Here is a 72089-nt window from a genome sequence, read left to right as displayed (position 1 = left end):
TGGGTCATTGAAGAGGTGTGATAATAGACGTCTGTCCAGAGATGTCCTCAGTTGCTTCTTGTTCTGTGTGAATCTGGATGGCTAGCCGAGCTATCAAAACACATCTAGTTCCCTTGGTAAGAGTGGGGTATCAGTAGTTGTAGTGTAACTGGACCAGCATTTTGCCTTACTTGGAATACTTGGCATCTCTGCTTATTATCCTTTGACCCCTCAGTTATTTAGATGAGAAAGTAGGACCATGAAACTAATTACAAATCAAGAAAAGGATCCATATTTCTGCCACTTATCCTTTTAAAACATGAAAAATCAGCACACATTGCTAGTACCGTTTTACATTGTGAACTTTCCTTCCACACTGCAGAACTCAGCAAACCTAGAACCTTTCACACAAAGGAAGCCATTCTGTAAACTCATATCCTACTTAAAGGTGATGGGGTGGTTTAATACACAAGCCCACTCCTTGTTCCCCTTCCAGAGAAGACAGAAGATCTAAAAAGTTGTTAGTAGTCTGAAGGGCCCAACGACTGGTCCAGAATTTACAAGGATCAAAATAGGTATTATTTTTGGCAGCTGTGATGTGAATGTTTATCCATCACATACAAGGTTAAAATGACCTGTATATATTTTTAAGAATGCCAAGAATGATGGTGCGGGCTGAATAAGAATGAAGGCAATGTTTTACAAAACACACTGAGACCTGAAATTTGTAAAAGCTCTTTTCTTTAGAAGGCATTGTACAAGTGGAGGTTTTCAGATAAATCATCTTACTGAATCTTTTCAAGGTACTAGTGTGCCAAAGTAATCAGCAAATATTTACTGAGTTCCTCTACCAAGCGTAGTAGTCATATATATCAGTATGCTGCATACTGTAGAAGGCAGGGGACTTCTTCATGCACTTTACAGACTCTTCTTGCAAAATACTTGAAGAATTACTTTTTCGCTGTGTCCTCTTGAGATTACTTTGCCTCCAGTATCCCCTGTTTCGGGTAATACAGACCCATCTCCCAGGTTCTCAAATGAAAAACTTTGTACAAAAACTTCAGGGCTTTCAAGACCCTTTATGCTCAGGCCCCCACTTCACTCAGATGTCTCATTTCCTTCCTACCCCTTCTCCCCTCATGCGGCTGCTACAATCTACAGAATGCTTTGCCATTTCTAAAACAGGCCGTGCCCCATGCCCACGCCTCTTCCCGATCCCTCTGCTTAGAATAACTACCCTTTTTTATGCCCAAGGGGGAAAAAGCCTAACTATCCATTAAAATATAACTTAAGTATTACATCTCTGTAAAACTTTTCTCCAGAATTAGTCATCACTTTTTAAAATGTCAAGCATTTTAGAATATATCTAAGTAAAAAGGAAGTCTTCCATCAGTTTCTCTGATCTCCAGTCCTATTCTCAGGAGATAACTATTTTTGACCTTTTTGTGTTTAGATTTGTTGTTTACTGCCACATTTCTAAGTAAAGTTGATTTGTCAGCATTCAGCTTTTCTTTTTCATTTATCCAACTCAGTAGTTACTCTGAAGACTTTGATAATATTACTTCTACTTCTTAGATTATTTCTTCCCCTCATTGTCTCTCTTCTTACTTTTGAAATGTTTACTAAACAGATGTTGGATTTACCGAATTCATCTTTCAATTCTCATCTTTTTTAAAATTTTGCATGTCTCTATCTTCCTATTTTTTCTAGTCCTTCTCTTACTTTTTAAAAATGTAATCATCATATTTTATTTTTCAAGAACACTTTTGTTTTCTGAGTGCGCCTTTTGGTCGCAGCACTATGTTCATATTTTAAGGATGTAGTATTATCTCCCTTCACTCTTAAAGTAAAATGCAAAAAGCAAAACCCTGTTCTATTTTCTCTTTTTTCTAGTATTTGTACTGTATATCATTTGTACCATTTGTTTTTATAAATATTTATTTTCTTGGTGTTGGTTTTCATTAATGTCCGATGATGCTTGCTTATCTGATTATATTTTTTAAGAAAGATTATTTATTGTCTAACATTAGAAACCGTGCATTTTCTTTGCCATTGTTTAAATATCTGTTTGAACCCATTATGAAATTTGTCAGTACTTTCTATCAACTGACTATCATAATAAATTGAGTATATATTTTTTGTATGATTGTGTGTTTTTGTTTGTTTGATTTTGAGATGGAGTTTTGCTCTTGTTGCCTAGGCTAGTGTGAAACGGCATGATCTTGGCTCATCACAACCTCCGCCTCCTGGGTTCAAGTGATTCTCCTGCCTCAGCCTCCCAAGTAGCTGCGACTACAGGCATGCACCACCAAGCCCAGCTAATTTTGTATTTTTAGTAGAGACAGGTTTTCTCCATGTTGGTCAGGCTGGTCTTGAACTCCTGGGCTCGAGCAATCCCCTCTCCTTGGCCTCTCAAAGTGCTGGGATTATAGATATGAGTCACTGTGCCTGGCCCAAGTATACTCTTACACAACATTTTTTATGTTGTACTCGTTTTATACTCTTATTTTTCCTCTGGATGATGAGTTCCTTGGAAGCAGAAACAATGTCTTGTTTATCTTCTATTGATGTGTTTTACATAACACACTGAGACCTGGAAGTACATGGGCCATAGTTAAGACTTAATAAGTTAAAAACTTCTAAATAATGAAGGAGAGATGAAATGAAATAACTGGATTTAATTTTCCCACAAGCTTCCTATATGCACTAGGAAAAATACGTTTGGAAAATGAATTATACTAAATTCCAGATTGACTTGAAACTTACCTTTGATTATTCCTCTTTTCTCTGAATATTAGAAGACAAATGTAATTTAACTTAAATTACAATGATCCATATTCCGTATTGCCTTTCTGGAAGATATTTCTGGTGCTCTAATTAAAGTCTGTATTAAAAAAAATAGGTTTTTAAGTTCTTATATTTCTGTTGCAAAGAGGAAATCATTTGGCCAATGGCTGGCTAAGATTGGCTTCTAACAGGATCAATAGTCAGAAAACAGGACTTTAGAATGTCTGCTATTTTTTTATGTTAGAAATATGAAAAATAAAAATATTTTTAAAGCCTAATTTCACCTTACAATCTAATTCTTACATTGATTTTAATGTATAACTCTTTCCAGATACATTCAGATATATTTGGAGAAATTCCAGGGATACAGTTTTCTCAATTATATAAACAATCTTCCCACCTGCCCCACCCAACCTATTTTTAAAGGTTGAAGGTCATTTTTAATGGACACAAAGTCTCATGATTCAGAAAATCTACACGAGTTACTTCTACTTTGGTAAATGAGCCACCTTTCTCAACCTTTCAAAAGAATTTATGATACTATATAGTTAGAATGTTTTAAAATTTTGCTAAAAATATTGAAGCTCATTTAGAATACATAAAAAGAGGAAGTTAATATTAAATAGCAGTTCAATTGAAAGAAAAGAACTTCGAACAGTCTTGCTTTAGCCATAAAACACCCCACTGTCCTGCCCCAGGTGAGGCCTTCATCTGTACTGTTTCATTAGTCCCCAGGTAAGTATCACTGATACTAGTCCTGTCCCTTCCCACTCATGATCCTCTTAGTCCACGAGACTAATCTTTTTCTACTTGAAAAACTGAACTCTTTGTGTGAAGAACAAAGAAGTCACAAAATAGACCCAGAACAAAAAGCTAAATCTGGCCAGGCGCAGTGGCTCACGCCTGTAATCCCAACACTTTGGGAGGCCGAGACGGGCGAATCATCTGAGGCCAGGAATTCGAGACCAGCTTGGCAAACGCGGTGAAACCCTGTCTCTACTAAAAATACAAAAAATTTAGCCAGGAGTGGTGGGCGGGTGCCTATAGTCCCAGCTACTCGGGAGGCTGAGGCAGGAGAATTGCTTGAACCCACGAGGCAGAGGCTGCAGTGACCTGAGATTGTGCCATTACACTCCAGCCTGGGCAACAAGACGGAAACTCTTGTCTCAAAAAACAAACAAACAAACAAAAACTAAGTCTTAGTTCTAGACCAGTGGTTCAAACTCTAGCATGCATCAGAATCACCTGCAGGGCTTTTTAAAACACAGATTGTTGCCCCCTCTTTTGCCCTGAGTTTCTGATTCAGCAGGTCTGTGGTAGAGTCTAAGGATTTGCATTTCTAACACACTGCCAGCGGATGCTGGTGTTGCTGGTAGAAATCACATTCTGAACACCAGTACATCAGAATTTTCAATGTGACAGATTTGGAAAAGAGCTGAGTTTGATTGAAACATTGCATCTGAGTTCTTTAAAAAAGTAATCAATTTCTGTTAGGCCATTGAATACGCAAGTTAAGAGCTAGGGAAAAGTGTCAGGTTTGGAGGCAAGAAATTTGCATACCAGCATATAAGAAATACTATAAATGAAGCCATGGAGATGGATAAGATTGTTTGGAAAAATGTATACACCAGAAGGCATGAAAGAGAAGAAAGCAACTAATCTCCTGAAAAATAATTTTCACTATGTCACTTTTTGAACAAAAACTGTAATTGCTTCCCATTTTTGGCTTGGTGGTTCTCAAACCTTTTCATCTAATTCCTAGAATTTGTAGCGTTCTCTGTAGATATAATAAAATGTTAAATACTTAATTATGGTACAATATTAAGGACATTTGTGACTATAAAGTAATCATAGTTAATACCTAATTGATTGCTTTTTCTGCACCAAGCACTGTTCTAATAACTATATAAAAACATAAATATAAGTATAATAAATATACGTATGTAGTCTTATGAGGTAGGTATTATTATTATTTTATCATCATTGTACTCGTTTCGTATATGAGGAAACTGGGACTCAGGTAAATAAAATAACTTCCTCAAGGTGATATACCTTTGAGAAGTAGACGTGAGATTCAGTCCCAATCGGCCTCTGACTCTAGGGTCTTTGTTCTTAGTCATTGCTATGAAGAGCTACCATATTTGACTGTAATAAATATGTGATAGATGTAATAAAATACTGGAGCCTGAAGCTCCAGTCTTCCTTAAAAACAAAGCAAAAAACAAGCTTTCAAATTCCAAATGATTGTCTCTTTCACTCCTGATGTCTTTTATAATTAAGCTAGAAGCTGATCAGCAACAGTTATCGAAAATTCAAGAAAAATTATGGGTTAAAAACAAAACTCCCAACACCACTTAGAATGAGATGACTTATTCCTAACTTACCTCCTAACTACTTCTGTGATGAATTGAGACACCAAACAGATTATCTGATACTCTAGTGTGATACCTTGTCCAGCCTATTGTTCTCCAGGTTTCCTCAGAAGAACTTACGAGAGTTCAGAGGCCACCATACTGTGTCGTTCTTCTGCTTAAATTTCAGAGCTCACCATTACCTGATCACCCCTTGGCTACTGACTCACCTATGTCCACTATTCCCCAAAGACACCCCTGCTCCCGTCAGGAAGGATCCTTTTGTTTGTTTGTTTGTTTTTATTGTTGTTTCTGTTTGTTTAAGTGATTGTTTTTCACTGGCCTATGAACATAGTGGCCTCTGTCCAGTGTTTGTTGATTTCATGGCTGTCCAGAATGAGGTATATCTCAAAGATCGTTTCAGGTCCTGCTTTCTCCTGGGCATTTCACTGATGGCTCTGATTCCCAATTGTGTATCTCTTACTCCTAATATTGTTAGTCTGACTCACTCAAGTTCGCTCTTACTGGTTAATTAGGTCACTTGCAGGGAGCCCTGTTTTCCTAGGAAGAAGGGAACCTCTTTGAGGGTCTGCACCAAGGCTCACTTCTTTATATACAAAGGAGTCATTAGCATCAGGCTGAGTACATGTCCTACAAATACTTGTAAAACGTTTCATTTTCCCCAGGTGGATGAAGTTGGGTGCTTCCTGTACATTGATTTTGCTTCCTTCCGGCTCACCAAAAAAAATCAAGACCAAAAAAGTAACTGAAACCCAATTACTTGGGGGACAGATGAAGTAAGTGGGAAGCACGTTTTATGAATTCTATTTAAAAGTTTAAAATAATTAACAAGTCAAGTGAAACTATCATTCTATCATGAAGCCAGTTCATAACAAACATTTGATTTCTAAACAATATTTTATATTATTAAAAATATTTGCAAGAAAGAGAAATCTCCATATATGAGTGGCCCAGAGAAGCTGATTTACTTTCGAAGTAAAAAGACTAGAATTTTGTTCATCTATTTAACTTTAACAGAATCTTAATTATGTTATGTCACTGAATCTGAATTATTTAAGGGTCACAGGAATTTTATGCTAATAAAAATATGGCACATATGGTGAACAGAAAATGGAAGAACTTTATGTTTACCAAATGTTGCAAAATGCAGAAATTCAGTCTAATCCCTGAAATTCCTCCTCATTATTCACATTGTGTGAAGGAACCACACTAGCTATTTTCAACAATTTTAAAATGTTGCAGTCATTGTCCCTTTGATGATTCTGACCTAGGGTTTCTAAGGCATTAATTTGCCTCCTGCTGTTTCTTCTTATTTTGGCCATGATTATGCTGAAAACAAGTGTAAACTGAAGGAATGAAATCAAAATGCTAAATAATTATGAAGACTCTTAAAACTGTGGGTTGTCAATAAATAACAACCTTTCCCCATTATGTTTACTGTTTGGAATTCTAACTGTCCTGTTACGTTTTTGATTTTCTGAGAGACATAGAAAGTGATAAAAGAAATTATTATTCTAGGTTAATTTCTGATTAACCAGGAATATAGAATATATGAATAAAAAGAAGCAGTAGCAACACATAGGTAAAAGAATTCTTCAAAGAGGACAGTTTAAATACCACTTCTTTAACGAAAGCTTTTAATATTGTAGTCTGGAATGTTCTCACCTTAATCAGAACTCACAAATCACCCGCATAGAGTTCTAAGCAACCATTTGGTTTTTAAAAAGTAATTATCTATCAAGCTATGATTTGTCTCCTCAATAACTATTTCAGATTGAAGTGAGGTGCCTTTACCTTCTTGATATCCAAAATATTTGCATCATGCCTTACACATTGCACACACATAATAAACAGAGTTGGTCAAAGAGTCATAAACAACAGTTTTGTTTCAGCCAACAGGCATTCCTACAGACTCGCATGTATGTTGAAATTTCTTTAATTTAATTATATTTTAAATATGTAGGGATGCTTTTATTTAAAAGAGTTGGAGAAAAATGAGATCTTAGAACAAGCATTAAAAAAAAAAATCTAGTGTAGTTTCCAACTCACATAAACATACATCCTTCTAGAATGTTCTTGAAAATGGGAGTTGAGCCTCTGCTGAAAACCTCCAGCAGAGTAAACATAGCGATTACATCAGAGTCTGAAAAATTTCTGTCCTCTTTTTGTGACTCTTCTATAGAGCAAGGCATCATTTTCAATCTACCTTTTAAGAAAGAACCTGGATTTTCTACACGTTTACTTAAATATATGTTATATTTAAATATAAATACATATTTGAAAACACAGACTACATTGTACCTGCACATGTACTTCTCAGAGAGGTTTTCCTGAAACATTGAGACACTGCAAAAGTCTTTTGAGCAGCCAGAGATTCACAGTTACCAGTTAGTGGTGTGAGAATGAGCCAGCTCTAAGACAATATCAGTAACAATCCGGTAAGTGCCTGCAGCCTCTAGAAATGAAGGAACAATGTCCTCCTTTGGCAAAGAGTCTAGGTTAGCTCCTTGGAGCCACAGGTAGGATGCAAATTTGGAAAATTATGCCGCCAATATGCTTCAGCTGTAGAAAAAATCTGTCGTAAGATGCTTATCAGACATCCTTTTATTGTCTCCCTAACAATGGAGAGCAGCTCCACAAGCAGTCGTTTCGCATGCTATTCTGAGCAGAACAGAGAATGCCAACTACTCGTAAGAAGAATACAGGCAGGCACAATGGGACGGTACCCAGGAGGAAGGTGATGCAGAGGTATGGGCATCAGGATGAAACGCAGAGACAGTGATAAAGATGTTATGCAGCTTGTGCCCATCTCATTTCGTCTATTCATTTCAAACCATTTCAAATAAGATCTACTTTAGATATGTAGTGCTAAAGACAAGGATCCACCCTGAGAGTTTCTATTGTTGCCGTTAATGTGATGGCCAACAATTAGCTTCCAGGAACACTTGTAACAACCATAACTGATCTGTGACAACTTGTAGAAAAATACAAAAGGGGGGCAGGGTGAGGTGGCTCATGGCTGTAATCCCAGCACTTTGGGAGGTCAAGGTGGGTGGATTGCCTGAGCTCAGGAGTTGGAGAACAGCCTGGGCAGCATGGTGAAACCCCGTCTCTACTAAAATACAAAAAATTAGCCGGGCATGGTGGCACGCGTGTGTAATCCCAGCTACTCGGGAGGCTGAGGCAGAAGAATCTCTTGAACCTGGGAAGCAGAGGTTGCAGTGAGCCAAGATCATACTACTGTGCTCACAGAAAGAATAAAGAACTCTCAAATCAGGATGAATTTTGGTTTTGATATCAAAGGACCCATCTTCCCCTTTTGTTCTGATGCTGAAGGACTAGGTCCCTAGCGGTTCATTTAAAACAAGAAGCTCTTAATGCTGGGCTTGGCTTTGCTGGGGGTTTTCAGGTAGTATCGACTTGTCAGTCAATGCCAAACCTCATCCTAGCAAGAGAGAAACATGCTAAGCCACAATAATAACGCACTTAGGTGTTGTACCTTATTGCTATTATAGGTACTGGCATGAACTTTAACCTTTCTTGCTATATCTGTATTAAGAACTGTCACTCTCAGCAGTTACACGATTAAGAAGAAAGGAAGTTATACATGGCTTCCAATTGAAAATTTTTAAGCAATTGGGCAAATGGAAAATATCTTTTTACTGTGTTTTATGGAGGAAAATTTATAGCTCTTTTCAAACAATATTTCTTCAACAAGGGACTGGGCTCTGAAGGTATAAAGATGAATAAGTTGGTCCTGTGCTTGAGAGGACTGACGTGTTTCCATGAGAAAGAGCCAGCTTCAATGTAGTGTGGCAAGTACTGTGATAACAGATGTCCACTGGGAGCTGAGGGCGAAGGGAATGGCCAGGCTCAGGGAGGGAGAGCTGCACTGACGGGTGACTTCCTGTGCTGATGGCGCCTCCCTTTCTCCATCCCTAAGAATCAGGGTTAAGGGCAAGGAGGACAGAGATTCTAGTAGGATATGTGGCAAATGTTTTACTTATTAAAACAGCATTTTTGCTCTTGGTCTTCACCATCGTTAGAATCAGTCACTCACTGTCCTTTGCTCACAACTTCTCTCCTTCCTTTTAGATCTCCTTCCTTGTGGATTTCTTGTTGCTTTCTTGTCTCCCCGTCTTGAGATAACCGTGAATTTAAAAGGTTAAGAAAAAATAAAACCACAAAAATACAGTGCTGTATACAGGTGACTCAAACCAGCTCTGGTTAGTGCCTTAAGGATATCCTCTCTCTTAGGGTGTACATTTCTGTCCTTTTCTCACTAGTAATAGTGTGTGGTTGCTTGGAGATTTATTAGGGATAAGAGAGATGATTATGGTTGTAGATGGAGTGGGACAGGCCCTTAGAATTTGAAATATTGGCTGACTTCTTTGAGATGTGACTTTCCATGTCCCAGGCATTGTTTCCAGGCATTATTATATCTGTTGAAAGTTTGTCACTGGAATGAACATAAAAACAACCTTGTCTCAAATTCTGAGTCTGATGATGTTTCATCCCATGGCATAGGCAATTAGAAAAAAAGGTCCCATTGGGACCCCATCCACTTCAGGCACCAGATGAACAGCAGAAAAAATGCTGGGCTGCTGATCCTGGGTGGAGCAGACATATAGGTCCTTCCCCATCCACATCACAGCCCAGAAGCAGTCCATTCACATCCTACTTTGTCAGAGGAAGCAGAGGTAGAGGGTAAAGAAATATGTTGGCAGCATTCAAAGTTGACGATTCATAAAGAGATGGAGGAGGTGAGGGTGATCTGGCTGTGACATTTGTCACCACATTGATCCCCAGGGTTGATTTGACTGATCTGGCTGGCTAGGTGGGTGGCCCTTTCCTTCTGCACAGCTCCATGTGCATTCCTCCTGAAGCTGTGTGCTTGGTCGAAGAAGACGATCTTCCCCAGTAGATCCTTGTTCACAGGTGCACAAGTAGCTCCTGCTAGAACTTCCAAACAAGGTTCATTTGTAGGAGAATACAGAGCAGTCAAGCCTCCCAGACTCCACATCCAAAATGAGGTGTTGTATTTGGCAGTCTCTGCTTTGAGAGAGAGAGAGGAGAGAGAGAAAGAGAGAGAGAGAGAGAGATTAGAGAAATGAGCTACATCAAGGACAAATCAGAGTGCAGATCCATGCAATCTGGTGTCAACACCATCCTGGGCTCCAGAAAGCACCAACATACCTGGCCTCTCTTCTTGAATACCACGTGATCCTCTCTCCTATTAGAATGTATATCCCTAGAATAAACCCTCACTTCAGCTCTTCCAACTACTCTCAGTAACTGAAGGTTAAGCCAATAACTAGGTAAGATGTTCGCACGTATCTGTTATACCTTCTGTGCTGGCTTTAAGGGATACAAAGAGGATACGGGAGACTTCAGAAAGTTAAATCTAGCAGGCTAGGCAGGCATATAAACATGTAATCACAATATTGAAGTGTTATCTGCACTAGGACACTGTTATGGTTTGGATGTTTGTGCCCTCTAAACCTCATAATGAAATTTAATCTTCTAATGGGAAATGTTTAGGTCATGGGGGGAGATCCCTTATGGGTAGATTAAGGCCCTCCTTTGATGTTGAGTGAGTACTCATACTATTAGTTACCAAGAGAGCTGGTTGTTTAAAAGAGCCTGACATCTCCCCGCTACCTCTTGATTCCTCTGTCACCATGTGATCTCCACACATGCAGGCTCCCCTTCACCTTTTACCATGAGTGGAAGCAGCCTGATCCCTCACCAGATGCAGATGCGCAATCCTGAACTTCCCAGCCATCAGAATCATGAGCCAAATAAACCTTTTTAAAAGATTAAGTATCCAGCCGGTAGAATTCATTTATAGCAACACTCAATTAACTAAGACAGACATCCTTTAGCAGAAGCAACAGTGGCTAAAACATGTGTTGGTTCATTAGGATTTTGTGGATTAACATAATAATAGCATATTTACATGTCCTCAAAATTTATTCTTTCTCTTTCCTTTCTTTCTCTCTTTCTTCCTTTTCCGTTTTATCTTTCTTCTTTTTTCTTTGTAAGTATTGTATGCTGAGAGAAAATTTAGTTCTTGTTTTAGAACAGTGGTTGAAATGATACAAACTAAAATTAATATATAAATGTTCATAGCAAATCAAGCCAGTAAATTAAATGTGACTGTGTCCACATGTGCTCTACTAGAGTAAGAGAACCTCTTTGAGGCCAAAGGGGTTCCTAGAGATAGGTTTCTATCATGTGGGCCCCAAAATGCCCAAAGTGAGAAAAGAGGGCCTGCTGCTTAGTTTTTATCTTTTAGATTTTAAAACAATAGAAAACAAAAAGCCTCATCTTGTAGCACTATTCCAAAGTTAGGTCCCAATTCTTTACTCCTCAAGCCTCAGAAGTAAGCCGTAACTAGGCCCAAGAGTAATTTCTGTGTGTCAAGCCCGCTTCAAAGATTTTATACCTATACTATTACATTTAACTCTCCTGTAAGATGGTGCCATTATTATTATTATACCCATTTTACGAATGAGGAAAACTGAGTCCCAGTGAGTTTAGGTAACTTGCCTAAGTACTTCCCTAGAAGAGTGTAGATAAAGGCATGATAGAAGCACTTCTGGATTGGCCCAGCTTCTTCTCTGGGGAAAAAAAAATCAGAGTTCTTTGTAGAAAGCCCTTCTACAGATGGCTGGAGGCAGCTGGTGATGGTTTACGGTTTGAATTCACACCTTGCAAAAATTCCCCCTGGAGTCAATAATATTTAAGGAAGTAGCAATCCTGTGATTTCGGGGAATCCGAGAAATCTTTCTAACTCCCAAAGTATTAACTCCAGCCTTTGTAGGGGACATGATCATCTCTGCATCATTTGAGGAAAACATGAGAATGATCCTTCCATTTCGAAAGATAGTGGTCAACCTAAGTTTATCCCCAAATCTCAGGTGAAGATCTGTACCTTTACTGAGAGCAAGTTCAGATGGGAGGAGCATCAAAAAATCTGCAGAAGACTGAAAAGGCTGCATAGAACAGACAAGACAGAAGGAGAGAGAGGGCCAGAAGACAAAACTCACAAATGTCCAAGGGTGCCAAGGCCTGACTCACTCTGACCAGGCAGTTTCAGCAGCCATGGGGCCCCTGCAGAGGGCAGGAGCAACAGGGGCGCCCTCAAGTCTGGTAGCCCTAATTAGCCTCAGATCCTGGTCCTGCCACCACACAGCTGGCACCTCAGCCCATTGGCCCATTGTCCTCTCAGTGTTCATAAGACCACGAGGCCCCCTGACTACTGCTACTATTGTCATTATCCTCTGCCTCTGGAGGGAGACCTGTAAATTGTCAGGGCCAGATGACATCTGACATGCCAAACCATTTTTAAAGGGAGGTTATACAAAGCCCTTCTTTCAGATGCTGGAATTCATATCGTCTGCCTCATTACATAAATCCCAGCTAATTCTTAAAGACTCCAAAGACTTGGGCATCACGGTGTCTGTCTAGTGATTAGAATTCCTAGGTTTTCTCCTTGGGCCTAGTTAGGAATTTTCTCACAATCACGAATCCCCTGAAGATGGAGGCTATTAAAGAGGTTCCAACATCATCTCTTTGTTGACAAAATCCTAAAGCTTCCCTTTCATTTCTGTGAAATACAGATGTGTAGGGAGCTGAAAAGGAAAGTTACTCCTCAGAGACGAGAGATGGCTTGTTAAAGAACCAAGAAAATGAAAAAGCAGCAGCAAAAAAAGAAAAGACTGGACTGGGATGTCCTCCACCACCAACCTTCCCTTTCTGTCATGACTTAGACTGAGCAGAGAGGGAGAGATGGAAAAGGACGAAAGAGCAAAAGGCAAATAGGGGAAAATGTCCTGGAGTTTTGCATATTTCTTCCGAAGCAGCCTTCTTAGCCTGCCCTCTGGCCCTGCAGCCAGAGTTCAGAAGCTCTGGATGAGTCAGCGAATTAGGCTCTTGCTCATGTCCTGGCTTCACATTGATCAAGAATCCCCTGAACTCACAGTGATTTAAAGTATGAACGTGGGACATTGGTGGCCTTCAGAGAGCACTGATGCTAAAACGAGAGTCCTTTCCTAAATTCTTACAGGTAGATGATGGTGCAACGTTATCGATTTTACACAGGGCCATTTAGTACTAACCTGCTTAGTGAAATATTACAAGTTACGCAGACTTCCTATTCATGAGCCAAGAAAAGTCGTATGTTGGATTTTACTGAGGATTCTAATCCCATGCTCAACAAAACCTTGAGCTTCTTGGTGGCACTGCCCAGCTCCTGTGAAACAGGCACAGGTATCAAGATTTGGAATTCTGAAATTTTTGAGAAGGTGACTTTCAGATTAGTGCTTCAGCACTTTTGTCTTGATTGGGCAGTTTTTGATGGCTGTCATTCTTGCATTTTAATGACAAATTATTCTAGCTTCATTTATTAGTCTAGCTTCATTTATTAGCAATTTAGTTGGCCCCATAGTGTGCAGTGATGCATTTTTTCCATGAAGTTTACTTTTGGCCTATAATTTCCCAATCACTAAACTAAGATATGTGTATGTTATGGTTCAAATATGAAACACTCTTGCACTAACGCAAGTATAAGCTCCCAACGTGTGCCTATAGCACTTTCAGGTGACATCTGCCATCTATATATGTGTTCCATTTAAGTAATTTTCAGCAAACTAACAAGATAAATATAAAAATACTACTGGGTTAGTTTCAGGTTTACATGACACAGCATCATAACCTGAAATCATGGGTACAAGCTCAGATGCTTTTCACATAAATTGATTACTGATTCTTATGTATTGCCAATAAGTTGACTGTAATGTGTTTGATCTTGTTTCTTTCCAATTTTATAAGACCAAAGTGTTCATTTTCCTAGTGGAAAGAGTGAATAGACAGACTGAGTAGGCCATGGACTTTTTTTCCCGCTTATCTTGGCCTTTGTCTAAAAAACGTCTGAGACTTATAAAGTACTATAGAAGGTATCATTAAGAAAAAATTTTTGTGCTTGATGATACAATATCCCAAGGGATTGAAAGTATTACATGTGATAAATCCTCAGACTATGTCCCTATCTCTGTTCCCTTCTCTGTCACCACCACTAAAGGCCTGAAGTGCTATCCTACCTCCTCAGTTTATTGGACTACCCCAGAGGCATATTGAGGGAAGAAATAAGGCTTTAGCTTTAAATAATATTTTTAGTCTCATTATAAAAATAATGCATGTTCATATTCAAAACGTTGGAAAATACAACAAAACTCTAAAGGCAAAAATATTAATGACCAATCATTCTATTGCTGACTCTTGATACATTGGGATATTTTATCTGAGTCCTTCTTTTAAACAAATATAGGTATAAATATAGATTTTTGTCACAAAATTAGAATCATTTTGCACATGCTGTTTTATAAGATACTTTCTTGAGTGACATATCAAGAACATTTCCCCGGGTTATTAGATGTTATTTTCTTGCAATATCATTTTTGTGGCTGTAAAATAAAATAAACTATGATATAAATATATCAGAGCTTATTTAAACAATTCTCTTGGGTACAGGATCTTGTCACTATAAAAACAACTTTATGCCATTCTTGAAGCTAAATCCTTCCTGCCATCCAGGTTCTTTTTTTTTAATGATTAATTTCTAGGAGTGGAATCGTCGGGTTGAAGGTCAAAAATATTTACTGGGCTTTTGAATCGTATAATAAAGTGCCCTTCAGAAATGAAATCAGTCTCTTTATGCATTTTCAAGAGAAAAATGGGATGTTGGGTGGCAGAAAGCCCAGTTTCCTGCCTCTCTTGGAAAGTCTGTCCTATGTCCAGGCTGAGTGAGAATTGGCTGGCTTGCTTTGTGAAGGCGACTCCAAATAGTCCTGCCATGACCTTGAACTATACGAACTGCCTTTACTTCATACCCATTGTTGAGAATCTAGAATACAGGGGAAGAGTACTGGGCTTGGAGACAGAATGTCTGAGTTCAAGTCCTGAGCCACATACTATCCATGTGACAAAACTGGGCACCCTAATACCTCTGGATTTATTTCCTCATCTGTAAAATGAAGGATTTGTTCTGGATGATCCTTATAACATCTTACAACTAACAAAATTATGTGATCTATTTTGTGTTTTAGACAAGCCATTGATCTATTCATCTGCACATGTAAATTTGTAGATTGGATGCTTAATCTCTGCAAAGTTTCTTTTTTTACTTTTATTTTTATTTTTATTTTTTATTATCCTTTAAGTTCTAGGGTACACCTGCACAACGTGCAGGTTTGTTACATATGTATACATGTGCCATGTTGGTGTGCTGCACCCATTAACTCGTCATCTACATTAGGTATATCTCCTAATGCTGTCCGTCCCCTCTCCCCACACCCCACGACAGGCCCCAATGTGTCATGTTCCCCTTCCTGTGTCCAAGTGTTCTCATTGTTCAATTCCCACCCATGAGGGAGAACATGTGGTGTTTGGTCTTCTGTCCTTGAGATAGTTTGATCTCTGCAAAGTTTCAAATCTAGATCCTCTGAGGTTTGCTGACCATAAGAAAAGGCTCAAAATGAACTTCCAGTAAAGAAGTGTTCTATATTTCACGAATGTCACATGAGTTTAGTCACTTCCAGTTGGCAATATTCACAAATAATAAAAGACTTTTAGATGCCCATTTTATTTTATTTTTATTTATTTATTTTTGTTTCCATAGGTTATTGGGGAACAGGTGGCATTTGGTTACATGAGTAAGTTCTTCAGTGGTGATTTGGGAGATTTTGGTGCACCCATCACCTGAGCAGTATGCACTGCACACAATTTGTAGTATTTTATCCCTCACCCTCTTCCCACCCTTTTCCTTGAGCCCCCAAAGCCCACTGTGTCATTCTTATGCTTTTGCATCCTCATAGTTTAGCTCCCACTTATGAGTGAGAACATACAATGTTTGGTTTTCCATTCCTGAGTTACTTCACTTAGAATAATAGTTTCCAATCTCATCCAGGTTGCTGTGAATGCCATTAATCCATTCCTTTTTATGGCTGAGTAGTATTCCATCATACATATACAAGTTTCTTTTTTTATTTTTATATTTTTTTATTTTTTATTATACTTTAAGTTCTAGGGTACATGTACATAGCGTGCAGGTTTGCTACATATGTATACTTGTGCCATGTTGGTGTGCTGCACCCATCAACTCGTCAGCACCCATCAATTCGTCATTTACATCAGGTATAACTCCCAATGCAATCCCTCCCCCCTCCCCGCTCCCCATGATAGGCCCCTGTGTGTGATGTTCCCCTTCCCGAGTCCAAGTGATCTCATTGTTCAGTTCCCACCTATGAGTGAGAACATGCGGTGCTTGGTTTTCTGTTCTTGTGATAGTTTGCTAAGAATGATGGTTTCCAGCTGCATCCATGTCCCTACAAAGGACACAAACTCATCCTTTTTTATGGCTGCATAGTATTCCATGGTGTATATGTGCCACATTTTCTTAATCCAGTCTGTCACTGATGGACATTTGGGTTGATTCCAAGTCTTTGCTATTGTGAATAGTGCCACAATAAACATATGTGTGCATGTGTCTTTATAGCAGCATGATTTATAATCCTTTGGGTATATACCCAGTAATGGGATGGCTGGGTCATATGGTACATCTAGTTCTAGATCCTTGAGGAATCGCCATACTGTTTTCCATAATGGTTGAACTAGTTTACAATCCCACCAACAGTGTAAAAGAGTTCCTATTTCTCCACATCCTCTCCAGCACCTGTTGTTTCCTGACTTTTTAATGATCGCCATTCTAACTGGTGTGAGATGGTATCTCATTGTGGTTTTGATTTGCATTTCTCTGATGGCCAGTGATGATGAGCATTTTTTCAGTATATACAAGTTTCTTTATCCACTCATTGATTGATGGGTATTTGGGTTGATTCAAAGATTTTTTGCAATTGTGAATTATGCTGTTAAAAACATGTGTGTGCATGTATCTTTTTCATATAATGACTTATTTTCCTCTGGGTAGATAACCAGTAGTGGGATTACTGGAATAAATGGTAGTTCTACTTTTAGTTCTTTAAGGAATCTCCATACTGTTTTCCACAGTGGTTGTACTAGTTTACATTCCCACCAGCAGTGTAGAAGTGCTCCCTGATCACCACATCCATGCCAACATCTATTATTTTTTTGATTTTCTGATTATGGCCATTCTTACAGGAGTAAGGAGGTATCACATTATGGTTTTGATTTGCATTTCCCTGATCATTAGTGATGTTGAGCATTTTTTCATATGTTCGTTGGACATTTGTATATCTTCTTTTGAGAACTGTCTATTCATATTTGTTAGATTCTGGATATTAGTCCTTTGTCAGATGTATAGATTGTGAAGATTTTCCCCCACTCTGTGGGTTGTCTGTTTACTCTGCTGACTTCCTTTTGTCATGCAAAAGCTCTTTAGTTTAATTAAGTCCCAGCTATTTATCTTTGTTTTTATTGCATTTGCTTTTGGGTTCTTGGTCATGAAATCCTTGCCTAAGCCAATGACTAGAAAGTTTTCCAATGTTATCTTCTAAAATTTTTACAATTTCCAGATCTTAGATTTAAGTCGTTGGTCCATCTTGAGTTGATTTTTGTATAAGGTGAGAGATGAGGATTCAGTTTCATTCTCCTACATGTGACTTGCCAATTATCCCAGTACCATTTATTGAATAAGGTGTCCTTTCCCCACTTTATGCTTTTGTTTGCTTTGTGGAAGATCAGTGGGCTGTAAGCATTTGGATTTATTTCTGGGTTCTCTACTGTGTTCTATTGGTCTATGTGCCTATTTTTATACCAGTCCCATGCTGTTTTGGTGATTATGGCCTTCTAGTATAATTTGAAATCAAGTAATGTAATGCCTCCGGATTTTATTTTATTTTATTTTATTTTATTTTATTTTATTTTATTTATTTATTTATTTATTCTTTGCTTAGTCTTGCTTTGGCTACGCCGGCTCTTTTTTGGTTTCATGTGAATTTTAGGATTGTTTTTCCTAGTTCTGTGAAGAATGATGGTGGTATTTTGATAGGGATTGTGTTGAATTTGTAGATTGCTTTTGGCAGTATGGTCTTTTTCTCAGTATTGATTATACCCATCCATGAGCATGGGATGTGTTTCCATTTGTTTGTGTCATCTATGATTTCTTTCAGCAGTGTTTTGTGGTTTCGCTTATAGAGGTCTTTCACCTCTTTGGTTAGGTAGTCCTAAGTTTTTGTTTGTTTGTTTGTTTGTTGCAGCTATTGTAAAAGGGGTTGAGTTCTTGATTTGATTCTGAGCTTGGTAGCTGTTGGACACTCATTTTAAAAACAACTGTGTAAACCTATGTGCTGCTCCTCTGTCATGAGACACTCTAAAAGCTACTGCATGTAAACATGAGGTTTTACGCTAGTCCTCAGGATCATGACCAGAAACAGAAGTGAGAAGCAGCGTCCTGAGTCAGCAGTTCGCTTACTTACCCTGAACAGAGAGAGCCTGTTCTTTGTTTCTTCAACTGGAAAATAGCCCATAAATGATATAGTCTCTTAACCAGATTGAAGAGGCAGTTTGAAGGAATGCATATGAGCTGAGATCAACTTTTATTGTTTGCTATCCATGCTAATTTATTATTCTCACCTGATTCATCATCATTTCTCAGGGGCAAGTGAGCACAGAGATGCAGCCTGCTCAGAGGTGAGCTCTGTATCGTTTTGTCAGCTGTCACACAGCTTGTCCTGCACTTGGGCTTCCTAATTAGCAGAGAAAAACCTGTTTAATTTTCTTTCAACCATGAAAACTGTAATTAATTGAGAGCTTATTATGTGCCGGAGACTGGGCTAAACACTTTACGTACGCTGGCTGATTTAGTTGTTAAATCAACTTTGTGTTTGTACAAGTATCAGCTGTCAATTATAAATAAAATGTGTAAAATTGTGTTTTTAATTGTACATATTTACAGGGTACAGTGTGATGTTTTGGTACACGTATGCCTTATGTGATAATCAAATTGGAGTAATTAGTGTATCCATCACCTCAAAATACTTGCCATGTCTTTGTGGTAAGAACATTCAAAATATTCTCCTCTAGCTATTTTGAAATATACAATACATTATTGTTAACTACAATGACTCTCCTGTGATATACAACACCAGAATTTATTCCTCCTTTCTAACTGTAACTTTGGACCCATTGACCAACCTCTTTTCATTTCCTCCTCTTTCTTCCCCCTCCCCAGCCTCTAGTAACCAGTGTTCTACTCTCCAATTTTTTGAGATCAACTTTTTTAGATAGTTGTCCTTCTGTGCTTGGCTTATTTCACTTAACAAAACGTCCCTCTAGGTTCATCCATGTCATTGTAAATGATAGGATTTCATTGTTCTTTATGGTGAATAATATTCCACTGTGTGTATGTACTACATTTTTAAATTCATTCATCTGTGGATGGACACTTGGGTTGATTCCATATCTTGGCTATTGTGTATATAGCTGCAATAAACATGGGAGTGCAGATGTATCTTCAACACACTGATTTTATTTCCTTTGGCTATAAACTCAGTAGTGTGATTGTTGGCTCACATGCTAATTCTATGTTTAATTTTTTGAGGAACCTCCTTACTGTTGTCCATACGTTCTGTACTAATTTACATTCCTACAACAGTGTTTAAGAATTCCCTTTTCTCTGCATCTTCACCAGGATATGTTATTTTTTGTCTTTTTGATGACAACCATTCTAATTGGGGTAAAGTAATATCTCATTGAGGTTTTGATTTACATTTCCCTGATATTAGAGGTGTTGAAGATTTTTTTCATACATATCTGTAGGTAATTTGTATGTCTCCTTTTGAGAAATGTCTATTCAGATCTTTTGCCAATTTTTAAACCAAATATTTTTTCTATTGAGTTGAGGTCCTTATATATACTGGATGTTAACCTTTTGTCAGATGCATAATCTGCAAATATTTTCTCCCATTCTATAGGTTGTCTCTTCACTCTGTTGCTTATTTTCTTTGTTGTGTAGCTTTTTAGTTTGACATAAACCCATTTGTCTATTTTTGCCTTCGTTGCCTGAGCTTTTCATTTCTTATCCAAAAAATCTTTGCTCAGACCAATTCCATGAAGCAGTTCCCCTTAAAAAACAAAAACAAAAACAAAAAGCTCTGTGTGCCAAGTGTGATTACCATAAAGTTCTTGTTGTTGTTGTTTGTTTGTTTGTTTGTTTGTTGAGACGGAGTCTCACTCTATTTTCCAGGCTAGAGTGCAATGGCACGATATTGGCTCACTGCAACCTTCACCTCCCAGGTTCAAGTGACTCTCCTGCCTCAATCTCTCGAGTTGCTGGGATTACAGGTGTGCACCACCACGCCTGCATTTTTAGTAGAGATGGGGTTTTACCTTGTTGGCCAGGCTGGTCTCGAACTCCTGACCTCGTGATCCGCCCACCTCAGTCTCCCAAAGTGCTGACATTACAGGTGTGAGCCACCGTGTCCAGTCTGATTACCATAGTTTTAAAGATAAATCAACTGATAGGCGTAGAAGGAGGTGAAGTAATTTTCCCCGAAGTCAAACCTCTAGGGAATGGTGAAATTGGGCTCTAAATGCAGGCTTGTCTGTCTTCAAAGTCAATATTCAGTTTAATGAGATTCATTTTTTAAAAAAAGGACTTTTAAGAAAACATGCTAGGAGTTCGCCGGTAGATGACACAGAATGTATTTTATTCACTCCACATTACTAGGTTTTCAATATTTATTACTCTGGTTTATCTATGCATTCTTGCTTTGCTTTAAGAAGATAAAAAGCTCCCATTTCCATATTAATGTGTAAATATTTTGAACATTTAACCTAAAAGTAACATTTAATCCCTTAGCTCAATATTTTTAAAGTGTGTTACCTCTACATACATTTAAAAACAAATTTTATAGTGTGATTTAGTAAACACACCCCCACACATATAGTAGATAAGAAAAATAATTTCATGAAACAGTATCTCTTCTTCTGATGTAAAATGTAGCCTATTTTCTATTCTGTGTAATTTGTTTCATTTTTTAATGCTGATTTCATGACCTTCCAATGGGACTTGTAGCTCAACACACTATACTATAAGAATTTGATTAGTAGAGGACATTTGCTCTAGGGTTAGTGGGTAATTGCTTCATCATCTTCATTCGCTCCTCTATTCCTCCCCTCTCTGGTGCTCTCCCTTCAAAAGAGGAATCCAATGCTTCATATCAAATATTTTAATTTCTCAAAACTCTCCTTCATTTCCTACTCCAAGGGAAGTCTGCCCTCTAATGATGCAAAAGCACCATTGATTTCAAAGACTCATCTTTTAATAAACGAATGAAAGGGAAAATTTTGAATGTAAAAGGATTGAAAGGGACCTTAGAGTTCCTTTAATCTGAACTTCTTATTTAAAATTAAGGGAAACTGAGGCACAGAGAAGCTTCTAACACCTCAGTTCTATGTGGGTTGGCAGCAGGTGAGAGAGGGATGACATCCACATCCCAACACAAATCAACAGGATTCTACATGGGGCTCTGAAAACTGTCACTAACCCACAGCCCAGAGCAATGAGAATCGAGCAGGGCCTATGCCAGGGCCTGGATTCAGTGGAAGAAACAATATCGAATTCATATTTTAAGAAAGATCCATTAATTTCAACTCAAGGGAACAAAACAGATGGATTAATATACCCTTGATTCTGAATATTTTTGGCCAAAATCATATCAGATACTCTCCTAAGGGACTCCAAGGAATAAGTTCATATGTGGCTATGAAAACAATGACAACAGAACATTCCTCTGTGTTTTAGAGAGGAAGGACTGGAAAGAGAGCAGGGTGGAAGACAGACCTACCTTTCTTTATCCTTCTACTCTCTGTTACTGAAGGATCTGCCCCTCTTTCCTTGTCCTCTATGGTATTGATCGCTGTATTATAATTGTCTACTTCTCTGTAGCCCTCAAGTGACTACGTCATCTTGTGTGACGAAAACAATCAAGTCTATCTGCCTAAGAATTTTATCTTCAGTGTGTATTAAGCTTTTCTGCTGAATGAATGAATGAGTGACTGAATAAATCCATGACTAATTGAGCATGCCAGCCTGTACTAGGTGTATTTGGAAAAGTACCTCCACTTGCCTATTTCCTATCCACTTTTTAAGACCCAGCTTAAACATCGTCTTTTATAGAACCTAATTTTCAAATTACCCAGAGAAAAGAAAAAGTTATTCTACTGGGCTCTCTTCCTGCTTCGTATGTCCTGCTTACAGCCAGTAGATTATTCTGGAATTTTTGACTTGTGTTCTACCTTTTAACAAATGCAGCAAAGTACTGATGGGTATAAGGTGGTACTAAGTCTAGATACAGATTTCGGAAGAAGTTGTTCTAGAACCTAGAGAGCTACCTTTCAGAATGCAGCCCCAGGCGAATTTATTTACTCTGTTTTTTGTTTGTTTGTTTAATTTGTTTTGTTTTGTTTTTTGAGAGGGGGTCACTGGTTGCTAGGTGTCTGAGGATGGTGACATGGAGTATAAGTTTTATGGGCATGTGTATACAGTAGAAAATACCATTTGGAGGAACAGCACTTGGTCTACCCCCTCAAAAACATAAACATTTATCAGAACTCCCCTGGGATCAACCAAGCTGCTCTTACTTGTGATAGGAACAATGAACACTTTTAAAACAGATTTTATCAACTGTCATCTAATAGTCTTACGGGACATGAAGGTATTTCTTCATAAGGGACATTTAACAGTACAATCCCTGCAAAACTGATTAAACCAGAAAATATTTCATTGTGTAACATCTACAGTAAATCTCACCACCCTCTGCCCCTGCACAGCAAAAACTAATCTATCCCTCCTCCCTGACAGAGCCTTAGAAAGGCAAAAGGAATTCGGTATTATCAATGTGCTGGTTTATCAGATATGAATTCATTTGTTTTTCTCAAAAAACGACTTATCAGCATGAACAGAGCTGGCTGGCCCAAGTGTGAATTGTGCTCCAAATCCCCTTTCTGAGCTCCCCAGGGCTCAAGAATTTTTATCACCCAGTTTGTTTCCCCTGTTTGTGCTTTTTTAACCTCTTACCTATTGAGGTGACTTTCTGGGTCAGGATTCCTGTAAAGACACTAGGAATTAGCACTGCTGAAGGAAATGTGCAGGTCCAGCTGTCTGGTGGCCAGTCTGCCGGGTAGGATTTCAGCTCTGATGGGAGAACCGCGGACAGCTGGAAGTGAGATGAATTACCTGGAGATGGCCCCTCTTCACACGGCCATTGTTTGTTTTCTCTATATGGACACAATGGAAAACATCCAATATGAAAGGCAGGGCTTGCGCCCAGCAGCCCTGTGCACTAAGTCAGCATACTGGGAGACAGAGAAAGGCTTCCTTCAGCCAAATCCCACTACCTGCCTCTCCTCACCTGGGAGGGCTTCTGTACATCCCACCATTGGGTGCCTTGGGCTTCATGAGCAAGGGCCTCCTGGTCTCTGATGTCTGATATTGACTCATCTTGTCTGTGTTTTCAAGACACTCCCCTCTTGAAGCTTTTTGGCCACAGAATCACCTATGGGAGGTTTGATAACTGTCTCCCTCACACAGATGTATGTGGGAAGGCTTAATTCAGAATGCCCCCCTTTTTTTTTAATCTCTTAAATAAAAGTGACTGGAAGTACTCAGAAATATCTCCAAAGGTAAAATGAATGATAAGGGTTGTCAATTGGGATTTCTAATAGAAATATTGACAGAGAAGAATACAAGTCCTCCATTTTTTGTGTGTCTTTTGCTTTGGCTTCTATATATTATCCTAAATTGACATTTCTTTTCGTGTTTGTGAGACCTATATCCACACACACATGACACATCTCATGTGAGGGAGACCTGGAATTGAACCTGAGATAAGGTTGTCAGAAATGTTTGCAACTCACAGAAATTGTTTGTAGAATGACATGGTATGGTTTTTAGCCTGAGCGTTGGTAAGGATCATAAAATTATAAGGCTGCTGTTGTGTCTAAGGCTAAACTCATACTATCTAAGCAAGTTTGTTCAGCCTTTCTTATGAAAACTTCCCAAGGAAGTGACTCCATAACCTTCTGAACAAGGTCTTACAGCTGTATGGTGTCTGTGGAGAGCAGCTCAGCAAGGAAATCAAAGTCTAGGTCCTGGCCAGCAAATCTGACGACTGTATGAGACTGCACTACTGGCTGAGGCAAGCATGAACTAGCCGACAGGAGCCCAGTGGTCAAGGTAAAAGATTCGCAGCATACGGATTTAGTAGAGGTAAGAGCAAGGGAGAAACCAGGGATCCAAGGAGGCCAGTCATAGGTTATTGGGAAGATAGGTGTCTAAGGCCCAGGAAGGGGAAATGCCGGAAAGCTAAGAAGAAAGTCAGGTAAAACTGCCTGCAAGTAGAAAATGATGCTTGAAATCTGATCCTTAGACAAGGGTCCATCATAAACAGAGGTTGCTTCTGTGGTCCTGGTTGTGGGCCTTTGATTAGGACAGGAAGGGAGGCATTTCAGAATTGTCAGCCTGAACCAGTTGGAGCAGGGCCAGGAATCTAACTTTGAGCACACTTACAAAGAGTAAACCTTATTGCAAAGAGGAAAACCACCTCGCCCCCGGAGGCCTCGCATGAGGACCTGCTCCTCGGTTTTTATTTCTCGAAGCTACCAAAGTCATTAACACCAAGTTATGCCTGCTTAGATTTTTCCAAGGTGGCTGCTGTCCAAGTGCATGACATCCTGCAGCTCCATGGAGCCTGGAAGACTGACGAGCTCAACAGGGAAAGATTATCAAGCTCTCTTACAAAAGCAAAGCACCCCCCAACCCACCCAAATTAAAATTCTGAATAGATTTGTTTGCTTGAAGTTCGTGTTTAAAGCAAGTTAAATTTCTAGTGAGGGCAAAGGTACCTCCTCTGCAAACATGGTAGAATTTAGTCTCCTCTTACTTGAAAGTTAAAAGACGGTGGTCATACACTTATGAAGAAGCGTGTGTCTTTATGTGTATTTAAAATACCATGATAGTACTCACCTCCACAGCACATACACTAAAATACCATGATAATTCTCTACATTGCCAAAAATTAAATAGGTTACTTTTTGGCTCTTGCCATGCCATACATGGGGTAAAGACGATGAAATTTCTGTACCTGTTTTCATTTTAACATTTAAACTTTCATTTTCATTTTAAGTCACTAAAATATAAAGAAACCTTAATTATTTTCTATCATAGGTTCTGATTGAAGGAGAAATAATATTCATGTTCTATATGTCAAGTATTAAGGAGTATATAGTAATTTTTCCCTGTGATTTTTGAGAAACTTGAAAATTATTAAGAAATTTCCTACTTGTCTTATGATAGATTTAGACGTCTTCGTAAACACTAATAATTGGCATTGCTAAGGTTTTCTGGTAGAAGTTCAGCTCCGATGGTGAAAAGGTGGGTAGTTAAAATGAGATAATTGCCTGGAGGTGGCCCCTGGAGCTGAGCGCTTGGGGCTCTTCTACATGCTGCCATCATTTTCTTTATCTGAGCACAGTGGAAAATGTCCAAAGCAAAAGGCAGGGCTTGGTCCCAGCAGCCCTGTGTGCTAAGTCAGCATAGATAGATTCAACTACCACACTCTCATCACACATTCATTGGACCTATCACTTCCATGTCATGCACTGTGTCTATGTATGTCCTTAACTTGTGTCTCTAGCATCTTGCCTGGAATTCGTAAGTATCTGTTGATGATGGAATGAATTCTTTAATTGTACACAGTTCAACCTTGCCTGTAGGATAAAGTCCAGACTCCTTTGGCATTGCAGACTTCCCAGTCTGACTCCAGTCTATTCTTCCACTTTTATTTCTCATCCATGTCCTTTATTTTTTTTCTTCTGCTAAACCGATCTCTTCACAATCCCAGGAACACATCTAATGTTCCTTCTTCTCTAGGTTTTTTCTTCTATCACTAGGAGTACCTGCGAGTAATATCCTAGCATCTTTTCCAGTTACTGAATTCTTACTAATTTGTTAATGTATAGTTCAAGTTCAACTTTTACCCTGAAGTCTTTCCTTGGCTGGACTTCATTAAAAGTTATCATCTGTACCACTTGCTTGACACTTACTATTCCATTTTTACGTCTTTATTAAACTATGCCTTGTCTCCCCATTAACATTCTAAAGTTCTTAGAGAGAGTCTATGTCTTTAATACTCATCTCTAATGCAATCTTTCATTTATTGATTGAGTCTATCATTTAACTAAGAGACATTTATTGAGTATCTATCATGTACAAACACAAAGTTGTAAGGGAGGAAAGAGAAATTAAACATAGCTCTTACTTTCAAGGATCTTAAAATTAGCAAGAAAGCTCTTTCCACATAACAAATTTCAATATGTAATAACTGATTATTGATGGGTTACCATAGAAGGCAGTCATACTTCTCCATTAGCACAGAATTTAAAGGACTCTTGCATCAGAATTATGAAAGTATCATTACATTTAAGAATTTTCTTAATGGAAAAAATTTAAATACATGCATGATATCATACCAAGTTGAATTTCTGTCAATCCAACAATGCTATCCAAATAAAGATTGTATATGCTATAACTATACAAGTGTCTTTATCTGAGAAAAATCAGAAACAATAAAAAGTGATATCAATTATTTAGTAGTTCATTGATAACTTGATTTTCTATAGGAGCTGCTGAAGAGTAAGATGCAAGCGAGGGGTCTTCTTATGGCAGAGGGAAAGTAACTGGTTTGTTTTTTGCAGTATCTCAGTTGTGTCCTGGAAATGTGGAACGTCAGGAATGTCCTGCAAGTTGTGTGTGCAACAGATGATAATTGGTGCATGACCCCTTTTCTGAAGGCCCGCCCTGCTGATAAAAGAGTGTTACTAATGGAATGGATAAAATAACTTAGAGGCACCGTGAGTTTTTATTTCCCCCATGACGCTTAGGCCAGAATTACTTAGATTCATAAGAAAGAGAAAGACCTGTGCCATCAATTCCCTTCAGTGTGAGAAATTTCTGTGATGTTTGGTAATTACTCTGATCACAATTCTGTAAAAGTTATGTCTTCTACCAATTAAACCCTACTCTTCAGTCATTCTCTCAGTTAGTTTTAGTTCCCCTTCCAAAAGACGGACAGACTGTTTTGTAAGAAGGAAATTATTCCCAATGCTCACTGCTTTCTGAAGTGGATGTTATTCTGATGTTGTTTCTCCTCTCCACTTTTATCCATAAAATTGTCTTCTTTCCTCTATGAACTCTCCCAGTCATGTTGCTCCCTGGATTATTCCATGGACTCTTAATTTTTCCAAAGATCTGTAGCCTTGATGATCCCATAGGTAAATATCCTTTTAGTGACTTTTCCAAGATCAGACAAGATTGGGCACATTCAGGGTAGTATGGCCATAGACCCTTTTAGTGACTTTTCTATGCAGTAGAGTCAATGAAATCACTTCCTTCAATACGCTGTTTTTAATTCCACATCCTTGAACTTACCATTTCTATGCATTTTCTATATAGAGTTATTTTAATCATCTACGAAAGAAATTCATCAAAAGAGAATTCCTCTAAATACATTTCCTAGGAATTTAAAGATGCATAGGTCTTCAAAATGAAATACTTTATGTGTTGAAAGCCCAAAATAGTTCTCCTGAAGTCTTTTGCCCTCTTCTTTTCTGCTGAAGTCTTTTGCCCTTGATGTAGGTGCATCAAGATGATGATATTGAACACTTCCAAAAAGTCCTAGTCTTTGGGTAAACCAAACCTCTCTTTTCATATATTATAAAACTGTAATAGTTAAATTGTATAACAGTATAATATTAGACCCTTCATTTGTTCATTTATTTAACAACTATTTATTAAGCCTGAGTAATGTACCAGACAGTGTTTAGGCACTAGAAATGAAAATAAACAAAATTGCCTGCCCTCATAGAACTCATGTTCTACTGAAAGGTGACAGACATAAACCAGACAAAAGAAATAGAGAGGATATTGGATGGGGATGAGTGCCTATAAGATAAATAAAGCAAGGGAAAAGGATAGACGTGGTTTTGGTGGCCAATGAAGCCCTCACCAAGAATGTAATAGTTGTTAAGAAAAGGTTTTAGTAGGTCAGAGCTTCAACCCTGTGGAAATCCAGGAGCCTGAGAGAGGAGGGGCCTGACATATTGGAAAAGCAAAGGGCACAGGCAGAGGAAGTAGAGTCCATGAAGCAGGAGGAGGCTGGGAAGAGGAGGCCGGAGGAGGAGGAGGAGGAGAGGAGGCTGGGAGGGGGTGAATGAGGAAGAGCCTGCAGGAGTCTGAAGGCCGTGGTAAGGATGTTGAGATGGGAAGAAAGCACAAGGTGTGACAGGGAGGTATGACATGGTTGGATTTCACAGAATTACAATGTTAGTATGAAGTTGGCTTGGTTTATATTTTCTTTTTCTTAATTTTTTTAGATCATGGCCCACTATAGCCTAAACCTCAAGTGATCCTCCCACCTCAGCCTCCTGAGTAGCTGAAACCACAGCTAATTTGTTTTTGTTTGTTTGTTCAGAGATAGAGTCTCGCTATGTTGCCCTGGCTGGTCTTGAACTCCTGGGTTCAAGTGATCCTCCTGCCGTGGCCTCCCAAAGTGCTGGGATTATAGGCATGAGCTACCATGCCCAGCTTGGCATTTCAATTTTAAAGGAGAACATCAGAATACAGATATTGAAATTAGAAAAGAATGAGAGGAAATACAAAGAAAATCAATTCTTTCTTATTCACAAGTAATGATTTAAAAATATTCCGAGTACACATTTATCTAAGAATGTGTTGCCTTTCTTTTTCCTTTCAAAGACACTAACTCCAGTTTCTTTTTTGGTCATGTGTTCAAAAATATTCAAGAAATATATATAAAAACAGTTCATTATTTATAAATAATACACTTACACTTATATCATATATATAAGATATCCACAGAAAAGATTGAAATGTAAAAGGATGAGAAAAGTAAAAAATATTTTTGAAGTTAATTTTTATTCATTGATACCATTTTGTTAATGGTTTTATTTTCTATTTATTAATAGTAGCAAAATAGTTTTTAGAACCCACTTAAATATTATTAATGTTTTGGATTCTTAATTTTTAAATGTCTTGCTAATTGTGTGATGGCTGCTATCTGAAAGCACAGATATATATATATATATATATATATTTAAATGAAATTCATTCTCAACCATAATGACTTTAAATCCATATGTTAAATAGTTTTGTTTGATTATCTGGACTTCTTGTCTCATATGGGATTAAATATCCATTGTTTTTAGCTCCCAACTTGGTTGATGAGAGTTTCTACGGGGCACAGGAGAGCCATTGTTTCCCTTTTCCTTTGTCATCATTATTAGCATCACCTTAGTGATCTCTTTGCAACCATTTTTATATGCCACTTAAACATTTTATGACATTTAACTTAGTAATGCCAGATAATAATATGTAATCCACGTAACCAGGCAAACACACATGACAATATGTGCTACTCTGCTGACAACCAGCAGCCAAGTGATTGCCAAGCCCCCAGCACACCTTTTCCTCAGAATCCCTCAGGGACCATCTGTGATGCAGCACCTTTTGTCATTCAGACCCAGAGCAATGGTGTTAAGACACGGAGGAAAGACCTATCCAGTGCACTCTTTACCACCGTTCAGTGAAAAATCAATATAAACAGAAGCTCAACAGTTTCTTCCTCTACCACCAAAAGACTGCCCTGCTTATCCACGAGGGTATGAATAGCCCAATTTAGAACCCTTTGGATAAGAGCAAAAGAGCTTCCAGAGGCAGAAGGCTGGCTTGACTTCGTTTCAGGAATGTAGACGACTTTATTGGACATCATGATATGGGACTGTGACTGAGGAAAGGGTAGTAGTGTAGAAACACTAGTCATGAAAGAGAAAAAAATAAGGGTACCATATTGGTTGGGAGTTGGGTGAGTGAAGGGAAGGGCATTCAGAGTGTGAAAAAGATCTAACAGATGATTGTTGAAGGGAAAACACAGCAGAAAAAGTCATGAAAAGTAGGAGACAAAGTTCCCAGGGCCTAAATCATGTGAGCATCAAGAATTCAGTCATGTCTGTGTGTGTCTGAAGGACCAAGCGGTCTCAGGAAAGACGCAGTGGCTAGAAACATGAAGGGCGAGGGCTGCAGCCCAGAAACAGAGCACAGCAATGGTACAGAGGACACTCCTTGACATGCCAGGCCTGGCTCCTAATGGCAAGAGAAAGGCAAGGATGAGTAAGCTTCCTTGGAGCTCTACATTCAGTGTGAGTCAGGGCATGGTGTTATCTTTAAGAATGTCCTTAGTAGAATGAGCCTGGTGAATGGGAACTAGGGGATCATGAAGAAATGGGAAATAAAACGCAGAGAAACCAAGAGCTCAGCTCAGTTCAATGACCTAGTAACAGAAGTATGAGGGTATTATCCATCCCCTTCAGTGAGCAGAACGGAAAGGCAGCTAGGACCACAATGATGTCATCACCAGTGTGGAAAGTGCATGGAAATGCCAACTCAGGGGGTGGAAGTTGGCATGGAGTGCTGGGGAAAGCAGAAAAGCCAGACCCCTCCCAGAAATGGAAGAAGAAGAGTGCCATCTTGAGAGGTAGAGGGAAAGCACCATCTTGAGAGGTGGGAAGACACAGAAATGTCCCCTCACCTGCCCCCTTGCCTGACACACACACAAGGAAGGTTCACTAAGAAGCTTGGGATTCCAGTGGTTCTTCTGCTGTGTGCCAAACCATGGATGCATGTTTTATTACTGTTATTTATCATGATCCCATTGCACTTCAGGCTGTTGTGATTCAGGAAACTTCTAGAGCAAAAGTATTCTGTTAGGGAGGTTGCTGTGGTTACTCTGGAAGATAGGCTAGTGGACAAACTTAATAAATAGGTAAGTGGCTCTCCTTTCCTTTATTAATTTAAATTTTATGAGAACAGATAGCACCTGCAGTCCACACTCAGTTTCAAAACCTTGATTAATGGTTAGAAAAATGTAACTTAGGTCCAACAGATATAAGATCAAACCTATTCACTAACCCTAAGACTGTGGCCAAGGTAACCTCTCTAATCCTTAATTTCTTCAACAGTAGAAAGGAAATCATAACATTATATACCTCTTAGAATAATTGGGAGTAATAAAGGATAATATGCCTCCAGAATACCTACTGTATCAGCCCTTTGAAGCACACAGAGAGCTGGTAATTAAAAAACAGCAGCCCAGGCCTGGGGCTGTAGCTCGCACCTATAATTTCAGCACTTTGAGAGGCCAAAGTGGGTGAATCACTTGAGCCTAAGAGTTTGAGAGCAGCTTGGACAACATGGCAAAAGCCCTTCTGTTCAAAAAATACAAAAGTTAGCCAGGCTTGGTGGCATGCGCCTGTGGTCCAGCTACTTGGGAGGCTGAGGTGGGAGGATTGCTTGAACCCAGGAGGTGGAGGCTGCAGTGAGCCGGGAGCATGCCACTGCACTCCAATCTGGGTGACAGAGAGAGACCTTATCTCAAAAAACAAAATCAAAAAACAAATCAAACTTTAAAAAATAAAAGGGAGCAGCCCAAATAAGAAGCAAATATTGCCAATCAGATTCTATTCCGAGTTAATAAGGGCAACCCCAGAGAGTGAATGAAGCAGACAGAATTAGTTAGGAACTTTGGAAGTCTAAGATTGCGTATCTGCTGAACACAACACAAGATCTTCTACTGCGCCTACTAAGCAGTCTATCCTAATCATCTTCAAGGGAGACCTCTAAAATACCTCACCTCTTTTCAACCCCTGTAACTGAAACATTCACAGATGGCTCTTTTACAAGGATCAGCAGTGCAAAAGTGTTCCCTTTTCACCACATCCACGCCAACATCTATTGTTTTTTGACTTTTTAATTACAGCCACTCTTGTAGGAGTAAGGACCCTTGTGATTACACTGAGCACAGTGGGGTAATCCAGGATAATCTTCCCATCAAGATACTTTGCTTAGTCACATATGCAGAGTTCTTTTCGCCATATAAGATAACATACTTACAAGTTTCAGGGATTAGGATGTGGACATCTTTTGGGAAACGATTATTCTACCTACCACAATGCTATATAAATATTAGCTATTATATCACAGGTTATGATATAATATACAACTTGTCCAAATACTATTCTACACAGAAATCCAAGATAAATGTCTTAATAATTAGAAGAAAATATTTTAAGGAATAGGAAATTGCATAATTTTGCCTTTGTGGTTGCTATACTAACTATTAAAGTTACCATATCAGAGAAGAAAGAGAAGAACAACCAAATAAATCAATATGTGTTATCATTTTGGACAACTGAATTCTGCCTATGAAAAACAACTATATCCAAGAGGAAAATGGACATCTAGAAAGTAGAAAACTTTTTGTTAAATGAAAATTAACTCTTCAGAGAAAACTTCAAGAAGAAATAGTCATTGTATATTTCTAACCCAACTCTTCTTATCTTGTTTTTCTGATATTCAGTAAAATAATATATCATAGTACTTTCACACAGGTCTTTCTTTCTAAATAATTCTTAATTAATATTCATATTAAAAATGTAAAGCCAATGAAAAATATTTCAGAAGTCTTAAGATCAACAATTAATTCTCATTAGTAAATCATATCATCTCTGTTTATAATGGTATTGATTTGCCACTCTTACCAATGGTAGCTACTGATGTTTTGGCAGAAAAAAGAAATGGTTCGGAGTTTTTGAAGTAAAAGGTAAGTATGGACTAGGAAAACAAATCCCGCAGTTGTCAGAAATGAAAACTCCAGTCAAAGAAAAAAAAAAGTGGGCTGGAATGTTCACTTAATATAGATGCTGATGTAATCTCTTGATTGGAAAAAAAACACACAAGAGAAGACTGGCAGATATTTTCTTAAGAAATTGTAACATTTAAAAAACATACTGATAAGGTTTTTAGCTGGAATTAAGTTGTAGCATAAACATGACTTGTTTTTGTTAAACTTGAGTTTTGCTAAGAATAGAGAGACATCCATAATGCTAAAACACTTTATGCTGGAGTAGAGGGGTGATTAGTGCTCAAGATTCCAGATACAGGCCATTCCCTAAAAGCAATGCTCTTACATCCAGTGATTATACAAATCTCCACCAAGACCAAGTGCTTACTTGTGAAGACAGAGACTACTTAATTACAAAAGCCCAAATAAGCTGCAGGTGTTGGCGTAATGACCAAATAATTCTGTGGGAATTGGAGACAACAAGCTTCCATGGGGTTGACTCTTTTTTTTTTTTTTTTTTTCTGAGGTTGCCATTAATCCTATGAGAGCAACAAATGCATAAGGTGATCATACAGATAAGGAAAATAAAAAACAGTCAACCCATCCTCAACCTTCGGGGAATTTGAACGCACTGCAACAATGGAAATGGCCACACCATGCTTCATGCTATCTGGTTTAAGTGAAGAGTGGTTTGTAGAGGTACAAATCACATCTGATAATGTCCACAGGAGAAATAGCCTAGGCCATCCCAACCAAAACTGCTTGTGTATCTACTGAAGATACCTTATAATGAACACCATTACAAGTCTGACCCCAGCCACCACTCTTCTTCAAGAGAAGGTATAATTGATTGAAGGCCTTTTGTGAAAGTGCAGAGATTTCCTAATTAGGCTGCTTATTTTAGCTCAACACCTGAGAAATGACTCTGATCTGAATAAACTGGTAAAAGGAGCCTGCAAAGGAACTGTCAGACAGGACGGTGACACTGATTAGCAGGAAGATGACATAATTCAGACTTGCAGTTCAGCTGCCAAATTTGGACATGGAAACTGGAGACAGAAAAGAAACTGGAAACTGGGTGGATAGCCACTGGTCTAATTACAGCCCTAACTCCCAGGATGACCCAGCTGCCACCTGCCCAGTTCACAGCCTGGTTAGCAGCCTGAGGAGAAGGATGCTTCAGTCCTATACAAATCTCCATCAGCTGAATAGATGGAAGCTGCAGCCACAGGCATGGGTAGCTCAGCACTTCTCCTGGGGAAGTTCCTGTGAAGTGCCGTGTTGGGGTAGTGCAGAGCCAAGGTACATCAGATCTCCTCCAGCTGCCTGTGCAAACAGATTGTGGAAGCAGTCCAGATGCGTGGAAGGCTGGGTACGCTTCACACATAGACCTCTTTGTGTCTTCTCACGGGAAGGAGTGAAAACACTCATGAAGACTCCCTCAGAGAGAGAGAGGAAGACTTGGACATTTTAACACCTAATTCTTCATGTCCTATGCAGACACCATGTTGTGGAAGCTTGTAAATGATCCAAACAGCTCCTTTAAAGTCTGTTTTTAGGCACTATAGCAAATTTAAGAGAAACTGAAAATACTCTGTATGTTAGTTCCAGAGAAGATAAGTGTCCGAGAGAAGAACGGAGGCCATGGTGCCACACCCACCTCTTTTACAGGGTTCCATGCTAAAAACAGAGGGGGAAATGCTGATGAAAGACATGCCAAGTTGCTTTGGGTTGGGCAGGAGAGAAAAACAGCGAGACCAGCTGGTATCTCTAGAGTAAAGGTATCCTCTAGCTGTACTCAAGAGGAGGACAATGACATCAGCTTCACATTTTGGAAGTGTAACTCAGCAAGTAGTTAATGGGCCCTATTCAAGAGCCTGCCCCAGAAATGGCAACTGAAAATGTGAGGACAGAAATCACCAATCATGGCCCTACAATGTCATCTCATTCATTTGGCGATCAGGGTGCCCACGCTGCTGTGCTGAATGCTAGCAACCTGCTTTGCAAAGTAGTGACTTCTCCAGCATTTTAGCAGCAAAGTTGAGTCTTACGTTATCTTTTCTGGACAATGATCACCTCCAATTATTTTATTGTGTTAAGAACCCTTGATTTGAGACCCATCTCTCACTTGAGCACCCGAATGAGTAATTAAGGGGGATTTAGTGGGCAGACTAATTACAAAGGTGGTGCAGAGTTTAGGGAAACCAGCAAGGGGTAGTGCATTACCCCAGGGAAACAGCACAGGGTCATTACCATTCCTGGGCCTGAAGGAGATAGAGAGAGAGTCCTCACTGGAAGCCAGAGGGTCTCCTAATAGGACCTTATCTAAGAACACCACCACCAACCTCTGGGGGGTGTCTATGGGCATAAATACCCTGATATCACTCTCTCTTCATGCCTTCCTGACTCCCACCTGAGCCTCCTATTAGTCAAACCCAAGGAGAAGGCAGAAGGAGATTAACACATTAATAGAGTCCATAAAAATAGGCCACTTTAGGTACAGAATGAGACGGGAAAATGTAGAGAGTTGATTCAATGAACAATATAAAAGATTCAGTCCTCCTCTTTTGCCCCTCAGCATCTACACTTGTTGTTTGGATGAAAATATTGTGATTTCCACACAGGGGACACACAAAACTCTTTCAGTGATATCCACTCAGGATGTATTCAGTCATATTCCCATTGAAAACTTAAAACATTATTGTCAGTGTTCTTGCTATAAGCTATAATGTAGCAGGGGGAAAAGAAATAATATAAAACATAGCTCTACCTTCATAGTTGGTCATGAGACCAAGTTGATCATCATACCTGCCTTCTTTTACCCATCTCATGTTCCCTGACATTCATCTTGGCCTGTGTTCTCTATAAGGGTGTAACTAAACTTTCATTTTTGTGGGATCTGAGTGCTTAGTCATCCTGTAATTATTGGATTGCTACAGTTATTTTACCATAATTGTTGGGCAAAAGAGACGTACTCAGAGATATTCCAGGGAATCTGCTAAGTCCTAAGCATGGTCCTTCATGCCCCATTGTATAGTAACACAGGGTGGGTGAAAGAAGGAGACTGACTGAGATCCAAGATAAGGGTGACTTATCCTGATGACTGGATTATTAAGCAGATTCTCTGACGTCAATACTGTCTGGGCATTTATAGGGGATACAAATATCTATATACTCTTTGCCCATTCCAAGAGTTGCCCATCTACTATTTCCCCCAGAACTTCTTGCAACTTTCCAAGTCTTTATTCAGCAGGTCAACTCATCAGCTACCTCCCATGATATTCATATAGATCCATAATTGTAATCATCACTCTTTCCACATGATGTGGACAACTACATATAGTGCATGAAGTTAGACCCTCTGGGAGCTTTTCCATTCGTTATTATCATTCAGGGATCACCCCACATGGGACTATAAGGCAAATTCTATGCAGATAACAGGCAGCTTCATCTATAAACCTAGCCCGCATGGTTTCCTCATCCATTGGCTGGTTTTAAGGAATTCCCATGGGTCATGGGTATGGGTTCCTACATAGCAGTAGGAACAGGTATCCTAGGAGTCTGAGATGCCAGCTTATAAGTATACTTGTGCCTCCTTATCTGCTCAGGTCCAGCTTTTTATGTTCATTTTTATTTTACAATGAAATGCTACGATTCAGTGGATCAGGTAATACCCAGTTCAAGAGAAGTTGGGGTTGCACAGTCATTTAGTATCCCACAATCAGGCATAATCTGGAGCTGCTTTTCAAAGAAAGAATTGTTGGCTGAAGAGGACATGCCCTTACTCTAAAATCTAGAACTTGTCTGTGAATATCCTCATGGGGTTTTCCAGAAACTTCTAAGAACCACAGCTATTCCCAATACTATTGGATCTGGTGGGACATACGACTCAAGTGTCACGACAGTTTGCAATACATGGCATGAACCTGCTTCATAATAACCTTGCTCTTGCTACTTTCTGACAAAGAGGCCTAATTAGCATAATGGCACCAAAGGTATTAAGAAAGAAGTGTTAGTGTCTTTATTATGATTTTGGATTTGTCTGTTTTACTATTTACTTTTTTCTTTATGTATTTTAAATTGCGTTTTTGGTACACATAAACATTCACAGTTACAATTCCTTCTTGCTAGACTTACCATTTTATCATGGAAAAATGTTTTTTAAATTATTTTTCTGATAATAGTATAGACTCCTCAGCTTCCATTTTTTGTTTGTTTATTTTTATGAAATGGAGTCTTGCTCTATTGCCCAGGCTGGAGTGCAGTGGGGTGATCTCAGCTCACTACAGCCTCCACCTCCTGGGTTCAAGTAATTCTCCTACCTCAGCCTCCCTAGTAGCTGGGATTACAGGTACGTGTCACCACACCTGGTTAATTTTTTTGTATTTTTAGTAGAGATGGGGTTTCACCATGCTGTCCAGGCTGGTCTTGAGCTCCTGACCTCAAGTGGTCCACCTGCCTGGGCCTCCCAAAGTGCTGGAATTATAGATGTGAGCCATTGCACCTGGCCCCCAGCTTCCTTTTGATTGATGTTTGCACAATATATCTTTTCCTATTCTTTTATGTTGAAATTTTATGCTCTTGTAAGTATTATATACTTTATTTCGATTTTCTTATGGAGTCTGACAATAGTATAATTTTATTGAGAGTATGGTATGGTTTGAATGCTCCCACGGAAACTGATGTTGAAATTTAACTACCAATGTAATGGTAATGGGAGCTGGATCTTTAAGAGATGATTAGGTCATGAGAACTCTGTATTCATGAGTGGATTAATGTCATTATCATGGGAGTGGGTTTCTGATTACACAAACAAAATAAGAGTTTGGCCTGATTTCCTCTCTCTATCTGGCATGTGCTGGCTTGCCCTCCTGCCATTTCATGATGGAGCCTGAAAGCCCCTGCCAGGTGCCAGAGCTATGCTCTTGGACTTCCCAGACTCTAGAACTGTGAGAAGTAATTTTTTTTTCTTCACGAATTACCCAGTTGGTGGTATTCTTTTATAGAAGCAGAAAACAAACTAAGACAGAGTATTTAGTTCATTTATATTTTATATAATTATGGATAAGTTTGAATTAATATTGACTCCCTTTTCGTTTGTTTTCTATTTGACCTACTGCGGTTCTCCTTTTTTCTTATCATTTTTGGAAGTAATCAATGTTTTATTTAATATTTTCTTCTATGGTTAGTTTTAAATTATTTTATTGTTCCCTTAGTGATTATAATAGGCATTCTTGACTTCTTATAGTACTAATATAAACGATTGCTTTTACCAGTTTACTTACATTGCCAGAAATCTTTACATTCCATTTACTCACAGTCACTGCTGCATTATTATTGTCATATATTTTCAGTTCTGCATATAATTTAAACTCCACCAGACACTAAAATTATTGTTTTGTGCAGTTGGCATTTGTTGAAATTTCCATATATTTTCTTATTATACTATTCATTATTTCCTCCAACATTTCCATGTTTCCATCTGGAATCATTTTCCTTAGGTCTGAAGGGTTGGGCTCAATGTTATTTAGCTTTTTATTTAGTGTAGTTTGTTTTTAATTAATTCTTTCACTCTGCCTTTGTTTGAAAACATGCGTGTTTCTCCATTTTTGAAGGATATATTTATTGGATATAGAATTGTAGATTGGCAGTCGTTTTCTTTCAACTATTGAAAAATATTCAGTTGCCTTCTAGCTTTTGTCACTTCAGATGAGATATACCTCTCAGTTTTACTTACCATTGTTTCTTTATAAGTAATAGATGCCCCTCCCCACCACCACTAGCTGCTTTAAAGATTTTAAGTTTTGATTTTAAGCAATTTGACAATTCGCCTCTTTGTGTTTATCTTGGTTGGGATTTGCTACATTTTCGCTACATTTTTCCATTTCAAAATATCCACCTAATTTCTCTTTATGGATTTGAATTACTTATTAAAATTATCCATGCTTTCATCTACTTTGTTCTTCTTGTTCTATTTACTTGAGCAGTATAATCATAGTTTTACTACCTGGTTTGGTAACCCCAACCTATTGATAATCTGTTGGTCTGCCTCTATTTTATGAATTTTCTGTTGCTTATTAGTCATATTGCTTCCTTCCATGACCAATAATTTTAAAAATGTTTTCCAGATAGTGTGTACTAAAGAACTGTAGTCACTCTAGAAGATGTTACCTTCCAACAGAAAGTATTCCTCCTGTCCTGTTAGGAAGACAAACCAAGGTTTTGATCAATTCAATTTAGTCAGAAATTGAGCCGGATTGCTGCTGAGTCGCAGTGTAGTGAGAACCAGTTCCTCTCTGGTTTGCCTGTTCCCCTAGAGCATTGACCTCTGGCTTTTTGACTGAAAGCCTGAAGAGTCTCTATGTCCTTGGTGCCAAAAGATTTGAGACCTAGCTCTGCCCCATACTGGTTCCATCCTAGATCTCTAGCTTTCCTTCCTATGTGTCTTCAAAATCTGACAGAGATCTCGAGAAGAGTGTTTTTGCAGTGAGATCAGTTGCTCACTTTGTTTCCTAAGCACAAGCCTGTGAGAGATTTTACTCTGCCTTTTAGAATCTTTCATCTTAGTTCATCAGTCTTCTACATAGCATCAGAACCCAACAAAAGCCCATGGGGGACATCCAGTGGTGTATTTATGTCCCTCTGACTTCCCACCCTGTCACACCAGCTCGGCATAGTTGCTACAGTTTTGCTGGTTTTCTTTCTCTCAGTAGAGTCTCTTGGCCTATCTAAGCCCAATCTTTAACCTATGCCCCGAATTAACAAAATGTCCCTAGGGTAAAACAGAAAAATGGCTGGACATCATAAGTGGCCCTCAGAAATATTTCCCCTCCCCTCACTGGAAAGTAGTATTTTCAATTATCTTTACTTACACAATCTCAGGCATTTTTAAAAACGTGGTTTTTATAATTTATTCAGGTTTTAATTTTTGGTGAAAGTATTAGCCTGTAACCACCTACCATAGGCAGCCTGGAAGCAGCAATCTTACTTAATTTTATAGATGTCTTCATGGTTTAGTTTGGAGTCACTAATATGAAACTTTGTTACTGCTATTATTTCTATTTATCATTTGTCATCTATTTTCAATAGGCATTAAACCAGAACATCTGAACACTGCAATCAAAATTCATCATTATAAGCATTAAATCATTAAGGAACTGCTGCATCAAGGAGCAAATCAGTGGAACATAATAGAATTCCAGAAATAAACCCAAAGAGATATCCACGCTTAGTACATAATAAAATTAGCATTTTTAATTTGTAGAAAAAAATATGCATATAAGTAAATAGTACCGGGGGAACTGAGGATCTCTTTGGGGAAACAAAAAAGTATCATCTGGCCAAGTGTGGTGGCTCATGCCTGTAATCCCAGCACTTTGGGAGGCTGAGGCAGGCGGATCACCTGAGGTCAGGAGTTCGAGACCAGCCTGAACAACATGGCAAAACCTCGTCACTACTAAAAAATACACAAATTCGCTGGGCGTAGTGGTGGATGCCTGTAATCCCAGCTGCTTGACAACCTGAGGCAGGACAGTCTCTTGAACCCAGGAGGCACAGGTTGCAGTGAGCCGAGATTGCGCCGTTGCACTCCAGCCTGGGTGACAAGAGCAAAACTCCGTCTCAAAAAAAAAGAAAAGTATCATCCATGTCTTTTCCTTTGTTATCAAAATACATTCTTGACTGATACAGATCTAAACACAAAAAAAGAAAATAAAACTATAAAATACTCAAAAGAAAGCAGGAGATTTTTTATATATACGATCAATAGAGTGAGAAATGCCTAAGAATAAATCAAAGCCCATATTGAATTAGAAATCATAAAAGAAAATATTGACAAATCTGAAAACTTTTGCCTGGTAAAGCATGATAATCTAAGTCTCAAATGAACAACAAATTAAGAAAAAGTATTTGTAACTCACATCCGGCAAAGAGTTAATTTTCTTGATATACAACAAGTTCCTATAAATCGGTATGACCAAGATCAACAACCAAATGGAAAAAATGGACAAATTATATAATTAGTCACTGCAGATTCTTAAACATATTAAAAGACACTTATCCTCACTCACAATAAGAGGAATGCATATAAAAATTTCCCTGAGATACCAATTGCAACTATCAGATTCACAAGAATTAGGCAGTTTACTCATAAACAATGGTGAAGATGTTGAGAAATAAGCACTTACCTCACTTCAGCAAGTGTAAAGTGATACACTTTCTATAAGGGACAGTTACCAAGGTCAGTTCCCCATTCAACAAATATTTATTGTCATATCACTATGTGATAGAGGCCACGATGTTCTGCGGAACCTTACTGGTGAGCTGAAAACACAACAATTCAATGAGCATCTGTGACAAAAGGTGATAAATTTAAAGTGAGGGCTGTTACTGGATACTATGGTAACATCAAGAAAAGCTTTCCAGAAGTATCAATTAAGCTGAATACTGAAAAGAGGGAATTAGTTGATTATGCAGCTCACTTCCTAACTTGCTCTGCCCTACCTTGCTCAGAGGGGACTGCATTTCATGGGCCCCTTATCCTCCAGTTTCAATGCAATTCAGCCAAAGGAAAGCACGGTGGGAGAATGGTTGGTAAGGGGAGGAGAAAAGCTGGATATTTCACTCCCTCATTCCTTTTTGTTTCAAGAGGATCCCAAGCAATGTTTGAATCTCCTCCATGGTTCCAGAACTCACAGGATAGCCCCTTTCTCATTGGTCCATGGCTCCTGCTCTGATTTTAATATCTATCTGGTTCCTGGGATCAAATAACATCATCTCTTCCCTACCTCCCTCCAGGACTAAGGGTAGCAATGATTTATTGTTCTTGGCAGTCTCTGAGTTACATCAGTTCTCTTGCTTGCCTTCTCAGTTTTTCTATTATCTATGTGACCAGTTCCCTGTATTAAATTTCTTCCTGTCTGAAACTACAGTCGTTTCAATTTTTTGGAGTAAACTTGAGCAGACTAATATACCAGATAAAAGAGATTAGTGCTCCAAGAAGGGAAAACAAAATGTCCTAAAAGTAAGTCTACCTAGAGGAAATATAGAGGAAGGAGGTGAGAGAAAGGGGAAGCAAAATGATTCAAAATCAAGTGTTTTCAGGTGAGTACATCCATTGATGAGAATTTTTTCAGGAGGATGACTCTAGTAGCAGTGTGTTGAATGGAATAGAAAGGGAAAGACTAGAGGAAGAGGGTCCAGTTGGGAGGCTGCAGTAGCAACGTAGACAAATGATAATGATGCCTGAATGGAGGCAATGCAGTGGAGATGAAAAGTGAATGGATTGTAGGGACATGTAGGAATAAGGATGAGTAGAGTTTAGTCATTATTCAGATGGATGGGTGGATGGATGGAGAAAGAGAGAGATGAAGCAACATTGGTCTTTTCCTCCATTGTTTCCTCATCTGGTTGCACAGAGGGTGTTACACTACAGATATTTTTTCAGTACTCTCATTTGGAGGTTCTCTAAGTTATTAAAACCCTGTAATAAAACAGGTGAAACATTAGGATATTTCCATGTCCCTTTTTGATGACTGGGCTCATGAGAAAGGGGCAAGTTACTTAATGTCTAAAAATTCATGTCAAAATTCTGAAGCAGGTTAGTGCCACTGTGCCAAAGACAAATGAAGCCTCTGTTCCATCCATCAGTTTATTGAGGTTGGTTATACAAAGGGATCCTTGTACAGTCCAGACATATCCATAATAAGGAAAATGCCTAAGTCGCTACTACAAAGCATCGTTTAAAAAAAATTTATTGCTGTGTCTCCAAGCCAGCTTCCAATTATTTATGAAATTATTCTAGGAAATTGGAGTAAAATGTGAAAAAAATAAAAGAACAAAAGTAGATAAGAGCCATTCATAGTCCAGTTAAGAAAGGAAGGAAAAGGGGCACTCTAAAGAGAATAGGCTATAAATCTTCGTCAAGGTTCTAGCATGTGAGAGCTGAAGGTCTGTCGTTTAGAATTTGTCTAAATGACAAAGAAGGAAGAACAGGGAGGAGCAGGCGAAAACCACAGCAATCCTGATTTTCCACTGTGAATCGTCGAGAATTCTTCATCATCCTGAAGGCCCATGAGAATCTCGTCCACTTCCTGTAGTGATGGTGCAGTGGAGCACTCAAGAACACAACTGTGGGGTCACGTGCCTGAGTCCAAATCCTGGCTTTCCAGTTTGGTGGCAACATCACTGTCACTACTAATCAGCGTAGTTACTTAATGTCTCTGTGCCTCAGTATGCTCATCTATAAAATAGAAGATTAATAGCAATATTAGAAAAATTTTCTAATTATAGTATCATCAAAAATAATAAAATAGGAATAAACTTAACCAAGGAGATAAAAGACTAGGACACTGAACTCTCAAAATATTGGTGAGGGCCGGGCACAGTAGCTCACGCCTGTGATCCTAGCACTTTGGGAGACCAAAGTGGGAAGATTGCTTGAGGCCAGAAGTTCAAGACCAGCCTAGGCAACATAGTGAGATCCCATCTCTATAAAAAATAAAAACATTTTTAAAAAATACTGAAAGAAATTAAAGACACAAACAGATTGGAAAGATATCCATATTCATGGATTGGAAGGTTTAACATTGTTAAAGTCTCCATACCACCCAAAGCAATCTACAGATTCAGTGTAAACCTTAACAAAATTCCAATAGCATTTTTTTTTTGTAAAATTAGAAAAATTCATTCTAAAATTCATATGGAATCTCAAGAGACTTTGAGTAGCCAAAACAATGTTGAGCAAGAACAATACTGGCAATCTCATACTTCCTGATTTCAAATTTTACCACAAAGCTACAGTAATAAAAACAGTGTGTCACTGGCATAAAGATAGATGTATAGATCAATGGAATGGAATAGAGGGCCCAGAAATAAACCTTTGCCTATTGGGTTGAGTGATTTTTGACAAGGATGCCAAGGCCATTCAGTAAAGGACAATCTCTCTAGCAATTAATATTAGAAAAACTCGATATCCATGTGCAAAAGAATGAAGTAAGACCCTTACCTTACACCAAATGCAAAAATTAACTCAAATGCACCAAAGACCTAAATATAAGAGATGGGTTGCATACAGTGGCTCATATCTATAATCCCAGCACTTTGGGAGGCCAAGGTGAGAGGATCCCTTGAGCCCAGGAGTTGGAGACCAGCCTAGGCAACATAGTGGGACCCCGTCTCCACAAAACGTACAAAAATAAGCCAGGTGTAGTGCACCTACAGTCCCAGCTGCTCAGGAGGCTGAGGTGAGAGGATTGCTTGAGCTTAGGAGGCTGATGCTGCAGTGAGCCATCATCATGCCACTGCACTCCAGTCTGGGTGAGAGTGAGATCTTGTCTCTTAACGAATAAGTAAACGTAGGACATAAAGCTCTAAAACTCTTAGAAGAACAGCAAGACTAAAAACATGTGAAGCTCTTAGAACCTGGAACTGAGTAAAATCCCTGCCTCAGTCATACATGGATGGCTCCATGGGGCAAAGAATGGGCTGCTAACTTTACCTAGAGGTGAGGCAGATAGAGGGCTTATTCCCTACACCTAGTGAAAACAAGACCAAATTATCAGGGGGAAAAAAATGTACAAGTCTAAAGACAGAAGGACCACTAAAATCACAAACTGTTAAGAATTGAATCAAATCTTGTAGTTCATGCTGCCAGTGGGGGGAAGACCCTGAACATCTGAAAAATTCCAGTGAAGGGAAACCTGCTACCTCACAGCACAATCCACTGCCTGTTTCAAACTCTAGCTCCTTGCCTGTTTCCTCAGAGTTAATCTGCTTCTTTCCAGTAGCTTCTATTGGATCTACTGCCACTCTCTTTCAAGACAGTTTTAAACTGTATTTGGAGATAACTATAATGAACGTTTGACAGATGTTTTCCTGCTCACAGCCAGCAAAAGGTGGGCTCAGCTAGAAGCAGATCATGACTGTATGATGCAGCTGTTAATGAAGAAGCTAACTCACAATGGGCCTACTTTGTTGATGGCACAAGGGAGGTAACAGTCCTCCCATGTTCCGTGTATTTCAGAAAATCCGCTGAGCTTTGTGTGAATCAGTGAATTCCTGATGAATAAGTGAATGAATGAAGGACAGCTAACATGAGGGGTCTAGAAACATATCATACAAGAAACAAGCAGTTGTGTTCAAGTGTTGAAGAGAATACTAAATAAACCGATGCTTAATATCTATGTCTAAGCTTCCAGAGGACTGTTGTTGGGAAGAAGGAGCCTTTTCTTTTTAAGCTTATTAATTGAACTCTACTGCTGTAAGGGACATGCAATGGCCAGAAGAAGGATTGTTCTTACATTATATATATATATGGCTTTAGAGGTGAGAACTAAGACAAATGTGTGGAGCTTACAGTGATACTGACATAGGCTCAAATTAAGGAAGACCTACTTTAAAATTAGAACCAACAAAGGACAACTCTTCCCGGAGATCTGAGCTCTTCCTCAATCACAGTGCTGCAGGAATGCTCTCCAAGGACACCTGTGTTAGGTGAGAAGAACTCCCGTGTGGTATCCAAAGCTGAGATCCTATGACTTCTGTGATTTCTCAAGGCAGTTTCTTCAGTTCTGCCAGCTTTGTGAGATATTATACCCTGATGAAACTCCTGTTCCTCATAGATTCTTCAGGAGCCCACAACAGAATGGATTTTATCCCCATTTCTTAGGGTTAGAACTGATTGGCCAAAGTGAAACTTTCTCCAACGCTCATCTACTCTTACTGATTTATATTTTTGCTTAGAGGTTTTTAACCACACAGAATATCTACACCCTAGACCTTATAGAGACTTCCAGACCCTGGAATGTGAGCGAGAGATGGGTAATCTCACCAAAAGTTTCCTTAGACATGTGTGGATCATATTAAATAATGCTGTGGCACTAATACACATGGAATCTCCAAACACATAGATAGCATGTGTCCTGTCCCTAAATACCACCCTAGTGCCTTCTGGCCATTTTTCTGTTTACTGTACTACAAGGTGTAAAGGCAGGTGTCACTAACATGCACACACCAGTATCCACAGCCCGTGGGCATCCCAGCACCAAGGAAAAGGTCAATGGTAACAGCTGATTTTTCTAAATGAAAACTAAATAAATACACAAGGCAAGCACAAACATTCATTATCTTCAGGATGTATATGTTTGAAACAGACCTGTTATTCTATCACACCCCATTTAGAAAAATTTAAAACAATATAATACATAAATGCCTTTCTGAATTTAGGAAGAGAGAAACTGTATGGCTGAGTGGCTTGAAACCTCCGATGGGGACAGAGATGCTCTGGTGCTATTCTTCTTCTTAGTTTCCCAGCCTGAACTCGCTGGGTGACTTTAGGCAATGGGTCTGTCCTTCTGTGCCTCTGCGTTTTCTCGAAAATAAGGCACACATGAATAGCACCTTGTCTCCCATTCTGGGCTTTTGTGAGACTTGACAAAGGTTGTATCTCTTCTCTTAATCCCACTAGATTACTTCAGTTCCCACTAGATTACTTCAGTTCCCACTAGATTACTTCAGTTCCCACTAGATTACTTCAGTTCCCACTAGATTACTTCAGTTCCCACTAGATTACTTCAGTTCCCACTAGATTACTTCAGTTCCCACTAGATTACTTCAGTTCCCACTAGATTACTTCAGTTGGCTTCGTCGTGGTCCCTTGCCAGTAATGCACAAAGCCTTTAGACTATCACATCTGACCTCTGCACCGACCATGGAAAATCGATATGACTTGTTGTGCATGTATATTTTCACCAATTAAATTTACAATGAGGTGTTAAACAAGATTCTTGGCGTGCTTGACATCTAAGTCCCAGATTTGGCAAACGATAAGATCCTGCCCTTGGGAGCTAAGGCCTCAGATATAGTATCAGGTTAGTAAAGAAGCAGCTCCAAGGTTAACTCAATTGCTGAGACATTTATGGTACTTCTCTGTTGATTATTTACCTTGGGTGCTATTTTAGTGAGTTGCAATGACCTGAAAAGACAACACTGGGAAACCGATGATTCATCCTTTCGTAAGAACAGGGCACTTTCCCTAGACAATGCAGTAGATTTTACTAGTGTTCTTCTTGAAACTCTGTTAGAAAGGGATCTGAGCTTCTTGAGCTATACCATACTTCTGTCAACATTCATGTCAGGAAAAGGGCCCAGTAAGATATGCTCAAAGATTCTCTCTTCTGTTACTTTTATTACTTTTATTACCAAATTACAGTCCATACCACATAAGCCTCTGGGGATGGGACCCAGGCATCAGGATTTTTTGAAGCTCTCCAGGTGATTTCTTGCCTTACCTTACTTGTCTTACCTTAAATGGAAAAATTAATCCAACTGTCCAAAATCCCCTATTGTCTTCCATTCAACAGGCATCTGTCAAATTCCTGCTCTGTATTAGTCATTGAATTAGGTACTGAATAGAACTCGTAGAGAAGAAAATAGACATGGTTCCTGGCTTCTTGACACTTGCACTAGTGGGAGAGATCATTGAGAAAACAAGGAAACAAGAAAATGAATAAATAATTATGAGTTGTGATAATTCTAACAAGTAAGCACACAGTGATATAGAATTACAGAGAAAGAAGGTGGAGATTATATTGGGTGGTGAGGTAAACCTGGAGGACCAAAAGATGGAGAGGTATCTTGGCTGGGAGTTCCAGGGAGGTAGTTCCAGGGAAAAAGGAATGGCATGTGTGGAGGCTCTGAGCCAGGAAAGTTGGACACATCTGGGAATAAAGGAACTTTGTTGCTTGTTACTCAAAATGTGGTCTGTAGAGCGGCAGCATCGGGATTCCCTGGGAGCTTTAGAGAAATGCTGAATCCCAGGCCCCACCCCAGACCAAATGAATCAAAATTTGCATTTTAACAAGATCCCCAGGTAACTTGTTTTCATATTAAAGTTGAGGAGCACTGTCAAAAAGCATAGGTTCCAACTGTGGGTACACATTGAAATCGCCCAGAGAGCTTCAAAAAATCCTGATGCCTGGGTCCCATCCCCAGAGGCTTACTTGATATGGAATGTAACTTGGACATCAGGATTTTTGTTAAGCTCCCAGGGGATTCTAAAATGCAGTAAAATGTGAGAATCACTTATCGGAAGAACAGCGCCTGGCAAAGGGTAAACACTTGATGAGTATTTGTGAATCAAATGCTTGACGCTGTAGATTTCCCAGAGATTCCTGCAAACAGGCTGCAGGCAGGCACAAATGCTACCCTCCTCCAAATGAGTGCACTGGAAGGGCTACGTTTCCCAGAAAAATGAAGCAAAATCATGAACCATTCGGAGAAATGAATTCAAGGATCACTATTCCAGGGACCAATTAAATTCTTCTGTCTGTCAGGAAGCCACTAATTTGGGCATTTTTGTGAATTCCCTGGAGTTGGAAGGAGATCTCTCTAGTGACTGGACACAGGTGAGGGAAAGCAACCCTGAGTTGGACTCATGGAAAGATGGCATGATTTTCAGATTTTCTTTCCCAACAACAGAGAGCCCACACCAGAGAAAACCCTCTTCAGGACAGTCTGGTGACATTCTTGACTAATGAGCTCAGAACAGAATGTCCCTGCCCTGGCATTAGCAGGGAAGACTTGGGGGGTGGGGTGGGGGGTATGTGAAAGAGTACAGGGTGTGATCGAATGGAAGATGTGCATAGCACAGATCTGAGGGGAAGGCCCCTGGGTACTTCCTGCACCTGTGCGTCGCAAGCAATAACAGCCAACAATGCGTGCGTACATTGGAGAGTTCAACACAAACACTGTGTCAAGGACCATTAGTGACCATGGGCACAGTCAGCTTCCCATTGCCCAAGAGTGGCCTGAGGAGAACTGAGAAGCGCAGAGCAACCCCTGCACTCACCACAGGAGGTTGCAAAAGATTTTTAGGAGAATAAGGTTCATTCATTTTCTCCTTGCCAGGGCCCTCAGCTTTTAAGGCCTCTTCGAAATACTGCTATACGTACGAGGTAAGAAACAGTCATGCAAGTTGGGTAATAACGTAAATTGACACTGGAGGAAGGGGCAAGAAGGGAAATTTGGATGACACAAATCAATCTTTAAGGGCTTCCTCAACCTTGTGGGAAAAACAAAAGATTTTTATTTTTCGTAATAAAATAAGCAATATCCTGGCATGGGAGAGATACCATGAATCCCAAAAATAGCTGCATTAACCCTTTCTGGCTCTTCAACACACTACCGACTCAGTAGAAGGAACAACTTTCTAGTTGGAAGCTGCCCATTCTGAAGTGTAGGCACTAAACAAAGTTACCGTGTTTTAAGGGTCACGAAGATGGCTTGGCTAAATGTGCCTAAGCAGAACTGAAGAATTACATGGGCTGAAGAACGCATAAATACATATCACTTTCTCACATATAAATGTCTTTGAAAATAAGAATGTCAAAATTAAATGTGAACTGAATAACTGAATATCAAGGAAACAGCGTATTCTTTGGGGGTAAATGATTTTCCTCAGTAACTTGTATTTAGTGTACTTCTTCTGTGGGCTTCCTAAAGAGCTGGAAATGCAGTCCCTGCAATGGTTGTGTGCACATGGTGCACACCCATGAGTACAGCTGTGTAAGTTATAACTCTTGATGAGTTCCACACCTGCACGTGGACTGGGGCAAGAGACCAAAGAAAAACACACTAAGATGCTCCCTGGTTCCACTTTAAATTCATGATCACAAGCCTCACGTGGACCTGAACACTGCCCATCAGAGTTTCCGTGTGTTCACACCCCACTCTCTCCCACCATCTTTGATGTTTATTTCCCATCTTCTTTCTTCTAAAACGCCTCATCTCTCTTCCATATCTCCCTATTTCAATTGTTTTAAGTAGAAATTAAAGAGAAACCCCCCATTCTGCCACCATCACCTTTACCCAACAACTGATATCTGTGCCAATCCATACATTCTGCTTTTTCTCTGTTTTGCCACAGATACGCTGTCATTACTGCTAACCAACAGCAACGATGACACTTAGGCATTAGATCCCACCCCCTCCTATCATCTCGAGGAGTGAACCTTCTCTCCTGCATCATTGTCTCTCCTCCCTGTTAGAGAATTCCCATCAATATGTCAACACATTATAAGGCCTCCCATCTTTTTAATCCTCCTTTGCCCTCCTCATCTCTCTCCACGACCACCTAATTTCTCTGCTTCTCTTTAGAGCAAAACTTTTCAAAGGACTTTCAAAAGATTTGTTTATTCACCTTATCTCTACTTTTCTTCTTTATTCCTTTTTGACCCAAATCTAATCTGGTTTTTGTCCCCACCACTCATGTTAACTATGTATATCAAGGTTACAAGAGACTTCTTCATCACTAAATGTAATGATCAATTCTCAATTTTCATCATGTGCAAACTAGCAAAAGCCAAAACACAATTTGGCTTATTGGACTCTTAGGTCTTCTTCTAGATTCTAGACAACTTCCTCATCTCTTTTGCTGCTTCCTCTTCATCAGCTCTAACTTTCAATTTGCAAATACCCCCACACTCTTCTCTCTCTGCCTACCCTCACCCCCTAGGTGATCTCATACAATTTCATGGCTCTAACCATCTCCTCTGAACTTTAACCTGTACATCCTCCTTCTTACTTGACATCTCCACTTGAATGTCAGCTGAGCAAATTGAACTTACTGTGTCCAAATCCAGATGCTCAATTTTCCTCTCAAACCTGCTCTTTTCTTTTCCCCAATCCCATTAAACAACAACTCAATTTTTGCAGTGGCTTGGGCCAGAGACCTTAGAATCATCTTTGGCTCCTCTCTTTCCCTTATTCCCAACCTTACAATATTTAATTAAGCAGTAAACTTCATAGGCTCTATCTTTAAAATATATCCTGAATGTATCTGATGATTTATTGGCACTTTTACCTCTGTTGTCCTATGTCAAGCCATCAACATCTCTTCCCTTGATTATTTTAGTCACATCCAATGTGATCTACTTGCTTCAATATTTGTCCCCTTATTTCTCCATAGGACAATAAGAGTAATCATTTTAAAATATACGTCCCTCCTCTGCTTAAAATCTTCTAGTGGCCAAAGCCTTTTAATGACCAACAAGTTCCCACAAAACCTTGGCAGCCATGCCCCGCCCTATACCTGTGTAACTCCATCCCCTCCCCCACCTACTGCCGTGCTTCTATTTTCTCACTCTGCTTCAGCCACAGCGGCCTCCTAGTGACCCCTAGACATGCCAAGCAAGCTCTTACCCTGCCGTTAGCTAAATAGTTTGCTACCTTTTGCCTAGTGGTGTCTTCTCAAGTGCTCCCTGATCAGCAAAACCTTCCCAATCACCTTTTGTAAAATATCAATTTCCATCCAGCATCTCCTTTCCCCTTTATCATGCTTGATTTTATACCTGTAGCACATGTGATCACATTATATATCATATGTACTTCGTTACTATCTGCCTCCTTTCATTAGAAATTATCTGTTTAAGAGCAGAGATTTTGATTTGTTCTTGCCATATTTATAGCACCCAGAACAGAATTGGTCATGTAGTACGCACCTCAAAATTTGTCAAATGAGTGAATGAAGAAGTATAGCCAATTTAGTCATTGCAGCAGTGGAAAAAAATATCAAACAAGTAAAATCAGTCTTTGCTATCAAAGCAGTTGTGTGCATGAACAAAGATAATTCCACAGTACTGACCAAGAATCCCCTATATGCTAAGCATTGTGTTATGCAATGTAACGAGAAAACAATGGTTGTCTTTTATGGTTTCTTCAAGAAAACTAAACAGCAATAAGGAAGGTAACATGCAAATGGGTGGGGAGAAATGAGATAACACATTCAAGGAAAACATAGCAATTCTCAGCTGATAGGAGTATTATAGCATAAGCATTTATGGAGGTCCTGCTGTGTGCTTTTAGCTAACATTTATTGAACTCTTGTAATGTGCCAGGCAGGACATGAAGGGCTTCACAGGTATTAACTCATACACAGCTTTCAAGAATATTATGAGACACATATTATTTTAAATTCCATTTTATAGAAGACAAAATTAAAGCACAGAAACTCAAGTTAGTGACCCATGATAGCAGAACATTAAAAAAATGTAATTAGATAAATACTAAAACCACAAATGTGCAGACTGAAAAGCAGGAAGAAAGTGGACCTATCAATGATCAAAACGCATTTATAGGCTTATCATGTACTCAACATCGGGTACCATAGGAAAACAATCCCATATAGTAAGAGTATTGCACTTTTGGAAGTGGTCTCCCCTTTTCAGAAGAGTTGCTATCGGGGCATTAGGGCCTTACAACACTGATTCTCAATGTTTAATAAAAATAGGGGTCACCTGGGGATCCTGGTAAAATGCAGATTAGGTCTGAGTAGGACCTGAGATTCTGCATTTGTCACAAACTCCCAGGAGATACTTCTGCTAGAGGCCCATGCCTGCTACCCTGAGTAGCAAGAACGCAAACAAATTAGTACCCACATCTGAGTAAAAAAATAGGACGGGTGTGGTGTCTCATGCCTATAATCCCAGCACTTGGAGAGGCCAAGGCGGGTGGATCACTTGAGCTCAGGAGTTTGAGACCAGCCTGGGCAACATGGTGAAACCCTGTCTTTACCAAAAATACAAAAATTATCAAGATGTGGAGCCACGTGGCTGTGGTCCCAGCTACTCAGGAGGCTGAGGCAGGAGGATCTCTCAAGCCTGGGAGACAGAGGTTGCAGTGAGTCAAGATTGTGCCACTGCACTCTAGTCTGGATGACAGAATGAGACTCTGTCTCAAAACACACACACACACACACACTCTCACATACACACACACACACACGTTGACCAGTTTGTAAACGACAAGTAGAGAAGTCACCTCAAATGAGTGAAGTGTGGACTGTTGGGAAAGGTAAGTTCTCTCTGTCCATTTTGACCATAAACCAAGGGAAAAGTTAAGATTGTCTGGAAAAGCTTTTCAAGTGGACCACTGTGGCCAAATTTTATGTCATTTATAGTTTTCTAACAACAGTAGTCAGAGATGAAATTGGCTTCATCCCCAGGCCTTTAACTTATCTATTGTTCCCACTGGACCAGCAGCTCGCTTTTAAAATACCTTCTTGGTTTATCTTTAACCCAGAAGCATGGTGTTTTCCTGGTCTTTGGCTGGATCCCTGCTTCCTCAGCCTAAACAGAAGTCTACCCTGTGAGAGTCCCCTGCTGTGGGCACTTTTCCTGCTTTCTGCTAAAGGAATTCCAGAGAAACAAAAGCAGGGAGCCTGCTCACCCCTTCCAGCCCCCACCTGGGAGGCATTTTTGCTTTGAGATTCCACCTACAGGCTCCATTGGTGAAGTTTCCCCAGAGCAGAGTACCTCCATTCCGTTCCTACTTAACAGGCATGGCGAGGTTAGAAAGTTAAGGGAGCCTGCCCTTCAGAGAATTTTGCAAAGATTAACTAATGCAGACAACAAGCCTCTGGAAGAGCAGAGAAATGTGAGGTCTACTTTATGGGGAAAGCTACCCAAGCCAGGAAGGGGCTTGGTATTTCTATAGACAGGAGGAAGTTTCAAGCACAATTGGACAGCGTCTCAGAATTGTGTGGATGTGTGTGTATAAGAAGTATACATAAAAATCTACATAATATATATTATATGTTTATTATATACAACATGTATTTTTACATACTATATAGGACAGTATGTATACATACACATAACAGTGTGTGTGTCTGCATACATGTGTGTCTGTATATATGTCTGTATATATGTTATGTGTATATGTATGTGTGTGTATATATACTGTTACACACACTGTTGTGGGCTAAACTGTGTCCCTCTAAGATTCATATATTAAAGTTCTAATGCTCAGTACCTCAGAAGGTGACTGTATTTGGAGACAGAACCTGTTAAGAGGTAATTAAGGTAAAATGAGGCTATATGTGTGGGTCCAAATCCATGACAATTGGTCTCCTTATACGAACAGGAGATGTGAGACAGACATACACAGAGGGAAGACCCTGTGAGGACACAGGAGAAGATGGCATCTACAAGCCAAGGAGAGAGGCCCCAGGAAAAACCAAACCTGCCAACACCTTGATCTTGAACTTCCAACCTCCAGAACTATCAGATAAATTTCTGTTATATAGGACACCCAGTCTGGTATTTTGTTATAGCAGGCCCAGCAGACTCTCTCTCTCTCTCTTTCACACACAAATGCGCACACACACACACACACACCACCCACGCGGGTTGGCCACTAAGTCTGGAAACACAGACAAACACATTTTAAAATATTTATTGTTTTCCCACTACAAAGCATGTTAAAACGATATTATCTAAGAGTTAAGATTTTATGGCCACCTCTACAGGCATTAACTTCTTGGCCTTCTCCCTGCACAGGGAGGAGGGAGGGTAAAGTAAATATCAAGTTAACCGATAAGGCTGAGAAGGAGCCTAAGAAGGCTACTGCACAGTGCTCAGCCAGATTTGGGGGTGAACGTTCCATTTCTCTGAGAATAGCTTCTTTAGAGTTCCTTTTCCTCAGATGGCATTAGGCTCTCTTCAACCTTGTCCCATGGCGTGGCCACACTTGGCCCTCACTTGGCCTTTCACCAGGTGCCCTCCATGTGGCTTTGGACGTCTCCATGCTCTGTGAATGCCCTTCCCAGACATTCTCCAGCAAGGCCTCAGCTGAGGGGGAGGCAGGGCAGGGTCATGCCTGTCTTGGGTTGGTTAATAATTACCAAGAATCTGGAAATCCTTCTACCATGGTTATGCACAGAAACTGAAACGTCAAATTAAAAACAAAACCCCTGAGATAAAAAGACAGTGGGACTGAGAGGCAAGAGCCCAGTTTGATCAGTGAGGCTCTGGAAAAGCTGTGGTTTTGGGGAACAAGAAAAAGTTCCTGTTTTTTGTGACAGTAGTGATTATAAAAATAACAATGTCACCACTTCATTCAATGAGGAAGTCCAAAAATAAGTATTTGGGGCAAGCTAACGAAGGACTTTCCATGACATATCTCAGGTCACAGAAAGGAAAGAAAGGGGAACTTCTATATTTAAAGGTCCTATTATGCCAGGAGCTATGTTTCTTTTTTTTTTTTTTTTTTTTTTTTTGAGATGGAGTTTCACTCTTGTTGCCCAGGCTGGAGTGCAATGGCATGATCTCCATTCACTGCAACCTCCACCTCCTGGGTTCAAGCAATTCTCTTGCCTCAGCCTTCAGAGTAGCTGGGATTACAGGCATGCGCCACCATGCCCAGCTAATTTTGTATTTTTAGTAGAGATGGGGATTCACCATGTTGGTCAGACTGGTCTCGAACTCCTAACCTCAGGTGATCTGCCTGCCTCGGCCTCCCAAAGTGTTGGGATTACAGGCGTGAGCCATGGCTCCTGGCCTGTTGCTATAGCTTATCTCATGTCATTTTTACCATAATCATATAAAGTAGACTTTATTATTCTTATTTTGTACAGGAAGAGCTGAGATGTTAGGTAATACAGACATTGTTGGTTGAATGACCCAGCAGACCTTCCCATCCTTTTCTCTCTGCTGCCTTTCTCAATGGAAGTTGGAGATGGTGCGTATTCACCTTCTCTGCTTTCTTTGCAGCTATAGATGGCCTGACTACATGCAGAAGACTGCCAAATTTACATCTGTGGCCTGGACTTCTAGTCTATATCAGAACTTAAGTATCCAACTGCTTACTCAACATCCCTATTTGGGTAGCTACTAAGAATCTCAGCCTAACATATCCATTTCTGTATCCATTTCTGTTCTCCTGTACTTCCTGGCTATAGCTGCCTCTGTTTGTTCTTGTCATGCAAGTAAAGGGCAACTCATTGTTCCAGGTGCAGAGGACTGCAAACTCAGCCACCCTTGCCCCTCTTTCTGTCACACTCTACATCAAGAGTAACCAATCTTTTGGCTTCCCTGGGCCACAATGGAAGAAGCATTGCCTTCGGTCACTCATAAATACACTAACAAAGGCCGATGAGTTTTTAAAAATCACAAAAACATCTCATAATATTTTAAGAAAGCTTATTAATTTGTGTTGGGCTGTATGCAAAGTCATCCTGGGCCACATGCAGCCTGTGGGCCACTATTTGAGACCAAGCAACAGCTTTTCCTATATCATCAATCAATCCTTGGTGTCTGCTAGCTCTACTGCTGCCATACTGGTCCAAGTCACCAGCATTTCTAGCTTAGAAGCCTCCTAATGGGTCTCCACGTTTCCATCCTGCCACTCCCTTCCATGTGGTCTCAACACAGTACCCAGAGTGAGTCTGTTAAATGTAAATCAGATGGTGTCCCTCCTGTGCTCACAACAGTCTCATGGCTTCTTATCTCACTCAGAGTAGAAGCCAAAGTCATTCAGAAGCTCAGAAGGCTCTACAGGACATGGCCCCCTCACTTTCTCCTCCCCCATGCCCCCAACTCCCTCTGCTTCAGCTACGCTAATCTCCTTGCATCAGACCTTTGCATTTGATACACTGTCCTCCTCCCAGGAAAATATTTGCCCAATTTATTTGCATGGTTTACTCTTAACACCTTCTTGTCTTTATTCCAATGTCACCTTCTGGGTAACAGCTTTTCATTCTATTAAAAATGCAACCTCTCCCCACTACCACCACCTGGAACAGCCTCCCTTCTTCCTGGATTTATTTTGTCTATACCATTTATCATCATCTACTACTACATATTTCACAATTTATCTTGTTTACTGTCTTTCTCCACTTCCCACTAGAGTGTCACTTTCATTTCAGCGAAGATTTTGTTCTGTTCTGTTAACTGCCAGAGCACTTAGAAAAATACCTGGCCTGTAGTAGCTTCTCAATAAATATTTCACTAATTAATTAATTAGTTCTTTAATGTTAGGGGATTTGAGGGAAATAATTTGGCTTCTTAAATAAGGGATAGGCATCAGAGGAGTCATTCCTGTCTTTAAAAAGGATGAGAATACCTGAGCAAAAGTATAGAAGGAAGTCTTACGTCATATAGAGTCGCTGAAGTTTCACCTGCACTCTCTTACCTCCAGACATCCCACTGCCTAAGGAAAACAGCACTTTATTTTCTTAAACTAGGTGTCAGCAAACTATGCCCCACAGGCAAATTCTAGCACCCTGCCTGGTTTTGTAAATAAAGTTTTATTGGAATACAGTCAGGCCTATTCATTCATGTCAATGGCAGCTCTTGGGCTGCAAGAGTTATACAGCCCGGAAAGCCTAAAGATTTACTATCTGTACCTTTACAGAGAAACTTTGTTAACTCTTTATTGTGGCAAGTGTCAGCTGAAGTTTCTGTTGGTATCAGTCAAATGCATGGTGTGCTTCTCAGGTGTCCTGCTGCAGGGAGCTCACCTGAATGCTGGCCCAGTCACTGACTTCTGGATCCCCAACCTCATTCTCAGAACCACACTTCCTCCAAACTGCTCTTACCCAGTGGCTGAGCACGGATGCCATTTTTGTGAGATGCAAGTCTTCTTGCCACTTTGGCTAGAGGACTCCCATCAACCTGGCCAAAACTTTCCTGCAATTGCTCTGGAATCTTAGAGTTCCCCCAGCCAACCCTTCTTCCTTCCTTCTTCCCTTCATAAGGGTCAGACCAACATCATGGCCTAAGGGGCTCCCTACTTACTGCTCCTTCTTCCTTTAAACTTCATGGGTGTTTCCTCCAATAAATCTGTTATCTTGGCTTCTGCTTCTTAAACAACCCCAACTCATAAACATTCCTGCTTGATAGACTGCAGTCATGGAACTGGTACAATACGATCCTTAGATTCAAACTAATACCTCATGGTGTTGGGAAAGCATGCAAAACTCATGCTTTCCCAACACTACTCAAATAGTACCATATCCCTGGACACTTGCTTTGCCTTCCTCCTTATGTTCATTTATTCAGCAAGGAAAACACAAGAACATTTACGCTTATGGACCACATTTTATTCACATGTATACTCCGTCACCTAACAGAGCTTGTCAAACAGTTGGCAACTTTACAAATATTGCTTAGATGAATGAATAAGTGGATGAACAAACATTTGTTGAATATCTAAAATGTGTGCATTTGGTTTAAAGCTTTACTGTGTTCACAATTCAACTTAAGGGACAGTATACAAATGACAATGTTCAAGAACAACTCTGCTGTGTTGTCTAAAATGTATGAATAGGTAAGAGCAGTAGACGATAGGATCAGCAAGGAGGTCACTGCAATAGTAATGACCAGATGTGATCAGGGTCAGAATGTGGTCGCACAATGAAAGTTGAAATAAAAGGAAAATGAGAGCAAGGTTTTAGAAAAATGAGTAATTGACATGCAATTAATTGGTCACAGAAGTCAAGCAAGACTAGAGAGCAAGTTGCCTCAAGGGTTCTGAACCCGGCTGCCGGGAAGACAGATAGCACCATTTGCCAAAATGAAGACTTTAAGGAACTACTGTATGAGGCAGGAGTTTGTGAATTCTGGTAGGAAGCAGAGGATCATTTAAATAAAGCTCATTAAAAGATGATTGAAGAAGTGAGATTAGCTCTTGCGAAGGGCTGTCAGGACTAGAGACAGTCTTGAAAGTAATTCCACTAAGAGAGGACAGCAGAAATTATGAGAATGAATGAGCTCTTGGGTGAAGAGTATGTAAAAAGACAAAAGTAAAAGTAAAAGTAAAATCTAGATCCCTGGGCCAGAGGTGGTGGCTCACAGCTGTTATCCCAGCATTTTGGGAAGCCAAGGCAGGAGGATTACTTGAGGCCAAGAGTTTGAGACCAGGCTGGGCAACAGAGTGAGATCTCATCTCTACAAATTAAAAGAAAACTTAGCTAGCATGTGGCATGTGCCTATAGTCCCAGCTACTCCAGAGGCTGAGGCAAGAGGATAGCTTGAGCCCAGGAGTCCAAGGCTGCAATGAACTCTGATTGTGCCATTGCATTCCAGCCCGGGTGACAGAGTGAGATCTCATCTCTATTAAAAGAGACAAAAGAGTGATGCTTGCATTTAGGAGGTGGGAAGAGAAGAAAATGCCAATAAAGAAAATGCGAAAGTAGTCAAGGGAAAGATAAGAACCAGAATTGCGACATGATCCAGAGACTAAGAGAAAAGAGAATTTTAATAAAAGAGCAGTCACTGATAGGAAATGATGTGGAGAACTCAGAGAGCTTGGACAAGTTGGTTCAGATGTTTGGTACCAAATGAAAGGGATTAAATAAATGAAAGCTTGAAGAGTCCCCATGATCAGTCATCAGCTTATCTGTTTGGTATGTGTTTGTGTTTGTTTTCTTTTTCTTCAAAGAAAAGTAGACTGTTCAGGTCTTCAGCAGAGATTAAAGCCTCAATGGAGGTAAAAAATTGAAGAGGATAAGGAAAGGAGCTGAATGAGACAGCAAGTTCCTGGAGGAGGTAAGACGGCAGAAGGCAGAGAATAAAAATAAGGAGTCTAGCTTTGGAAAGGTAAGTGAAACAACTGTTCCTCTAAGTCAGAAAGGAAGGATGAGGGCATATAGAGAAATATTCTCCATGCTATCCCTTCTCCACAACAGAACAGAGCTGTATTTGGAGTATTACTCAGCACCAGGGCTCTACAGTAACTTAATTTCCATGTTGGCCAACCCTGAAATAAGGTTAGTCTAATCTAAACGAATCTCTCATCTACGTACTCTTATCCAACCATATTGGCACAGAGCCTTATAGATGTACCTTCCTTTTTTATGTGAATATGCTGTGTACTCTTTTTAAAAACAGCATGATCATCCAGCTAAAACTTATATGACTCTCCAGACCGAAAGTGGTATGTTTTAAAAAGTCATCACACATGAATGCAGGAATGTCCCTGATTACTTAAAAAAAAAAAAAAAAAAAAAGAAGAAGAAGAAGAAGAAGAAAGAAAAGAAAATGATAAAAAACAGTAAGCAAAGAACTATGTTCAGTGCATCTGAGTGATAGATTTCTGAGAAGGTTGTTCATATTTGCTTTTAAATGGTGATCTCACTAATAAATTTCCTGTGGACAGAAAAGAAGCCATTAAAACAGACATTTATTCAATGTCTTACAAGTTTCACGTAGGTTTCAAGTTACCATTATAGAGAGGCCTAAGGGCAAGTCAATTGGACAGTGCATATATTGCTTAGTAGTCTTAAAGTCTTGAGCCAGTTTTCAAAGATCTGATGAATGTCTTTTCTCAAATGGATGCTTCAAGATACAATCAGTTTCTTCAATAGTCTTTTTCTGACTAATTTTTTTCTCATTTTCCTGGAGTCTTGAATTATTATATTTTAATGTGGAAGAGTGCCAGAGTGAAGTCGGTTGAGTCAGAAGTATTAACGCAAGTGACAGATCTTCTCTACGGGGAGATAGGGACACACCGGCGAAGAGGAGAATAGGGAATAGGGAATGGGGCCCAGGAGGGTCATCAACATTGTTTATTCATATCAAGAAAAAACTGGCCAGGGGCAGTGGCTCATGTCCATAATCCCAACAATTTGGGAAGCCAAAGTGGGAGGACCACTTGAGCCCAGGAGTTTGAGACCAGCCTGGGCAATATAGTGAGATCTCGTCTCTACAGATTTTTTTTTAAGCCAGGTGTGAGGCCAGGTGCAGTGGCTCACACTTGCAATCCCAGCACTTTGAGGGGCCAAGGTGGGCAGATTACTTGAGGACAGGAGTTTGAGACCAGCCTGGCCAACATAGTGAAACCCTGTCTCTACTAAAAATAGAAAAAATTAGTTGGGTGTGGTGATACATGCCTGTAATCCCAGCTACTCAGGAGGCTGAGGCATGAGAACCACTTAAACCAGGAGTTGGAGGTTGCAGTGAGCTGACATTGTACCACTGCACTTCAGCCTGAGTGACAGAGTGAGACTGTATCTTAAAAAAAAAAAAAAAAAAAAAAAGCCAGGTGTGGTGGTATCTTTTCTAAATACTGATACAGGGCCCCATCCCAGACCAGTTGAATCTGATCTCTGAGGCTGGGGGCTCATGCATTGGTATTTCTTTTGAGATGCTCCATCCAAGTGGTTCTACGGTATAGCCAGAGTTTATTGATCTTCAGGTTGAAGGTTGCTTTATACCAACCCTTCAGCATTCTAAGACTTGCTGACTCACCCCAAGGCTCCCATGCCCAGGAGGAAGGAAGAATTCATTCAGATGGCTTCATGCTCACTTCATGCCCACAAAATAAAAACAACAATAAATAAAAAGACTTGGCCAAAGCCAAGTGAGTGCTTTTTTCCCCTTCTTACCGTTTGTTTTTCAATTAAAAAAAAGTTTTTGTTGAGGTATAACATTGGTACAATTTGATGAATTTGTTGGATTGCTTGTTTTTGAGATGAGATCTTACTATGCTGCCCAGGCTGGTCTTGATTGGTCTTGAACTCTTGTGTTCAAGCGATCCTCAAGGATCCTTGGGCAACATAGCTGGAACTATAGGTGCATGCCATGGCACCTGGCTTGAATTTTTGCATATATACACACCCACATAGCCATAACCCAGATCAAATGTAGAGTATTTTCAGCCCCCACACCCCTCGGACACTGGTCCTACTATTTTGCGAGGCTATAGGAGGTCAGCAGAATCTGGCAGATGCCTGTGTCCAGTGACTGACATGTGATTTTTCTAATTGTATTGTTGCATCCCATAGCTTTTCAAAATAAATAATTGGATGCAATTTTCTCATTTCTCTTGCCATTAGGTATGATTCAGAATTTGTTTTGGCTCCTACTTGTGAAGTTATCACACATGCTCTTCTTGTTCCTTTGAAAATCATGTGCCGAATATTCCCTTTGGGTCTCAGGGATATTGATTAGATGTGCCCGCTCCACACTGGCTCTTGAGGGCAAGAACTGGGCCTATCTTTCTCACTCCTGCTGTATCTGCAACCCCTATACGCTCATGAACATTTGTTGAATGAAGGCTGAATAGAAGAATGGCATATGGGTAGTGTAAAAAAACAGTAGATGACATATTCTCTGACTTTAAGAGGTTTCTTTATCATGTAGATGATGGAGGTACCTTCTAAAGTTTGATTGAGGTACATTCCAAATGCACTGGAAGCATGTTGTGAATAATTATAAAACAAAACATCGCTGGGCTCAAAATTACTTTTGACTCAAATTTCAATAGACTAAAAACGTACAGGGGACAGGGAAAGCAAAATGAAGAAGTAATCAGAATGGTAGCCTAATTAAAGGAGAATGGTTTCACGGATCATGAATTCAGGTCTTGAGAGATGCAGAGAGGAAAGGGAAGAGAACATTCCAGATCGGTGCAAAGATTCGTGCAAAAATGTAAGGGCAAACATCTAGCAACACTTACGAAGTGAGATGAAAGCACATTGAGTTGGATACAGAAAGGTGAAAATAACAGGGGAAAGAGAGAAGTTAAAAAGTAAGCCTTACAGTTGTTGGAGACCTTAAGTAATAGACTCTAGTTTTTGGTGATGAATCGCTGGATGTGCTGCAAACAGCATATGCTGGAGCTTTTTCTAGCAGCTGTGCAGAAAGCAGAGAGGAAGACTGGATGTAGGGAAATGATTAGGAGGCTGCTTTCCCAATCCAGACATGTACCCAATTGTGGGTGGCAGTAAGCAGGTACAATTAGTAATGGTAGTAATGAACATGAGAAAGAGAAGATGAAGGAGGTCGAGGTGTTCAATGTCACATTAAAGATGCTGGTATTAGTCATAGAAATGGGAAATTTGGGACTGAGTGGCCACCTAAGGGAGAAACTGACAGTCATTCTCAGCTATTCTCTTAGCTGAGGGCACGTGAAATGCCTGGTGTTTGAGCAACACCAAAGGTAACATTCAGAATGACTGTACTGCAGTGAGACAAAAAGGCAGATGATCCCGCTCACTCCATTGCCAGGCCTGGATTATTTTGAATCAAAAAGGCTAAAGTTGAGACTATTTAAATGCCATTTATTATCTTCTAGACATGTTTGATGTATTCATACACATGCCCTCCAGGAGACTAATGAGACAATTAGGATGCATATAGAGAAACAGGTGGGACCACCACTTTCTGGTCAGGTAGATTGAGCCCTTGCAGCTTGAAGGTTTGACTGACATTGTGACTGCAAACACTTGACTATCCCTGATTTGGTGCCATTAAAGGAAAACAAAAGAGCTTCTTACAACTGCACATCAAACTTTTATAGCACTGCAAGTTAGACAGTGGATGATTGTGTCCATTTAAAAGGTGCCAAATGATTGATAACTATGTTTATGTCTTATTTGTAGATATGCAAGCAAAGATAAACACAATTGAAATGCATTCTTTGGGTTGGGAGCTGATCACAGGCTAGAATTTATGAAACCTTTGCCTGCCCTAAACAGCATTTATTTCATAATTATCCAAATGCATAGCTGGTGGTCCCTTTTTCCCAAATTATCAAATACCAAACATTACTGGAGGCAGAAAAGCAGAATGCAAGGGGCCATCACAAGAATGGTAAACCCATTCTCAGAGAGAGAGTGAGAGAGTAAGCTCTGCCTCTTGGGTATTCAAGCAGTGAACCATGTATGTGAAAAGAATTTAGCCCAGCCAGGCCTCACCAGGCTCTCTAGGGAACATAGTGTTCTCACAGCAGCAAAGAAGGAAACACAAGAATGACGTGGCCTTTTCTGCCAGGAGCATCTACAGTAAATTGTTCAGGTAATTTATGTCACTAAAGTACATAATTTGTCATCTTCCAGACAGTAAAACAACACACACACACACACACATATTCTTTTAAAAAGAAAGGAAAATATGAAGGAGTCAAAATAGAGCAAGTAATAATGCTCTCTGCAGTATGACTCTAAATGCATAATGTTGCCGCTATGATTTTTTAAAAATGAAACGAAATATTCCCAGTATATTTGTGCCCCTTCTGCAGATATTAAAAAATAAAAATATTTTCTTGTCCCTAAAATATTTTAGTGTATTTTTAATTTGGGTATGCCATTTCATTTTGGAGGTGGAGGACAACACCATAATAAATGGAGCACATAAATATAAAATAATAAAATTCAGAGTTGTTGCTTTTTCATGATTACATTATAGTCAGTCAACTACTTTTGTGTGGAAACTATTTAGATCAATTGCACTGATTAAATCATAGTCACACAAGTTCATAATAGGTTACAAACCTTGATGCGCATAGAGACTCAGAGGAATATTAATCGTTTCAGACATACTTTGCTTCTGTAAGTCAATCTTAGATTCCAGTTGGTGAAAAAAAAAAAGAAGAAAGAAGGAAAAACTGTTACAGTTCAAACAATATTGTAGGAATTGGCAAAAATGCAGCAAACACTAAAGGAAATCCTGTGAAGGCTCTTGAGTCAAAGGTTGCATAACTGTAGTTGGAACTGGCCCTAAGAAATGTTGCACAACCACATTAAAAAATGGACAAAGGGTCAAGCACAATGGGTCACACCTGTAATCCCAGCACTTTGAGAGGCTGAGGCAGGTGGATCACATGAGGCCAGGAGTTTCAGACCAGCCTGGGCAACATGGTAAAACCCTGTCTCTGCTAAAAATACAAAAAATTAGCCAGGCATGTGGCACACCTGTAATGCCAGCTACTCGGGAGGATGAGGCAGGAGAATCACTACAACCCAGGAGGCAGAGGTTACAGTGAGCCAAGATCACATCACTGTACTCCAACCTGGGTGTTAGAGCAAGACCAAAAAAACCCAAAAATGAAAACAAAAACAAACAAACGAAGTGGACAAAGAATGCAAACAGACACTTTTCAAAAGAAGACATACATGCAGCCAACAAGCATATGGAAAAATGTTCATCACTAATAATTAGAAAAATGCAAATCAAAAACCACAATGAAATACCATCTAACACCAATCAGAATGGCTATTACTAAAAAGTCAAACAACAACAGATGCTGACAAGGTTGCAGAGAAAAGGAAACCCTTATACATTGCTGGTGGTAGTTTAAATTAGTTCAGTGTTGTGGGAAACAGTGTGGCAATTCCTCAAAAACCAAAAACAAAACTACCATTCAACCCAGAAATCCCATTACTGGGTATATACCCAAAGGAATATAAGTCATTCTACCATAAAGACACATCACTCATATGTTCATCGCAATACTATTTGCAATAGAAAATACATGGAATCAACCTAAATGCCCATCCATGGTAGGCTGGATAACAAAAATATGGTACATATACACCATGGAATACTATGCAGCCACAAAAAAGAATGAAATCATGTCCTTTGCAGGAACAGGGATGAAGCTGGAGGCCATTATCCTTAGCAATCTAACACAGGAACTGAAAATCAAACACCAAATATTCTCACTTACAATTGGGAGGTAAATAATAATAACATATGGTGCTATGGTTTGGATTTGCATCCCCACCCAAATCTAATGTTGAATTTTAATCTCCAGTATTGGAGGACGGGCCTGATGAGAGGTGATTGAACTGTAGGGGTGATTCCCCCTTGCTGTTCTCATGGTAGTGAGTAGTGAGTGAGGTCTCACAAGATCTCGTCATTTAAAATATGTAGCACTTCCTCCTTCACTCTCTTCCTCCTGCTCCAGCCATGCAGGACATGGTGGCTTCCGTTTCACCCTTCACCACCCACCGTGATTGTAAGTTTCCTGAGGTCTCTCTAGCCATACTTCCTGTACAGTTTGCAGAAACATGAGCCAATTAAACCTTTTCTCTTTATAAATTACCCAGTCTCATGTGGTTCTTTATAACAATGAGAGAATGGACTAATACAGAAAAATGGTGCTGGGAGTGGGATATTGCCATAAAGATACCTGAAAATGTAGACACAGCTTTGAAACTGGGTAGTGAGCAGAGGTTGGAACTGTTTGAGGGGCTCAGAAAAAGACAAGAAGATGAGGGAAAGTAAAGTTTGGAATTCCTAGAGACTTGTTAAATTACTGTGACCAAAATGCTGATAGTGATATGAACAATGAAGTCTAGGCTGAGGTGGTCTCAGATGGAGATGAGGATCGTGTTGGGATCTGGAGTAAAGGTCACTCTTGCTATGCTTTAGCAGAGACTGGAGGCATTGTGCCCCTGCCCTAGAGATCTGTGGAACTTTGAACTTGAGAATGATGATTTAGGGTATCTGGTAGAAGAAATTTCTAAGTAGCAAAGCATTCAAGATGTGGCCTTCAAGATGTGGCCTGGCTGCTTCTAACAGCATATGCTTTTATTTGTGAGCAAAAAAGAGATGATCTGAAACTGGAACTTACATTTAAAAGGGAAGCAGAGCATGAAAATTTGGTAAATTTGCATCCCAGCCATGTGGTAGAAAAGAAAAACCCATTTTCTGGGGAGGAATTCAAGCCAGCTGCAGAAATTTGCATAGGTAAAGAGAAGCCAAATGTTAATAGCCACGACAATGGGGAAATGCCTTGAAGGCATTTCAGAAACCTTCACAGCAGACCCTCCTATCACAAGCCTGGAGGCCTAGGAGGGAAGAATGGTTTTGCAGGCTGGGCCCAGGGCCCTAATGCCCTGCATTACTTCAGAACACGGTTCCCTGTGTCCCAGCCACTCCAGCTCCAGCCATGGCTAAAAGGGCCCCATATATGTCTCTGCCCCAGAAGACATAAGCCATAAGCCTTGGCAGCTTCCACATGATGTTAAGGCTGCCTGTGTGCAGAGGACAAGTGTTGAGACTTGGTAGCCTCTGCCTAGATTTCAAAGGATGTATGGGAAACATGGATGTTCAGGCAGACATCTGCTGCAGGGGCAGAGCCCTCATAGAGAACCTCTACTAGGGCAGTGTGGAGGGGAAATGTGGGGTTGGAGCTCCCACACAGAGTGCTCACTAGGGCACTGCCTAGTGGAGCTGTGAGAAGACAGTCACCATCCTCCAGACCCTGGAATGGTAGCTCCATCAGCAGCTTGCACCATGTACCTGGAAGAGCCATAGGCACACAACACCAGCCCATGAAAGCAGCCAAGGGGGCTGTAACCTGCAGAGCCACAGAGGCAGAGATGCCCAAGGCCTTGGGAGCCCACTCCTTGCATCAGAGTTGCCTGGATGTGAGACATGGAGTAAAAGGAGATTGTTTTGGAGCTTTAAGATTTAATGACTGTCCTGCTGAATTTCAGACTTGCATAGGGCCTGTTGCCCCTTTGTTTTGCCTGATTTCTCTCTCTTGGAATTGCATATTTACCGAATGGCTGTACCATCATTGTGTCTTGGAAGTAACTAATTTTCTTTTGATTTTACAGGCTCATAGTCAGAAGGAACTTGCCTCGTTTCAGGTGAGACTTTGGACTATGGACTTTTGAGTTAATGCTAGAATGAGTTAAGACTTGGGGGACTGTTGAGAAGGATTAATTGTATTTTGCAATGTGAGAAGAACAGGAGATTTGGGAGGGGTAGAGGCAGAACGATATGTTTTGGATTTTTGTCTCCGCCCAAATCTCATGTCAAAGTGTACTCCCCAGTGTTGGAGGAGGAGCCTGGTGGGAGGTAACTGAATCATGGGGGTGGATTTCGTCCTTTCTGTTTTCATGACAGTGAGTGCGTTCTCACGAGATCTGGTGGTTTAAAAGTGTAGAGGACCTCCCTCTTCATTCTCTTCCTCCTGCTCCAACCATGTAAGATGCACCTGCTTCCCCTTCCCCTTCCACCATGATTACAAGTTTCCTGAGGCCTCCACAACCATGCTTCCTGTTCAGCCAGCAGAACTGGAAGCCAATTAAACCTCTTTTCTTTATAAATTACCCAGTCTTAGGTAGTTTTTTATAGCAATGTAAGAATGAACTAATACTCGTGGACAGAACGAGGTGAACAACAGACCTGCTTGTGGGAGGAAGGTGAGGGAAAGGGAAAAAAATAAACTGCTAGGTACTATGCTTAGTACCCAGGTGATCAAATAATCTGTATACCAAATCTCCAAGTTACAAGTTTACCCATATAACACACCTGCACATGTACCCCTGAACCTAAAATAAAGTTAAAATATTAATTTTAAAAAAAAGAAATGTTATGAATGAGGCAAAGCGTGTCTAGATGCCTCCTTTCTTTTAGGAAGCATCATTTCCAGGATCTCCATGTATCTTCAGATTGTCTCTGTCTTAGCCATGTGTATCCTATCAAATTCTGGTGATTAGAGCATGAAATTGGGGCACCACTTCCCAATGTTGTAAGAGGGACCAGCTATAGGCCTTCTGCAGGGGAGTAAAAAACATGATCCTGATCCATATGGGTGACTTACTTATGATTTCTGGAAACGTTGGTTTCCATGGCATGGAAATAAATTTGAGGTTCATTTTCAGAGTGGCTTCTGTCAATGTTCTTATATGGTATATATAGGTGATAATGACTAGAAAAGATAAAAGTATAATTACACACAACTTCATAACTATTAGATACAAGTATAGCTTTCTCAGGACAAAATATAGAAATGGCCTTTTAGATGGTGATGTGGGAAAGCAGAGAGCTGATGTAAGGAAGAGCAATGGCCATGGGTGGATTGAGAGTACGGAGAGTGAGAACTAAATTTCGAAGGTCTTTTTAAAAAGAATGAAGGGCAAGGAAATGTGATCAGTAGACTGTTCAGAGGTTCATTAGCGGAGGAGAATGAAAAGACAAATCACTAGGCCCTCTTGCCCATCAGGATCATATATAGTCTCTGTTTGCAACAACAAAGGATTGCTGAGAAAGAACAAAACGTGCCCCTGTGTCCATTCATGTAAACACTTTCTCTACTACTCTTGGTTTGCAGGGATCTGTCTTTGTTTCTCGCTTCTGTAGAAAGAGTATTTAAGTTAAGGCAGAGAGGAATGTACCCTCTAAGCTTCAAGCTACAATAGCAGTAATTTCTCACTTTGGTATTTTGGACATCCCTTGTATTCTCTTGGCATTTATTAGAGGATAGGTAGACTGTGTAGGAGTGCATCCTTTCTTAAGGCTGAGAATCCCTCAGCAAACAGAGGTTGGGGAGTGGACATAGGCTAAGGGCAAGTCTATTGTTCCTTGGGCTCTTAGTGTACACTAAGTAAAAGCTTACTAAGACTACCATTACAAGTGAAACTAAAACACTCATAAAAGTAAAAATAAGTCACCAAACCCACTTTACAGTCACTGCTGTATGAGCCTTTCAGTGAGAATAACACTGGGCAAGTTTCAATGCTTGCCCATAAAGTTAAGGTGGGGAGGAATTTTCTAGCTTACACTTCATCAGAAGGGCCCGGTAGTGTATTATAAGTAATTCAGAGATATGCAAAGACCCATGCAGAATGCAGAGTAGCTCCTGACCTCATTATATGTCTAGATGATCATGAGTTCTAATTCCACCTCTTACTGCTACAGACACTACTGTTTCAACTCCCCCATCCCAGCCTACACTCAAAGCCAGCCTCATCCACAGTGACACAGTCTTTCATTGACTCATTTAACAAATATTTATTATGCCTCTGGTATGAGCAAGGCACTCTGATATACTTTGGGGGTGTAAAGATGAAAAGACACTGAATCAAGTGTAGGAGGGACATGTAAACCAACAACTAGAGTGCAGCATGATAACAGGCTCTGGGGGAAAGCCCAAGGAGACCACACAGGTGGGGGTACCTAACTCAGCCTGAGGTGGCAAGAGAGCTGGGGAATTGCATTCCAGGCAGAGAGAGAGCACTAGAGGCAAAAACACAAGCAGGGCTGGGTGTGGTGGCTCATGCCTAGAATCCCAGCTCTTTGGGGAGCCAAGGTAGGCTGATTGCCTGAGCCCAGGAGTTCTAGACCAGCCTGGGCACATAGCGAGACTTCATCTCTACCAAAAACAAAACAAAACAGAACAAAAATTAGCTGAGCTTGGTGTCTCATGTCTGTAGTCCAAGCTACTCAGGAAGCTAAGGCAGGAGAATTGCTTGAGCCCCATGGAGGCAAAGTTTGCAGTGAGCTTAGATTGCACCACTGCACTTCAGCCTGGGTAACAAAGTGAAACTCTATCTCAAAAAAAAAAAAATAGAGAGAGAAAAGAAAGAAAGAAAGAAAGAAAGAAAGAAAGAAAGAAAGAAAGAAAGAAAGAAAGAAAGAAAGAAAGAAAGAAAGAAAGAAAGAAAGAAAGAAAGAAAGAAGAAAAGAAAAGAAAAGAAAAGAAAAGAAAAGAAAAGAAAAGAAAGAAGAAAGAAAGAAAGAAAACACAAGCAGATAGGAGTGAACATCGTTTCTGAGGCAGAAGAGAACAGGAGAAGATGTCATCTAGTTGAGAGGATCTTACAGACCCTGTGTCTCTGAATGTTTCCTCATCTACTGGATGCTTAAAACAGTCCCATCCCTGATGTCCTTGAGTTAAGGAAGAGTCTCTCTCTTTTTTTTTTCCTTTTTTCTTTTTTTTGAGTTGGAGTCTCGCTCTGTTGCCCAGGCTGGAGTACAGTGGTGCAATCTTGGCTCACTGCAACCTCCATCTCCCGGGTTCAAGTAATTCTTCTGCCTCAGCCTCCAGAGTAGCTGGGATTACAGGCATGCACCATCACGCCCAGCTAATTTTTGTATTTTAGTAGAGACAGGGTTTCACCATGTAGGCCAGGCTGGTCTTGAACTCCTGACCTCAGATCATCTGCCTGTCTTGGCCTCCAAAGTTCTGGGATTACAGGTGTGGGCCACTGCGCCTGGCCCAGGAACAGTCTCTTTTAATACTAAAATCTTTCTTTGAAAAGATAAAATATATGAGCCTTATTAACCACCAGTATTTTAGCTTAAATTAGAAAATCCAGAAAGAATACAACATTAGACAAGAAAGTGTTGGGGAAGAGAAAAACAAAGTCAAGAATAGCCCAGGCATAAAAGGTTTACAGTTCATTAGGACAGTCAAAAGTGGGGAAGGTGGTCCTGGATCCTTGAAGAAATCCACACCAACAGAGAAAAGGAGAGTACAGTAAGTCCTCCCTTAACGATAGGTTCTTGGAAACTGCGACTATTTGAAATGACATAGAAGGTACAATGACAAAGAAGGTACAATGAAACCAATTTGAACTTAGGCTGATTGTTATAAAACAGAGTTATGTTTAGAACAAAACACTTTTTATATTAAACATGGAAATAAGTGTGGGCTACACATACATTCAAGAAAGATTGATAAAATTAAGTAAGATAATTATTTACCTGCTTCATCCAGTTCAGGGTTGCAGGTGGCTGGGGCCTGTGCCAGCAGCTCATGGCAAAAGGCAAGAACCAGCCCTGGACAAGGCACCATCCCATCACAGGGCACACTCACACCGCCCACACACTCCCACACTCACTCACACTGGGGCAGTGTGGACATGCCAATTCACCTAACAGGCACAGATTTGGGAAGTGGGAGGAAACCGGATCACCTGGAGAAAACCCACACAGATGTGCGGAGAGCTTGCAAACTCCACACAGATAGTGGCCTTGGCTGGGAATCGATTTTCTTTTCCTCATCAACATTGTAACATTGTTTGAAGACCTGCTGTATAATAAGAGAAAGCAAATGGCACTTTAATAACAAACTATGCCATGACTGCCAGCTGTTTAGGGAGAGGTCATGGCACCAGGATGCCCTCACCATACCCACTGAGCTGTTGAAGGGAAAGCACTCTTCTCAAAGAAAGGTCTCATCCATGTTGTTCTAGAAGGTCTCACCCATTTTATAACGCTTGAACACAGGCTCAGAGTCATCGTCCATTCCTTCCTCCATCCCTCTCCCAGGCAAGTGGTCTGAAAACAGTGCTTCTGAAGTTTAAGGAGCATATGGATCCCTTGGGGATCTTGTCCAAGCACAGATTTTTATTCAGTAGATCTGGGTTGGAGCCTGAGAATTTGCATTTCTCACAATCTCCCGAGAGATGCTGAGGCTGTTGGCCCAGAGCCCATGCTTAGAGTCACTGGGGTCTAGAAGGCCGTCTTCCCCAGCGTGTCTCACAGCTGTCTTCTTGTCTCCATCCCTCTGCTACTGCCTAGTTCAGGTCCTCTACGACTCTCCTCTGGAGAATTGTTTCCAGGCTCAATCTATTTTCTATGCAGTCTCTGGGCAATATTTCAAAAAGTGAATATGACGTGTCATACCCTGCTTAAATCCCTTCCAAAGATCCTGTTTGCCAAGGAAGTTATTTTGAAACAAAATATTTTTATTTTTTTAAGCTGAACTTGAAAACAATAATAACAATAATGATAACAATAATAATAATAATAATAATAATAGAGAGGGGGGTTTCCCTAGGCTGTCCAGACTGGTCTCAAACTCCCGGGCTAAAGTGATCTCCCCCACCTCAGCCTCCCAAAGTGCTGGGATTACAGGCATGAGACACCATGCCCGGCCAAGTCGAACTCTTAATACAGAAGCTTTCCTGGAA

The 72089-nt window shown here is 40.0% G+C and overlaps 1 long non-coding RNA gene across 1 annotated transcript; it reads right to left on the bottom strand.

Annotated features, from left to right (window-relative positions):
* Window positions 1-42538: 42538 nt before the first annotated feature.
* Window positions 42539-68097, bottom strand: LOC140708920 (uncharacterized). The gene is made up of 3 exons (XR_012089234.1): window positions 67994-68097; window positions 47178-47337; window positions 42539-43115 (listed from the first exon to the last, which is right to left on the bottom strand). It is a non-coding gene; the product is annotated as an uncharacterized lncRNA (long non-coding RNA).
* Between the last annotated feature and the right edge of the window lie 3992 nt (window positions 68098-72089).

The sequence above is a fragment of the Chlorocebus sabaeus genome, chromosome 17 (assembly GCF_047675955.1).
Source record: "Chlorocebus sabaeus isolate Y175 chromosome 17, mChlSab1.0.hap1, whole genome shotgun sequence".
NCBI lineage: Eukaryota > Metazoa > Chordata > Mammalia > Primates > Cercopithecidae > Chlorocebus > Chlorocebus sabaeus.
The sequence above is the reverse complement of the archived record's forward strand: the minus strand, read 5'-3'. Positions and strand labels throughout refer to the sequence as shown.